This window comes from Triticum aestivum, chromosome 4D, assembly GCF_018294505.1.
Source record: "Triticum aestivum cultivar Chinese Spring chromosome 4D, IWGSC CS RefSeq v2.1, whole genome shotgun sequence".
Taxonomy (NCBI): Eukaryota; Viridiplantae; Streptophyta; class Magnoliopsida; order Poales; family Poaceae; genus Triticum; species Triticum aestivum.
In genome coordinates, this window is record NC_057805.1 from 5,645,994 (window position 1) to 5,716,253 (window position 70,260).

At 45.3% G+C, this 70,260-nt stretch overlaps 5 protein-coding genes and 1 non-coding gene across 10 annotated transcripts; 4 read left to right on the forward strand and 2 right to left on the reverse strand.

Moving 5' to 3' along the window:
• The first annotated feature begins 5,311 nt into the window (after positions 1–5,311).
• On the forward strand, positions 5,312–13,654 carry LOC123095601 (CCR4-NOT transcription complex subunit 3). 4 transcript variants are annotated; one of them, XM_044517120.1, is made up of 16 exons: positions 5,312–5,537; positions 5,622–5,753; positions 7,672–7,809; positions 7,897–7,947; positions 8,552–8,641; positions 8,744–8,890; positions 9,028–9,138; positions 9,359–9,427; positions 9,782–10,534; positions 10,896–11,060; positions 11,443–11,566; positions 11,668–11,789; positions 12,575–12,844; positions 12,926–13,060; positions 13,184–13,359; positions 13,442–13,654. In XM_044517120.1, the coding sequence occupies exons 1-16, from the start codon at positions 5,445–5,447 to the stop codon at positions 13,515–13,517; spliced, it is 2,652 nt and encodes an 883-aa protein (XP_044373055.1). In that variant the 5' UTR covers positions 5,312–5,444; the 3' UTR covers positions 13,518–13,654. The 4 variants fall into 4 exon arrangements, with proteins under 4 accessions (XP_044373055.1, XP_044373057.1, XP_044373056.1 ...); XM_044517122.1 differs by having other exon boundaries at positions 11,443–11,506; XM_044517121.1 differs by having other exon boundaries at positions 7,693–7,809.
• An 8,149-nt stretch (positions 13,655–21,803) lies between these two features.
• LOC123099338 (probable xyloglucan galactosyltransferase GT19) lies at positions 21,804–23,602 on the forward strand. The gene has a single exon (XM_044521512.1). It carries the CDS (start codon positions 22,003–22,005, stop codon positions 23,446–23,448), a length of 1,446 nt encoding a protein of 481 aa, XP_044377447.1. The 5' UTR covers positions 21,804–22,002; the 3' UTR covers positions 23,449–23,602.
• Positions 23,603–24,498: 896 nt separating this feature from the next.
• TRNAG-GCC (transfer RNA glycine (anticodon GCC)) lies at positions 24,499–24,569 on the forward strand. The gene has a single exon. It is a non-coding gene; the product is annotated as a tRNA-Gly (tRNA).
• Positions 24,570–27,005: 2,436 nt separating this feature from the next.
• On the forward strand, positions 27,006–37,047 carry LOC123100060 (uncharacterized). The gene is made up of 13 exons (XM_044522050.1): positions 27,006–27,411; positions 27,578–27,685; positions 27,998–28,551; positions 28,644–28,750; positions 29,244–29,333; positions 29,401–29,661; positions 34,144–34,562; positions 34,700–34,807; positions 35,039–35,571; positions 35,678–35,787; positions 35,884–35,973; positions 36,056–36,153; positions 36,878–37,047. The coding sequence occupies exons 1-13, from the start codon at positions 27,006–27,008 to the stop codon at positions 37,045–37,047; spliced, it is 3,054 nt and encodes a 1,017-aa protein (XP_044377985.1).
• Positions 37,048–37,241: 194 nt separating this feature from the next.
• On the reverse strand, positions 37,242–42,134 carry LOC123095602 (cationic amino acid transporter 3, mitochondrial). The gene is made up of 14 exons (XM_044517124.1): positions 41,797–42,134; positions 40,597–40,798; positions 40,352–40,436; positions 40,103–40,243; positions 39,900–40,018; positions 39,725–39,821; positions 39,455–39,627; positions 39,289–39,355; positions 38,935–39,093; positions 38,566–38,809; positions 38,333–38,441; positions 38,039–38,151; positions 37,869–37,944; positions 37,242–37,777 (listed from the first exon to the last, which is right to left on the reverse strand). Exons 1-14 carry the CDS (start codon positions 41,927–41,929, stop codon positions 37,624–37,626), a joined length of 1,872 nt encoding a protein of 623 aa, XP_044373059.1. The 5' UTR covers positions 41,930–42,134; the 3' UTR covers positions 37,242–37,623.
• Positions 42,135–47,259: 5,125 nt separating this feature from the next.
• On the reverse strand, positions 47,260–54,744 carry LOC123095603 (uncharacterized). 2 transcript variants are annotated; one of them, XM_044517126.1, is made up of 10 exons: positions 54,485–54,744; positions 51,310–51,502; positions 51,067–51,224; positions 50,798–50,943; positions 49,706–49,768; positions 49,496–49,588; positions 48,836–48,997; positions 48,617–48,714; positions 48,387–48,538; positions 47,260–48,020 (listed from the first exon to the last, which is right to left on the reverse strand). In XM_044517126.1, the coding sequence occupies exons 1-10, from the start codon at positions 54,708–54,710 to the stop codon at positions 47,704–47,706; spliced, it is 1,608 nt and encodes a 535-aa protein (XP_044373061.1). In that variant the 5' UTR covers positions 54,711–54,744; the 3' UTR covers positions 47,260–47,703. The 2 variants fall into 2 exon arrangements, with proteins under 2 accessions (XP_044373061.1, XP_044373060.1); XM_044517125.1 differs by lacking the exon at positions 54,485–54,744 and adding an exon at positions 51,957–52,272.
• Positions 54,745–70,260: the final 15,516 nt, after the last annotated feature.

Genomic DNA, 70,260 nt, shown 5'->3' on the forward strand with positions numbered 1-70,260 from the left:
TAGGAGTCCTCTCGCAGTACAAACGAAAGAAGTACATTTTTGAAGGAACAATTCAGATATCTTAGCATACATGCAGAAGTTAAGCATACCTGCTCAACCAGACACTCATCTTATGTGTTTTGCACAAGATCAGGCGCACCATGTCCACCACCAATGGCTGTTTCTGCAAGCAAAGTCAAACAACTTGTGACATTCCAACGAAAAGCCAAATAGGTACGAGGAGGCATCAAGGAGAATTTAGATGAATTCAGAACCTTAATTTGAACAACAAGTCAGCTTGGTACGGTAGTAGGGAATAGATAAACAAAACGACATCTATTGTCAAATTTAAAGAATATTCCATAAACACTATATACTGATTAATATCATTTGAATGAACAACATGCATGCTCTGACTATTACGCTATTAGCTAGTCAGAAGAGACAAGTTATCCAGAATTATTAAGTTCGTTCCGCGCCATAATCCGAAAAAAGAATAACCATACTGAAAAATTATAGCAAAGAAGCTATCATGATTATTCAGATTTAGATTATCTTTGAATAATTTTAGCCTGAAAATGGACAAAATAACTCATTTATTAGTTTTCCATGTACAAAGAATGGACTCGCCACTCACAGCAAACTCTCCCAATAGTGATAAAATGAACAGTTATTCGTAAATTTGAAACAAATTCGCCAGTATCAAGTTAAAAATATTTGCTAGATTAGAGATACTGTTTTATGATATGATATAACAATACTGAATGGAAGAAACGGAACTAGCTTTAAGCTTCCAGATGTACTTTGAGCTGCCTATTTGACATTTCGGTTGATTCAAACTAGTTTTTCATGTTGCATTCAACTTTCCATCTGTTAAGTGTCTTGGCTTGGGAGGTATGCATTAAAACTAGCCTCGTAAAATTCTTGCATATGTCAATAGGCAGGTAACAATACTATTACAGAAAAGAATTTGCCAATCTTCATGTTCATTGTTTTCTTGTATGAATATACTCATATAATGAACTGGGAAAGACAGTTTACTAGCTCTGACTTGAACCATATAGTCCAGTGATAATAATAAATTAATAATTTGATAATATTACAAAAACATTGTGCATGATTGTTTGACAAAGCACATAACATCAATGAGCCCATCGCCTAGGTGATCAATGAGACTAATATGATACCGATAATAGATGTTAATCCAGGTCATAACCATCACATAAAACACCACCACATAAGCATTGGAACACAAACATCGCAGAAGCAAAGTCACTATATGTAGAAGGCATCATCAAGCAGCAAAAGAAATAAGTGACACGACACTACTTAGAATCATTAGCTTAACATGAGAGGATGTGAACAAGATCTCATCGTCAATTATCAAAAATTAACTTGGTTTTGTTAATACACGAAGTGTGGAGGCATGCTAGTGATGCTATATTGCTATTACCTGCAGTGTACACACTTTCGAATGGATGGAGAAAAATATATGCGTCTTTAGCAAGTTTCTTGGACTGCAATGACTGAAGCTGGATCGTGAAGAGGCCCAAAACGGTGCACAGGACCAGCAAATTAGTGTCCTCGGCAAATCGTAGCCTCATCATGAAGTGCTCCTTCAAATTCAGGGAAAGAATCTTATTCAGATCAATAGTTCTTTCCAACCCCCATGAAGCAAAACCATCGGAATCCGCCTCCCGCTTCCATAACTGGGCGGTGAAGTCACACAACACAACGAGGAGACCCAGCCCACCACCATCTTCCCGCACGACTATGAGCCAGTATTCGTCATACACATCCACCACCGCCCGTGGCATCCATATCACGGCTCCAAAATAAGAACCAACACACCATGAAACAAAGTGGCTCCGATCATCATTAGGATCTAGAATATGAACACCATATGTGATGAAGGAAAGTTGTGTTTGGAAAGCGAAAAAGAAGGTAAGGATCTGAAACACATCAAGAAGCCGCTGAAATTCTCAGGAACCAAACAACATCTTGATTCCATGGATAAATGAATCAAAAGTGCAGACCAAATCAACAAAATTTGGACCTAGTATGATGAACCAAGAGCATCGTGCCCTGATAGATATTTTGGTTCACATCCACACCCATGAAAAGCGGGGCCCCATCATTGTCTCTCTCTTTCTAAAAAAAGAAGGGCCCCATCATCCCGTGAGAGCTTTTTTTTAGTCTAAACACACTTCTCTTTATTGATCAATAATAAGGTTCGTGGGATACAATTTAGGTATGAAGGATTAAGGAGCCACAAATGGCATCCAAAATGAAAGTCCTAAAGCGTGCTTAGAAAGGCCATGTGCCTCTATATCTCACTTTTAGTGAGATGGAACAAGCTCTCAGATCAGTCGCATCACCAGCGAACCGGCCCATTAGCACAGTTACTCGCTCGTTGTAGTTGATCGCTGCATGTTTTCTCTGCCACGGTTTTCTCTGTTTTTTCTTCTTCTTCTTTTGTTTTCTTTTGTTTTTCTTTGATTCTGTCTGTTTTTCATCGGTTTTCTTTGGTTTTTCTCTATTCTTTGATATAACTTATGTTTTCTTTGTTTTCCTCAGTTTTCACTGGTCTTTTCTTTTCCTTTTTTTCTTTGGTTTATTTTTTCTTTGTTCCTTCGTTTTTCTTTGATATAACTTATTTTTCTTAATTTTCCTTCTTTTTGTGCTTTGATTTTTTGTTTCTTTCTTGGTTTTCAATTTTTCTTTATTGGTTTTCACTATTTTTCCATTCTTTTTGCTCTTGTTTCTTTGGTTTTATTTTTTGATTCCTTTTTTTTCTTTGGTTTCTTTCTCTGTTTTCCTTGTTTTTCTTTTTTTTTCTTTTTTTTTGTCTTTTTTGTTTCTTTTAGTTCTCATTCCACATTTTCTAATACACGTTTAACATTTCTTAATTATAAGTTTAACATTTTTTGAATTCATTTTTACACGTTTTAACATTTTCAAATAGTTGATTACATTTCTCTACACATTTTAAACATTTCCAAATGCTTTATTAACATTTTTCAATTACAGGATCAAGAAGCAACATTTTTTTTCAAATGCCCGAGTAACATTTTTTTTTCAAATGCAAGAATAAGATTTTTTGAATACGTGGTCCACATTTTTTCTATATGCATTCAACATTTTTCAAATGCCTGATTGACTTTTTTCAAATGCAAGTATAATTTTTCTAATACAATACAATATTAATTTTTTTCTATACACATTTAATATTTTGAAAATGCTTCATTAACATTTTTTTCAAATGCTTGCTTGACATTTTTTCAAATACATGTTAATCATTTTTTGAATACATGGTCAACCTTTTTATCTATGCACTTCAAATCTTTGCTTAACGTTTATACAAAACTTGTTTAACACTGTTCCGGATGCTTGATTAACATTTTTTTTAATGAACGGCCAGCTTTTTCACGCACATTGTATATATTTTTATACATTCTCCGTGTACATGAGACACATTTTTTCCATACACATTTAAGATTTTCTGAATGCTTGGTTAACATTTTTTTTCAATTTTTACTTAATGTAATTGTTATGAAATACTATTTAGTTATAATATGTGGAAGCATAATAAACAGGTAAAAAATTATAAACAAAAAAACAAAAAAATGTGGAAAAAAACAAAGAAACGAGGCCATGGCCTCCGCCGCGGGTGGGCTGGCCCATCTGGCTCCCCTTCCCTACGTGTCGCTGTAGGCGAGACATAGGGGCAGCGCCCCCATCATCCATCCGTCCATCGATCCATCTGGGTTCTCTCTCGGCCGCCGACGAATAAACGGACGTCATCCTCCACTCCTGGGTCACTCCTCACTCCTCCCCATCCCCTAAAGAAGCAGAAAAAAAACCTCCCCTCCCCCCCCAATCGTAAACCCTAGCCCCGCCCGCCGGAGCGCCGGATGCCATGGGCGCCAGTCGGAAGCTGCAGGGCGAGATCGACCGCGTCCTCAAGAAGGTGCAGGATGGCGTCGACGTCTTCGACAGCATCTGGAACAAGGCACGCACGCGCATTGTCAATTTTTAAAAACAAATTGTCAACTTTTTCACGCACATTGTATATATATATATTTTTATAGTTTTTCTATGTAAATGAGAAACATTTTCTTGAGGACGCCGTAGACGATCCATGGTCAACATTTGTTCAAATGTTTTATGTAAATTATTTTTTGTAATATATTTATTTAGAATGTTTGGAGGTATAATAAACAAGTAAAAAAAAGAACCACATGACATATGTTTTTTTGACATGGTAATGCGTGTCTCATTCATATCATAAAGATCAAAGTACAAGTCACATAAAGATCAACATGACAAAGCTTAAAAGATAATCGAACATCTCTGAGTTTGACACCAACGCCCGTCACTTGCCTCTAGCACCACAATAGTAGCCACCGATCGACGCGGCTCCATCGCTGATATGCAGCTTTGCGGATCTCCAAGGTGGCTCACCAAAAATGAAGCCCTTGCTGTTGAACGAATCAGACCAGGCAACACCCCGGACAGGCTATCGAACTCCAGATCTGGCACCCCACTGCGACTAAGAAGCCGAAGGAGGAAACCATACCTGCCATCCACGAATCATGAGCCCAGCATGCGTTCCGTCTTCCAGATGTCGTCGATGCAGACCACAATCTGCATCCGCTCCTGGACTACCTCCCAAGCTCCGCGCCGGCGCAGGAGCAAATGCCGTCGCAACGGCGGAGCCCGAGGACACAGGTCCACCACGAGGATGCCGCCGCCGCCACGCCATCCTTACTTGAACAGACTGGTTTCCAAATCCATCCCCAACCATAGAACCGATGGCCTCGTCAGGAAAAGGATCCGAAGAACCTTTATTCAGCGCCTTCATCGTCGCCACCGAAGCAAAGACGATGAACAACCTAAAAAACTGGACTACGAAGGAGTAGAAACGATCAACACGCGTGGATTCGGCGACCCCCCTCACCACCAACGACCGAGGTCGCCAGCGGAGGGGAGCCGCCGGAGGACAGCGCTGGAAGACTGGCCTCTCCTGGAGGCCGCTAGGTTACCTCCAGCCGCCAGGGAACGAGAGGGAAATAACCACATGACATATGTGGTAAGCGATCCAAGAAATTAAGAAAAAATCAAATTAAAAAAAAGGAAAAAACAAAAAAAACGTGAAGAAAAAAGAAATCAAGAACGAGGTTGTGGCCTCCTGCGCGGCTGGGCTGGCCCATCCGGCTCCCCTTCCCTACGTCTCGCTGTAGGCGAGACATAGGGGCAGCGCCCCCATCATCCATTCGTCCATCGATCCATCTGGGTTCTCTCTCGGCCGCCGACGAATAAACGAACGTCATCCTCCACTCCTGGATCACTCCTCGCTCCTCCCCATCCCCCAAACCACCAAAAGAAAAAAAACCTCCCCTCCCCCCAATCGTAAACCCTAGCCCCGCCCGCCCGCCCGCCGGACCGCCGGAGCGCCGGATGCCATGGGGGCCAGTCGGAAGCTGCAGGGCGAGATCGACCGCGTCCTCAAGAAGGTGCAGGAGGGCGTCGACGTCTTCGACAGCATCTGGAACAAGGTCCCCCCCCTCCTCTTCCCCTTCTCCCCCTCTCCCCCAACCCCCGCGCCGGATTCTCATGATTTTGCGCGATTCTGGGGGCAGGTCTACGACACCGAGAATGCGAACCAGAAGGAGAAGTTCGAGGCGGACCTCAAGAAGGAGATCAAGAAGCTGCAGCGCTACCGCGACCAGATCAAGACCTGGATCCAGTCCAGCGAGATCAAGGACAAGAAGGTGACCCCTCCCTAATCTCTGTCTGTCCAGTATCTTTGTTGCCTGGATGGATGGATGGAAGTGCTTCTGCCGCTGCTTCCTTCCTCCCTTCCGCCCGTCCTTCATGAGAATCATCTACTGTCTGCCCCGCTCTTCAGTTCAGTCAACTGTTTAGTTTAGATGCGGCTTCGGTGCCAAGTTATCTGGAGGAAATATGCCTTTACAGGTGTCTGGGGGGAGGTTAAGTGGCTAACTCCAGTCTCCAGCGCTTCTGTACCTGTCTTAACATTGATATTCTTGCTCGATTTTGGTTGTGCGGCGTCGTACTAGTACTCGTGTAGGTGCAATGCCAATGCACTTCTCTTCTGAATTGAAATTTTTGATATCATGCTTGTCTGGAACACGAAATCATTCTTGTGCTTGGTGTGATCCTGCACATAATGATATTTTAAATGGTAATAAGAATAACAGTCGACATTTTTTTCTAAGAACCAAAAGGAGCGAAGCTGATTAACAAACAATTGTAAACATGAGTGGTAGTATAAGAGGCGAAGAATTTAGATGATGGGTTTTGAATGGATTTATTACTTGCGAGATCTCGTGGTCTAATGATGTCCGCAATGGAGCATTAGAGGTCCCCGTTTGATTTTCTGATCTGAATGTGAGTGAAATTTATTTATAGAACTGCTTTTAGCTTGTGCTCGAATTGTACCATTAAGCCATGATTGGGTTAAGCTGTGGAGCCCACAGTTGTGAGAAGGTGTTCTGATCAAGGCATTGACTTCACTTAGAAAGTTGTTCAGTGCAATAAGGCAATCTGTATGGATGTCCAACAGAGTTCAGGAGTTTGTAGGCCCCTAAAGTTCTTACTGACCTTAAACCAAACCTGCCTTTAGAAAGACTTGCTAAATCAACAGTATACGTGATGGTTCTGGAGACGTTGCAATTCCTGATGTTGTTCTTAGGGTCTGTTTGGTTTGAGAACCAAATGGAGTGGAATATAACAGTTCCATTCCAGAGGAAAATAGAATGGTTCAGTTCCTTTCCTGTGTTTGGTTGGAGGGATGGAATGACAAGAATCTGATTCAGTTCACCTCTTCTCTTGGTGATATTATCTCCCATGGCCATGTGCACAATCGTATTTTTGTTGGACAATATATTATTCTAATTTCCAGCAGCATTTTCTTTGCATTTTCAGCGTTAACAATTGTATTGCTATCACTGTTGGCTATGGCTAATTGGTTATTGAACATAAAACTGGAATACACATATAAACAAGACAAATTGTGTAGCTATCACAATTTTCTAAGCACTAGAGGTTAAAAATTACAGTGCAATTTTGGACAGCAGCATGTACCAACAGGTATCGCAAAACCGTAGGCAAGAGGAGGAACCAAGTAACCAATTTGCACCAGTTCACTTGGCATTTCCTAGAACACCCTATGTGCACCAGTTCCATGAAACTTCTCCTCACATAAAGCACCAGGATTTGGAGGAATCGGTGCGTTCCACATCTGAGGGGAATATTCCCTTTTGAGGAACCAAAGCATTCTCGTTCCCTCTGTAACCAAACATAGCAATATGTCCCATGCACAGAACCGACCCACTCCATTCCACTATATTCCCAAACCAAACACACCCTTTGTATTTTATTATCCAATATGTCTTGTCATTTTAATCATCCCTTGTCAATTGGAACATTTCGTGCTCCATGCTTGTGCTACTACATGCTGCATTTTTTTTCTTTGTAAATTGAAGAGTGTTTTACTGAAGAAATATGGTAGGGTTCCTGATTGTTTTTTCGTTTAGAGAAGCAGTTATTCCTTCGTTTCAATTTTGTGGTGGTTGGGCCAACTTTTTTTCTTAACATGTTAACCTTTAAAGTTGGGCATAGCTTATTGTTCTGTTTTTAATACATTTGTGATATATGTTGACATAGGTTAGTGCCTCTTATGAGCAGGCTCTCATGGATGCCCGCAAGCAGATTGAACGCGAGATGGAACGGTTTAAGGTCTGTGAGAAGGAAACTAAAACCAAGGCCTTCTCGAAAGAAGGGTTAGGTCAACAGCCGAAAACTGTATGCACTCGGTCTCTTTTCTGTGTTTGATTAACCCTTTTTTCTTCAGTTGTTATGAATCTCAGCATCAATTCTTATTTCACGCAGGATCCTAGAGAGAAGGCTAAAGCTGAAACAAGAGATTGGCTTAACAGTGTGGTATGTTAAATGAATTACATGTATGCTTAGTCTTGTGCGCTCATGTCTACATGTTGTTGGCTTTCTGTAAACATGAGCAAACAAAGAAGTTACCTGCAACATATATGTCTTGTATTGTTGTTTCTCTTTGGCCTAGAGTATGTTCTGAAAGACACTCGCAGATTCTGCTTTGTGACAGCTGATCATAGACTATTAGAATTTGATGACTAATTTTTCTGATCTGATTGTTCTGAAAGTATAACTTGCATGCACACCCGACTGCTTACATTTGCTAATATTTTGACTATACTGGTGGTTACTTGTCCCTCTCAGAATAAAACAGAATCGTATAGACTATTATTCTGTGGCTATTTTCTTTGATCTGATCACTCTGAAAGTATCATTTGCATGCATACTTGACTCTGCTTGATGTTTATTAATATTTTGATTATATAAAGTCATTACTCCGCACCTCGCTAATGACATTTACATGCATACTTGACTCTGCTGATGTTTATTGATATTTTGATTATATCAGTCATTACTTTGTGATTTTCTGGTGTTCCTATTTATTTGTTGCATGTGTGTGCAACATTTCTAATATACTTTTGGGTTCGGTTTACAGGTTAGTGATTTGGAAAATCAGATTGATAATTTTGAAGCGGAGCTTGAAGGACTTTCATTTAAGAAAGGAAAGCAAAGACCTCCTCGATTGGTATGATCAACTGTATAGGATTGGAAAGTGTTCATGTTTTACTGTCTACGGAACCTGTTTCCAACAATCTCTATTGCGGAGGAAGTAATTATGCATTATCAGGTACATTTAGAGAAATCTATTACGCGGCATAAGGCTCATATAAAAAAATTGGAGTCAATTCTGAGACTCTTGGATAATGATGAGTTGAGTCCTGAGCAAGTCAATGATGTGAAAGATTTCCTAGAAGACTATGTTGAACGTAATCAGGTGGGATTGTCTTCCTGCTTGGCTGTCATAATATCTTTTTTTGAATTTTTTATATAGTCAAGTCGGAATTGTGATGACCTAAAAGCATTGTGGATCTGCTGCTTGTTCTGACTATCGATTTCTTAATCCGAATTCAGGAAGATTTTGATGAATTTAGTGATGTTGAGGATCTCTATAGCACATTGCCTATGGAGAAGGTTGAAGCACTCGAAGACATGGTTTCACTTGCTCCTTCCATTCTTATCAAGGTGAGCTGTGAGCTGTTATTTTTTTTTACTTTAGTTATTGTGATTTTGCTAATAGAATCAACTGGCAAACTTTCTTATGTTTTTACCCCACAAATACTGCTAGTCTGCTATGCTGGTGCAGACCATTTCTCTACCATGTTTTTATGTCGTGCCGCTCTTCATCTTTTAGTTATATGGGTAATTATATATTTTTCAACATCGCTTCTTGTTTGGTTCCCAGGGTGTTGCTGCTGTTTCCACTACTGCAGTTTTGAGTACAAAGAGTCCGACAGCAACTTCACCTACTCAGGTACATGTTATTCATTCCTAGTTATTTATTGAATATCTGTTGGTTTGTGATAAACGGAGACATAGTATTAGTATATCGAATACTCAGAACACAATGGTTGTTATGTGCCCAGTGTCAACTTAGTTGGCATCCTGGCTGCTGCTTTCTTGTCAACCTTTACATGCTAGTATTGATTTATTTGATCATCTTCTTACAAGCAAATCCTTGAATATGAATACACGTGGTTGTTGCTAATTTGGGCATTTAATAAAAACACATGCTAACAAGATTGAGGAATTGGTTATTTCTAATGTACAATCCTGATTACTACTTGTCGATATGCTGATTTACCGACTCTGTCTCCCTTTGCTTCAGGCTACTGTATCAACAATCTCACAAGGGACATCACAAGATCAAGCAGAGGAAACAACTACGCTAGAAAGCAATCCTGAATCGGTGCCACAAACACCACCTCCGAAGGGTGGAAATCTGGGACCATCAGTGCCAGTTGTGCCCACTGCCATTAGTACTAGTGCTGCAGCTGTTTCCGTTTCGGCAGATACTATTACTTCCCCAGGCCCAGTACGACCAGTTATTCCTGCCACAGCACCCACAATATTTGCTCCTTCTGCTGCTGTTCGAAATGCTCCAGAGAGCATGCCTGCTGTTGCTTCAACTCCTGCAAACTTATCTACTGCCGTGAAGGATGATGAAAGCATGAGCTTTCCTCCACGTAGACCGTCTCCCGCAGTTACTGAAATTGGTCTTGGCAGGGGTATTACCCGTGGCTTAACTAGTCAGGCATTAGCTGCTCCCATAAGTGTAGGTCCAGTTCCAGGAAATGGGTCCATTACTGCAATTCCTCCAATAAATGACCTGTCCAAACGAAACATAATGAATACCGATGAGAGGGTTAACAGTGGTGGTGTTTCTCAGCAATTGGTTTCACCTCTTGGTAGTAAAGTTCAACCACAGCCGGTTCTGAAGACTAACGATGCAGTTAGCTCTGATTCCAGTAACACCAGTGAAAGTGCGGTTATTGGAGGAAGGGTATTTTCTCCTCCGGTTGTTCCTGGGGCTCAGTGGAGGCCTCAAGCTCCTGCTGGTTTCCAAAATCAAAGTGAAACTGTACGTACCTTTGCTCCATTTTTATTTCTGAAGTCCACTCTGCTTTTGCAAATGATGTTATTGATCATAAGAATTTTATGGGCATTTCAGATGTATGAGTGCTTCAGCAATTATGCTGTTCTTTCGAGTCTTTTAAGTTCGAACTGATTAAAACAACACGGGCATTTATTTGAAATTTTTCATCATCCCAATCTTGAATTCTTGGTTGTTTCATCTTGATCCAGCGTCAGTCTGAAACATCTAAATAACTGCTTTTCCCTATTGTAGATTTTATTCATTTAGAATGTTAATCTATCACTGAGGTTGTAAAATATTCATAGGGTTATAGGAATATATGACATTTACTTATTCACATTTTCAGGGTCAATTTCGTGGAAGACCTGAGGTCACCGACCAAAGGGAGAAGTACTTGCAAAGATTGCAACAAGTACAGCAGCAGCAGGGCAACCTTCTTAACGCTTCTCATATAACGGGCATCAATCAGAAGCAATTTTCAACCCAGCAGGCCAATTCCCTCTTGCAACAGGTTGTTCCTGCTTTTACTAATAAAAATGTTGTGATATATCAATGCCTCCTTTAGTCAAGAATCAGGAAGTACCGATTAGTTGAATATACTGAATTTTGATTGTCCGCGTATTACTAGGTGCTGCTCTCTTTCTGTCTTTAGGAGTGCAAGTCCTAATTTAGACGCGTCCATTCTAACCTCTTTCTATCTTTAGGAGTGCAAGTCCTTTAGATGCTTCCATTCTAACCTCTTTCCGTTAAGGCATCAAATAAACTCGTAAAGTTTGTAGTAATATTTTGTGTAGGCATTCCTCGATCTTTTGTAACCATCTTATAATATCTGAAATCTAAAATCAATTCTGTATAGTGATTGTTTTCCATTTTCACTTTGTTCATTTTTGCAGTTTAATTCTCAGAGTTCTTCTATCTCTTCTCAAGGGGGCCTTGGGCTAGGGGTTCAGGGACCAGGTATCCCTTCTGCCTTCTCATCTCAGCTGCAACCTCATGAATCCCAAATTCTCGAGCAATGTAATGGCCATGCATTTATTTCTAGTATATATAAAGTTGGAGGCTCATAGTGTTTGACCACTAGTTTTTCCTGTGCATTAAGAATTTATCAATATGTGCAGACGCTGGGCAAACAAAAAGTGATGAGCAACAAGGCTTGGCCGATGATGCTAGTGTGGAGTCTGCTGCAACAACTGGACCGAATAAGCACACCAATGAGGATGACACAAAGGCTCCTTATTCGGTACGGTCCAACTTTTCCATACATGCCTGCTCATGAATTCAGTGAAACAAGGTGAATACAATTAAGGACACTGCAATTATCAGTGTGAATAATCAATAGTGTGGAGTAACTCACAATAATCTATGGCATTTCGTATCTGGATTTTTAAAAAGGATTTTGGGCTATTTTGCTCATATTTTAGAAAACTGGTCATGTGTATGGCCCATCTGTCTTGCAAAATAGAGTTGAACTGGTCACATCAGTTCCAATCTGCATATCTTTTCGGTGCTCCTACAATGTGCTAGACAGTTTAATTCTTAATAGTTTTTGACTGTATAGTTTCCCTGTACTTCTATTCATGTTAACACCTGGGACGTCACCCTGTGTGGCTTAACAGAAAAAATCAGAACAATGTACAGTTTAGTTTTTTTGCAGTAATTATTTTGGGTAGTACTCCCTCCGTTGCTAAACATATGACGTTTTGGTAGTTCAAATTGAACTACCGAAACATTATATATTTAGCAACGGAGGGAGTAGTATTTTAGGGTGTATTTGGTCTGAGCCTGAGCATACCCCCATCAAAAATTCGGTTAGCCAAAACTTTTACCGAGGTTTTGCACTTTTGCTTGCCCATGTTGGCTATAAAAATGCATAAGGTGGCAAAGTAGACCTCGGCATGGCCAAAATTTGGCAACCTTCTGAACATGAACCAGACGTACCTTAATTCTGTGTAGATGTGTATTGCATTTTGGTGTGCATATTTTCTTCTTATTTGAACATTGATTTTTCTTGTACGTTTTTTACAGAATCCTCCAGCATCCATAGCAGAAGGCACCCAGCTATCTAGAGACTCTGATCTATCACCCGGGCAGCCTATGCAAGCTGGCATGCCATCATCTGGTGTTGGTGTTATTGGCCGGAGGAGTGTATCTGATTTTGGAGCAATTGGAGACAATCTCAGTGGAGCTTCGGTAGTTTCGGGTCACGATCACCTTTATAATTTGCAAATGCTCGAAGCTGCATACCACAGGCTTCCCCAGCCCAAGGACTCTGAGCGTGCGAAAACTTATATTCCGGTATGGATGATGCTCTGCTATTTATATATGCACCAGATTTTGTAATGTAGAGTTAACCTCCCTATGTTGTTACATTTTCAGAGGCACCCTTCAGTGACCCCTGCCAGTTACCCACAGATTCAGGCACCAATTGTGACAAATCCTGCTTTCTGGGAAAGGCTCGGTAGTGATACATTGTCTACAGATATGTTATTCTTTGCATTCTACTATCAGCAGGTTGGTCAGGTTTCATATACTTGTTTCCAAATTCCAACTGTTTACTTATTTCCTTGCAGCATCATCACCCATCCAACTTTAATGAAGCTCTTGACATTCTTTCTTTGTTTTCCCCTTTGGTAGAACTCGTACCAACAATATTTGGCCGCCAAAGAACTAAAAAAGCAGTCATGGAGATTTCACAGGAAGTACAATACTTGGTTCCAACGGCATGTGGAGCCACAGGTTACGACAGATGAGTATGAGCGGGGATCATATGTGTACTTTGATTTTCATCTTGCAGATGATGGCAACGGGTGGTAAGTTGACCCCTCTTTAGTCGTTTGCTGTACTAGAGGTGGTTTGAGTGTTGCTGATGCTGTTATTATCGCTCGCTCGCAGGTGCCAAAGGATCAAGAATGACTTCACATTTGAATACAACTTCCTTGAGGATGAACTGTCAGTACAGCCAAACTAGGGCACTAGGGGCTGATGAAATGCGACTCGTGTAATTTTCAGAATGGAACTGTTGGAATCCGGAACAAATTCAATGTAACACCCCGAGAATCATGCTACAGTAACTCCCTGTGATTAAGCTAATCATGTTGCTAAACAGGGCCTGATCACATTTGAATCACATTCCTTTTCAAACTCCTAATTCAAACTTCAATTAAATTTAAAAGTGGAAAATAAAAGTTTTCAAAAATTTAAACAAAAATGTTCGGGCACTGCCAGAAATTGCACTGATAATTATTGTGGAGAAAACACATTTTTATAAAATGCCTAAATACTTTTAAATGAAATAAAACAGAAAAGAAAATAAACAAATAAAAAGAAAACAGAAAACAGAACAGACAAAAAAAAGAGAAGGCCCTCCCCCCCACTGGACCCCTGGCCCAACTGGGCCGACCCCCGGCCCAGCCGGCCTAGCCCATCTCCCACTCCCCCCTCGCCCCCTTCCCTGTTCCCCCGACCGGGGTCGGAACAGGGGCCGTCCCCGCCGCACCCCCTCGCCGGTGACGGGGAGGATAAGGACGCCAGCCCCCCCCCGCCTCCTCGGGCCTCTCTCCCACTCGCCCACCGCTCACCTCTCGGCCTTGCGCCTCTCTCCTTCCCCCCCAGATCCGCGCCGCTCTCTCCTTCCCCACGCCCGACGCGGTCGCCGCCGTTCCCGTCGTTCACACGGCCACCGTGCCCACCTCGCCGCCCCACGTTGTCTCCAAGGATCGCCGTCGCCCGCTGCTTCGTCTGGTGCAGCCCGTTGGAGACCGGAGCCCCTACAACGAGCACACCGAGCTCGTCTTCAACTTCGGACGCCGGCGACCCCCTTCTTCCCCGGCGCCGACCTGCTGCTCCTAAGCCTCTCACCGGCCTCCGTGTGCCGCGCGGTGAGCCTCTCCCCCCTCCTCCCCTGTCTTTTCTCTCTCGCGCCCCCTAGCTGCTTCCCCACGCGCGCCCGAACGCCGCGCCGCGGAGCTCGCCGCCGGCGAGGCTCCGGTGACCTGTTGGTCACGGGCTCAAGCCCGTTGCACTCCCCACCTCGCGTAGATGCCCCCCAGCCCCTCCGCTTGCTCGATAGCCCGCCGTAGCCTCGTTTCCGTCGGGCACCCGTGCGCGCCGCCGCCTCCGCCGCTCGCCGGCGCCGATTCCGGCCAAGTCCGGCGAAGCCCGGGCCACCCCTGGATGCGGCGCTGCGAGCCCTTTCGAATGGGCCTAGCCCCGCTCCTCCCCGAGCCCCGTAGCGCGATTCCGGCCAACTCCGGCGAGGGGCCGCCGCTGTTTTGGTCGCCGGAGTTGCTCCGGCGCCGGCCGCCGACGTGGCCGGCCTGGGGCCACCCCAGGGCCACTGCCAGTGGGCCCCGTGGGTCCCAGTTGACTGGGTTGACCCAGTCAACTGCTGACTGGGCAGGCCCAGCCACTGACATGCGGGCCCCGCCGCAAAATTAAAAAAAAGGGGAAAAGAAAAATGTTTTTATAATTAAAACTAATTAATTAACTTAATCACTCACTAACAGGTGGGCCCAGTAGTTAATTAACTAAAAATTAATTAGTTTAATCTTCTGTTTAACCCACTGTCTATGACAGGTGGGTCCCCCGTGTCAGTTTTAACCAGTCAACCGGACTGTTGACCGCTGACGTCACTCATACGTCATGCTGACGTCATATCCCTTTTCTGTTAATTAAATAATTCCAGAAATTCAAATAATCTTTGAAAATTCATATCTTTTAAACCGTAACTCGGATGAAAATGTTTTCTATATGAAAGTTGCTCAGAACGACGAGACGAATCCGAATACGCAGTCCGATCGTCCACCACACCTCCCTAACCTATCGAACTAGCAACTTTCCCCTCCGGTCCGTCTGTCCGAAAACGCGAAACATCGGGAATACTTCCAGGATGTTCCCTCCCTTCGCCGGTACCACCTACTGTCGCGTTAGGGCACACCTAGCACCGCTCATTGTCATGTCACGCATCGTCATGCTTATGTTTGCATTGTATTTACTGTTTCTTCCCCCCTCTTCTCTCCGGTAGACTACGAGACCGACACTGCTGCTGCCCAGTTCGACTACGGAGTTGACGACCCCTCCTACTTGCCAGAGCAACCAGGCAAGCCCCCCCACCTTGATCACCAGATATCGCCTATGCTTCTCTATACTGCTTGCATTAGAGTAGTGTATCATGTTACTGTTTTTCGATATCCTATCCTGATGCATAGCCTATCCTTGCTACTACTGTTGATACCTTTACCTGCAATCCTACATGCTTAGTATAGGATGCTAGATTTCCATCAGTGGCTCTACATTCTTGTCCGTCTGCTGTGCTATACTATCGGGCCGTGATCACCTGGGCGGTGATCACGGGTATATACTTATATACTACATACATGACACATGTGATGACTAAAGTCGGGTCGGCTCGTAGGAGTACCCGCCAGTGGATCTTTGTGGCGGAGCGACAGGGCAGGTTGAGACCGCCTAGGTGAGATGTGGGCCTGGCCCTGGTCGGCGTTCGTGGATACTTAACACGCTTAACGAGATCTTGGTATTTGATCTGAGTCTGGCCATTTGGTCTATACGCACTAACCATCTACGCGGGAGTAGTTATGGGTATCCCGGCGTCGTGGTATCAGCCGAAGCCTTCGTGACGTCAGCGACTGAGTGGCGCGCGCCGGATTGGACTGGAACGCCACTAGGCTAGGTCTGCTTCCGGCCGCGTACGCAACGTGCAGGTGTGCATAGGGCGATGGGCCCAGACCCCTGCGCGCATAGGGTTAGACCGGCGTGCTGACCGCTCTGTTGTGCTTAGGTGGGGCTGCGACGCGTTGATCTTACGAGGCCGGGCATGACCCAGGAAAGTGTGTCCGGCCAAATGGGATCGAGCGTGTTGGGTTATGTGGTGCACCCCTGCAGGGAAGTTTATCTATTCGAATAGCCGTGTCCCTCGGTAAAAGGACGACCCGGAGTTGTACCTTGACCTTATGACAACTAGAACTGGATACTGAATAAAATACACCCTTCCAAGTGCCAGATACAACCCGGTGATCGCTCTCTAACAGGGCGACGAGGAGGGGATCGCCGGGTAGGATTATGCTATGCGATGCTACTTGGAGGACTTCAATCTACTCTCTTCTACCTGCTGCAAGATGGAGATGACCAGAAGCGTAGTCTTCGATAGGACTAGCTATCCCCCTTTTATTCTGGCATTCTGCAGTTCAGTCCACTGATATGCCCCTTTACACATATACCCATGCATATGTAGTATAGCTCCTTGCTTGCGAGTACTTTGGATGAGTACTCACGGTTGCTTCTCTCCCTCTTTTCCCCCTTCCCTTTCTATCTGGTTGTCGCAACCAGATGTTGGAGTCCAGGAGCCCGACGCCACCCTCGACGACGACACCTACGACGCTGGAGGTGCCTACTACTACGTGCAGGCCGCTGACGACGACCAGGAGTAGTTAGGAGGATCCCAGGCAGGAGGCCTGCGCCTCGTTTGATCTGTATCCCTGTTTGTGCTAGCCTTCTTAAGGCAAACTTGTTTAACTTATGTCTGTACTCAGATATTGTTGCTTCCGCTGACTCGTCTATGATCGAGCACTTGTATTCGAGCCCTCGAGGCCTCTGGCTTGTATTATGATGCTTGTATGACTTATTTATGTTTTAGAGTTGTGTTGTGATATCTTCCCGTGAGTCCCTGATCTTGATCGTACACATTTGCGTGCATGATTAGTGTACGGTCAAATCGGGGGCGTCACATTCAAATTCCCCAGTTGTAAGTTGTAACCTTGTGGGCGAATTTAAATCTAGAGCTGTTGTGTGCATTCCTGGTCCCAGCCCTCACATTCTGAACCTTATACCGAATTAGATCCAGATTTCCTGGAGACTGGGAACTGGTCATGTCCAACGAGTTTGGTGGCACATTAAAATAATGCAACGTTGTTGGGTGATCTTGCAGGCCTAGAAGAATCTAACATCCATGCGGCCAAGTCGCAAATAATGAATGATTGAAACTAAGAAATCACTACTTGTTCACTTGAGTTTTGTTTTTTTAATTAAAAAACCATCTTCACTCATAATGCAACCCGCATCTTCTTCACCAACGAGATGTATGATGTGCCATGTTTCAATTCAGAATCCCCATCTCTGCAGCAGCAGGAGCTCGCGGAGGATCTACAGCAGCTCCTGCGACCGCCACACCTGAATTGAATGAGACCGGAGCAGCAGCTCCGATGCTCCAAGGGATCGGCAGCAACTCCGGCGACCGCCACATCCCCTGACCTGCATTCCTCTCTGAGCGGCAACTCCGGCGATCCACATCACTTGACCTGCATTCGTCAACCTGCTTCCTCGCCTTGGCCTGGGACGCTGCTGCTTCCGGTCCTTGTTTCTCGCCCAGCCTTGTCGTGGTTGACGATGGTCGCTGCCGCTTCTCACATCGTCTCTGCCTTGTGAAATGGACTGGCGCCGGAAACAACTGATGTCAAAAAAAAAAAAAAAACTCTGGTGCCAAAAAAAACTTAAGGCACCTAAGATTTTTTTTTAGAATGAAGACGCAAAGTTGCGTCCAGCTTTAAATTAATAAAGCGATCCAAGGCAGCATCCAACATAGGTTTGACCATAACAACATACGAAGGTACTAAAAATAGAGTGATACAAGTCCACGGGCACTGACGAGGGGTTCCAGTTCTGCCCAAGAGCCTCTCTTACGGCACACCAGGCAAAGCGAGCCAAATGGCACCGAAAGACGACGTGGTTAGCGTCCTTCCCATGTCAGCACACTACACATGACCCATTGGATGGGCCGTTTTGCTTGGCCATGTTATCAGAAGCGGGGAAGCGGTTGCGGCAAAGGAAGATTTTCGTCTTAAGCAGCATTCTTGCCTTCCATAACCCCTTGCTATGTCCAACACCATCCCTCGGTAAGCTTACCGTACAAGGATTTTACGGAAAACTTTCCGAATGCAGTCAAGCTCCACGAGACTGCATCCGAGCCCACGACCACCGTTCTCCCTCCCAGCTTAGCGACCAAGCCATCCTAGCAGAGCCCTTCTGTTGGAGTGAGGTTTCTCATAAAACTAACTGTGGGGAGAGAAGAGCGAAGTACGTCGGCAACCATAAGCTCTGTGTCCGTTGCCAGTTGGAAGAGTGAACCATGGCTCATCCAAAGGGGAGTAGGCCCTAGCCACGCGTCCAACCAAAAGCGGGTAGACTTGCCGTTTTTGACCTGGAAGCTAGCCCCAACAGCAAAAGCATGCTTCACCGCCTGGATCCTGTTCCAGAAGGGTGATCCCTTGGTTTTTGCAGTGAAAAAAAAATTCCCATCCAGGAAGTACTTGCTCGTAACAGGCCAGCCCAGAGCCCCGACTCGTTTTGGGCTAACCTCCAAATCCACTTCGTGAGAAAGGGCCACACTCATAAGTTTGGAGTTAAGGATACCCAGCCCACCGAATTTCTTGGGCCTACAAACTGCAGCCCACTTCACCAGGTGGTATTTCTGCTTAGTCCCGGCCCCTTCCCAGAAGAAGCGGGAGCGGGGAGTGTCTAACTTAGCGTGTACCCCATCGGCTAGTAGAAACATGCCCATTGTAAAGAGCGGGAGCAAGGATAGACTAGGATGAGTCTAGCCGCCGAGGACATAAAATTACCTCTCCACGGACTCACTCTGCTAGCCACTTTGCCGTATAGCGGTTCCCACTCGTGTATGGAGAGCTTCCTATTCGAGATGGGTTTGCTGAGGTACTTGATCAGAAAGCCCCCAAGCTTACAATTAAGTAGGCCAGCCACCAGCTTGCTAGCTTGGCCGTCCATCCCATGGCTATGACCTTACTTTTCAGGAAGTTAATCTTTAGACCCGATAAGATTTCAAAACTGAGAAAAGCAGTTTAACCGTTGCTATACTGTGGTCATCAGGCTCAAACAATAGCAGGGTGTCGTCTGCATATTGAGGATGGGTCACCCCCTGGAATGAGGTTGGGGGACCAAACCCTTAATATGGCCGGCTGCCCTAGCCTTACCAATCATGGCCGAGAGGGCGTCCGCAACAAAATTAAAAACCAGGGGCGAAATGGGATCACCCTGGCGTAGGCCACGTTTGTTACGAAATGGGATTGCCATTAATCGGCACCACCTTCCTTCTCCACCGCACCCCCTCCTCGGATAGCAGGACCCAGCTCGAGATCGCATGCGTCCTTACCTCACCAGGGCCGGGTCCAATGTAACTCGCGTTCTCTCCGTTGTGCAGCTCTACTGGATTTTCTAGCCCAAAATATTTTCTGATCCTGTCTGAATTTCTTTTGGAAATATTTTGGGCCTCGCTCCTGCGCTTAGGCCATCTGTCCCTTTTTTGCTAAGCGTTGAAAAGGAAAGCAAACCTGATTTCAACCGTACGTATAGGATGGCAAGTATGGTGCACACACAAATTTTGGGTCCGTCGTGAATTGTGGCTTCCATGGTCCACGTGAATTTCGTGCCCATGAACGAGTTTGGATGTGACGTTGTGGTCTTTCCCCGTTAATGAAATATTCACGGTCCTCTCCTACTCTCTCTTCCATCGGATACAGACGAATGGCTCAGATGAGCTGAAGACGGGATCAATCCGTGGGACGGTTGTGACTGGCCAATCATAGCAATCCGTGCCCAGCGCGAACCAACCCCGTGGTTGGATTGTTAGGAGGATAGTGATATCCCCAGTCCACCAAAGTTCAAATCCTAAACTTGATATTGGTGCTCGCATTTTTCTGGATTTATTTTAGGCCTTTCGACGATGTGTGTTCAGTAGGAGGAGACGTTTCCGTCCACAATGAGGATGTCTGTAGCGACTTTATCAATCTCAAGATGACATGCCGGCTCAGTCTCTCGGATGTGTTCATAGGGATAGGATGTGTGTGTGTGTTCATAAAGATGAGTGTATGCGCGTATGTATGAGCGTATACGTCTGTACTGTGTTAAAAAAGCATTCCGTGCCCAACAAAAGGGAAGTCCAAACAAGAAAAACCACTAGTCGTACAAAATTTCCAACGTCGAATATCTCCCGCCCTCACTCAATCCTCTTGTGCCGAGAAATCATCCCGCATGCATGTTGCAAATATTTCAGCCCGTCAGCGAGCACACATCCTCCAAAATATCTCCAGTGCACCTCGTAAATCCTGGATGATGCCTCCGAAATATCTCCCACCTTGATGAGGCACGAACGGCGAGACGCTAATTCATGCATGTAGACGTCCCGACCTTTCACGGCAATGCAAGATCAGCAGTTTTTTCCTCGTGTTCCTCCTTGCAACCTGCAATAACAATCTCTATCCGTGCACGAATAGTACGCGAACAAAGATAACGACCCCCTCAGATTAGCACGTAGGCGCCGATGTGATGATCAATCTTTCATCGCTAATAGATGAAGGAAAATCACAAAAATACTCAAGATTGGATAGCCCAAAAACTGGACGTTTTCTGAACCTTGTTAAACTCAAAACTGATCTCTACATGGCCGTAGCCTGTCCGTTAAATAGCCAACACACGTTCCTTCTAAGAAGGAATTACGTAGACGCCACTAATCAACCAGGATAAGTCGTGCCTGACTTGGACTAAGAAAGAAAACTAAAGAAATCCTAACTGACCATCTAAACCGTAACTACTACTATCACACATGCATGCCTTTCATTTCATGCAACGTGCACTCCTTGTTCGATGGCAATTAAAAATTTACCAATCTTGATCCAGTCGGGTGGAGTTCTGAACATAGGCAGCACCTCCTTCGGTTCTGGTTCCTGATCAACATCGGGCGACCTGGGCCTTTTGTTGTATACTCCTCTATGCATTGGTACATGCACTGTATAATACGAAGTAGCATGTACTAATTCTCTTTCAAATACGGGAGCAAATGTAGGTCCACAAAGTTGACGTAAAACACCATCCTTACTTCTCCATGTATTGTTTGCATAAAAATGAGTGTTCTCGTCTGTTACGAACGAAGACGCCCATGATAAATTCGTTAATCTTAAAATGTCGTATCGACTCAATGTTTCAGAGGTGGAAGTGCCTACATGCGTTCATAGAAAATTAGAGATAGATGAGTGTACATACACGAGTATCTGCATTTGTGCCGTGTTAAAAAAAATTCGGACACTTTGCTACGCTAGTAACCTTATTGCTTATAATAATTTATAAAAGGGACCTGCTTACCCCGTAAAAGAAAACAAAAACTCAAAAATACACCCAAAACTTGGTATGCGTCCGATCCGCTAAACTTTGCCGTGCTCCTTACGTTCGATCGAGGGATCCACATGACATGTCACGGCGCGCGATCTCCTAGCAATTAGGGCAAACCTTGTGCTCCTCCTCCTCCTCCTGGAAATCCTCTCCCCCACCGCCGTCGCCGTGCCGGAGCCAGGACCCATGCGCCGGCCGCCGCATCCACTTAACACGCTTGCCATGAAAATTCAAGCCCAGATCCGCTAAACAGGCTAGCCATGCACCCGATCGGCGCGCCCTTCTTACGCTCGATCGAGCGCGAGAGAGAACCCAACATGCATCGCATGGCGGGCGATCTCCTGATAACTAGGGCAAACCTGCTTCTCCTCCTCCTCCTCCCGGTGATCCTCCCCTCCACCGCCGTCCACGGCGTGCCGTTGCCGGACCCATGCGCCGGCCGCCGCATCCACGTGCGGCGCCTCCCGGCGCGCTTCAACACGGACCTCCTCCGCCACTGCGACGGCGCCTTCCCGCTGGCCGACCACCCCTTAGCCACGCCCGCCTGCGCCTCGCTCGCCAACCACGGCCTCGGGCCGCGCACCCACAACCGCTCCCGCTCATGGTACCGCACCGACGCGCGCCTCCTCGAGCCCTTCTTCCACCGCCGCCTCCTCGACCGGGACTGCCTCACCGACGACCCCGCCCGCGCCGACGCCGTCTTCCTCCCCTACTACGCCTCCCTCGACGCGCTCCCCTTCCTCCTCGACCCCGCCATGCTCAACTTCTCCGCCGCGCACGGCGTCGCCCTCGCCCAGTTCCTCGCGACCGACCGCCCGCGGGTCCTCGCCCGGCGCCACGGCCACGACCACTTCCTCGTCCTCGCCGGCCCGGCCTGGGACTACGCGCAGCCGGCCGACACCGACCCCAGGCTCTGGGGCACCACCTCACTGCTCCGCCGCCCCGAGTTCGACAACTTTACCTTCCTCACGCTCGAGTCCCGCGCGTGGCCGTGGCAGGAGCACGCCGTGCCGCACCCGACGTCCTTCCACCCATCGTCGCTCCCGCAGCTCCGCGCGTGGATCGCCCGCGCGCGCCGCTCGCGCCGCACGGCGCTGATGCTCTACGCCGGCACCGTGTCCAGGCCGTCCCGCCCCAACATCCGGAGCTTCATCCTCACCGAGTGCGCGAACCGCACCGACACATGCACCGTCGTCGACTGCCATGGCGGGTCCTGCGCGCTCGACCCGGTGCGCTCCATGCGGCCCATGCTGAAGGCCAAGTTCTGCCTGGAGCCGCCGGGGGACACGCCGACGCGTCGTTCGACGTTCGACGCGGTGGTGGCCGGGTGCGTGCCGGTCTTCTTCGAGGACGCGTCGGCGAGGACGCAGTACGGGTGGCACCTGCCGCCGGAGAGGTACGAGGAGTTCTCGGTGACCATACCCAAGGATGCGGTGATGCTGGGGGGCGTGCAGATCATGGAGACCCTGGCGGCGGTGCCGGAGGAGGAGGTTGCCCGGATGCGGGAGCGGCTGCTGGAGCTGGCGCCGAGGGTGATGTACCGGCGGCACGGGAGCGCGGCGGAGAGGATGAGGGAGGCGAGCATGGACGCGGTGGACATTGCCGTGGAGGGCGCGCTGCGGAGGATACGTGGGCGGGTGCGCGCTATGGAGGATGACCAGCCGGAGGCCATGTACGCAATGGACGACGACAACCAAGAGATCTAGCTAGTTGATCATATCTTCCAGGTGGTCGCAAGCCTGTGATGCAGCAGATGTACCAAAATGATAAGTGCCATACGTGTGGCACGAAAAAACACCGCCCTGCGGTTTTGATGTTGCATATATAGATCAGCCATGACATCCATTGTTTATCTTGTTTTTTGGGTTGCATACTCGCCTCGGCAAAGATTTATGCTCGGTTTGAAAAAATAACGGGCGATGAAAATCAATGGAACACTCGGCAAACATGATGAATGAAAATAAAAATGAGGTGCCATCGGGGGAAACATGGTGGCAAGCGCGGTGAAGAAGGCGTAGTAGCACGAGAGGCGGAGCTCGCTGGCCACGGGGATCATCGCGGAGGTCATGAAGACGTCCTATCTCCAAGTCAATAACCCTGAAAAGGGGTAAGCCGAGTAGGCTTTGCAGTGTAACACTCAGTGAAGTCTTTACCGGGCGGTTATATCGACCTTCGCCGAGTACGGAGTACATGGCGCAGTGGCGGAGACAGGCCTGGGGCAGCTATGGCTATAGCCCCAGACATAGCAACAACTTGCCTTGTTATTAATTCATACAGTGTATAGAAAATCACAAAAGTTTATCACTCAATATAGCACAGCCCCAGGCGTGTAACCTGTTGCTAGCTCACTACACGGCAAAAGAACCAGATTCCAGTAGTGAAGGGAGTGTTGGTTGTTCTTGGTGGACTTGGATCAACAAGTAGTTCAGGAATAAGATAGGAGAGAACTCTGTAGTTCAGGAATAAGATAGGAGACAACTCTGTGTAGTGAGTTCTCTCCTATCTTATTCCTGAACTACTTGAGAGACCCGCTTGCTTATTGCAATTCAGAATTGTGATAGGAATACTTTATGCGTCCTGTCAAGAGTAGACGTTCGATTTGTACTTCACCACTTTCTTTGGGACACGTTGGCGCCCCTCAACGACGTATGTGGACTGAAGATCAGCACCGAAACTGAACTGACATGTTGCCTGGATTCCCGTTTGCTAGTTTTGTCAAGCGTCTTTTAGTTTCTTCAAATAAATTTGTCATCGAGGCACCAGTGGTCTAGTGGTAGAATAGTACCCTGCCACGGTACAGACCCGGGTTCGATTCCCGGCTGGTGCACTCTTTTTTTTCAGTCCTTTCTTTACATACATGTAAGTTCATCTGATCTTGCCACTTATATAAGTCTTTTTTGGCTTTATATACATCAAAAGCAGAGGAAGAAGAGTAGTGAGAGCCAAATCATGGTGTGTTTGTTCCCACTCTTCCAGGCAGCTTGCCCACCGATCCAACACACTATCGTTCTTGCCATGGTGTATGCCCTTTTTGCGGGGTTATTTTGATTAAAAAATATCACGACAACCCTTGTATGTATCGAGAAATTGTAAGGGCGTACTGCCTCTGTAACATAATATAAGAGGCTTGGTAAGTAATCCAAACAATTCTGGAAAAAGACGTTTTTGGTCACTGTAATGGACTCTTAAACCATTTTATAAAAAGTTAGAGATGGAAATTTCACAAGTGATATTTTGTATAGTGAGATTTCTCATATAGGAGTACTCGAAGTCTGGGGCTGTATGTATGTGAAGAGAACTCTTGAAGGGCATGAGGTCAATGTCTAGCTAAACAGATAGAAGAAGTAACTACAGTACTCCACTAGCTAAGATATCTTTAAAGTGTGTCATTATAATACTACTCCCTCCGTTTTTAAATATAAGTCTTTTTAGAGAATCCACTATGGGCTACATACGGAACAAAATGAGTGAATCTACACTCTAAAATATGTCTATATACATCCGTATGTAGTTTGTAGTGGAATATCTAAAAAGAATTATATTTAGGAACGGAGGGAGTAGCCTCACCGTATATTCCCTTTTATCGTTATAATGGATGCCATATAAAAAACGTGTCTGAAAATGCAAGAAGGAATTAGGTGGATGTTGTGCCGTGTTTTAATTCATAATCGAGCCCAATTACTATGACCACCAAAAACAATGCAGCTAGAAATGTCTAGCATGTTTGTTCATCATCACGACATGTTAGGCAGAATGTCTCAAACTAGGAAAAGTATATGTTGGCGAACAATGCTCAGTCACTGCCTAGCCCATTATCCACCGTTAGTGGCACCCACTTGCCTGTGTCGATGTCTGCCTTCAAAACGTCCAATTGTCAAGTGAATAAAGGAGAGCCGAGAGGGCTTTTTTTTTTGTAACCTCACCATTAGCAGCTTCCCATGGGACTCGGTTAGGTGCTAGCCGGTGATGATGACATCACCGGTTTCATTGTCTCTTGTACATGCACAGGACAAACTCATATTTTGACTATCATCAACTTCTTTAAATGTCTTGCCACGCCATCGCCCTCCTCATCTGGTGTTGCCACATCGTCGTCCTCCTCTTCCTCCCCATCTTCTTCTTCCTAGCGATTATTGCATTCTCTTCTCCCTCATCATCATCATCCGTGCTCTAGGCATTGTGATCATCATAGCTTGATGGTTGCTTGATAACACCCTTGCAATGGTAGCCATGGGTCTCATGTTGATAGCCAGTGCAAGACTTGAAAAATGTCAGTGACAACTTAACAAGCACCGGGAAGTGATTGCCTTGCCATCAGACTTGAACTTAACGAAAAAAAGGAAAGGTTCATACAATTTTCTTCTACTTCACCTTTTCCTGAGTAAAGTCTAGTGGTCGAAGTAGAAATACCATTTGGTTTGGCTATACCGTAATCTGTAAAATGAGTTGAAATAAGATCGAGCGGTATGAGATCTCGAGCCTTTGTGATCGCATAGTGTTTGTCTCCAAGGAATGCAATGTCAATTATATATTCCTATGTCTTTTTTTCCGGCTCAGGCAACCACACACCATTTCCTTGCTGAAATACGATCGATAGGTAGTTCGTATTGTTTGTCAGGGCGACAATGAAGTTGTCGGGGGAAACTTTATGAGAAGCTTTGCAAGTCTTATGGAAAACAACCGTGTCTAGCACCATGAGAAACATAGACTTGCTGGAGAGAGTTTTGCATAAGAGGAAGTTGTGTAGTATGTATTTTCATGCGTCACTAGAGGCATAGATGTCATTGAGATCAAGGGGAAGCTAGTTGTCAAAGGAGTCAATACAGATGCCACCTTCAGGGAAAGAAGGGAGGCGGTGCCAGCGACCATTGGAGGGAGTGAATACATAGCCATCCTCTAGTACGATCCGCGACAATTAGGGAGCCGCCCGTTCTCTTATCTTTTGCACACTACAAAAAGTTCCGATCATTTTCACAATAAAATAAAATATTGACCATATTTATTTATTTTCAGATGTTTACATTGTTTTGGTAAATGAGTGCAATTAAAGCATTGATTTTGCCATAAATAATAGCTATAGAATCAGCGGATTTCACCTGCATGTGCCAAAAGCATATTATGGCAGTACATTAATTCGGATTTGATCTTGCTCAGATGGCATCTTTGCTCTCCCTAGCTACCTAACTCCATGACCTATAAAATCCATGTGAATTAGACCATCATCGATCTCACACATAAGTTGAATAGTTGATCATCTCAAGAGATGGGGACTATTACTGTTGGATTCCATCTTTTATTTCTCATTCCCACAATTGCATTGCACGCCCATGCCTCATCTCAGGAGGCGCATCTCACAAAGTTCCTCTCGTCTAAAAGATCCAGAAGCAACATCAGCAACAAAATTGGTGATCCTACTAGTTTCCATGGCGGATCATTCCTCGGAATCGCCAGCAGCCCCCGAATAGATGGGTACCCGAGCTCCTACCACATCGCTCTGAAGGCGGCCGACAAGATCTCGGCGCTGCCAGGGCAGCCGGAGGGCGTCGACTTCGACCAGTACGGCGGGTACGTGACTGTCGACGGCCATAATGGCCGCGCACTCTTCTACTACTTCGTGGAATCTCCCGGCAACCCGGTGACGAAGCCACTCCTCCTGTGGCTCAACGGAGGTGAGGAAGATACACTCTACTACTAGTAGCTAGCTAGTACCATTGTGTATTGTTGAACACTATTTGGTAAATTCCTCAAAATGTTCTAAAAAATACATTAGAAATGCACAATGAATTTATATGATCTTTCAAAAAAAAAATGGATTGATATGGAGCATGCATGCAGGGCCTGGGTGCTTGTCGTTGGGCTTCGGAGCGATGCGAGAATTGGGCCCTTTCCGGGTGAACAGAGACAACCAAACCCTCACTAGGAACAACCATGCCTGGAACAATGGTAATGGTCCTATATATTTCCATTTTAACAATACTCATATCAAAACAGGTGTCAGAAAAAGGGGAGAAAAATCTTAATTTCTAGTACTCCTTTTGTTTTTATTTACTCTGCATACTAGCTCTGTCTTAAATCAAACTTTATAAATTTGACCAAATTTATAGAAAACTTATTGACACCTAAATATCAAACCAATACTATTAATATGATGGTGTATATTTTGACATCATGTATAATTTTTTTATTTTAAATGTTCGTGTTGTTTTCTATAAATTTGGTCAAACTTTCTAAATGTATATCAAAACCTTATTGCAGTGGCAAACGTCGTTTTTCTGGAATCACCCGCTGGCGTGGGATTCTCCTACTCCAACACATCTTCTGATTACGACAAGATGGGGGATCCACTGACAGCCCAAGACACCTATGCCTTCCTCGTCAACTGGCTCGACAGGTTTCCCGAGTACAAGGCACGCGCCCTCTACATCGCTGGGGAGAGCTACGCTGGTCACTATGTGCCCCAGCTCGCCGCCACCATCTTAGCCCACAACAACAACAACAACAACAACAACAACAACAACACGGGTGTCATACTAAATCTCAAGGGCATCTTCGTCGGAAACCCGCTTCTGGACGACGCGAAGGAGGAGAGAGGGCACCACGAGTACCTATGGAACCACGGGGTGATCTCCGACGAGGTATGGGCCGAAATCGCCGGCCACTGCAACTTCAGCGACGACTCCGTCTATGGCGATAGGTGCTACAAAGCTATTACTAGATCCCAGTATGAGAGTGAGGACATCGACATCTACAACATATACGCTCCCACCTGCATCACCGACAACAACGGCTCCTACTACTCCAGCAGCCAAGTATGGATGAGTATAACAAAGACTTGGTTCACTAAACATATACATATTCTACAAGTTGCATTCTAGCAAGTGTCTGAAGTGTCTTCTTTCAGTTACCTGGGTACGATACGTGCGGCGAAGTGCCTACCATGGCCTACCTGAACCTTCCTGCAGTGCAGAGGGCTTTCCATGCTAGAGAAACCAAATGGAGTGACTGCAAGTACGAACACCTAATATCACCCTGAAAGAGCCTTACACATATATGTGTGTGTGTGTGTGTGTTACTATTCATCATCCAGGGTGCAGAATAAGTTATTCTTCACCCGAGGTAATCTTACGATCATATCATAATTAAATTACGTTTGGAATTCAAATAGTTACATTCCTATTGATTCACTACGTAAAATTTGGCATAAAAAATAAAAACATAGGTCATAAGGCAAAAAAATTTGCAGTTTATGTGTATTTTACACTATGTTTTTACGTTTGTAATTTTACATAACATGAAATATTTTTTACGACGATTATATATATTATTACGGTCTCTTTTTATGTCGGAAATAAGACAAAACTTACGAAACGTAAAATTACGGTGCATTGATGGTAAAATAGAGGAGGTGAAGAATAACTATTCCTCACCCAGGGTGATATATATATATATATATATTCTTGTTCGATTTCATGAACTGGCCTCCTGTGTTGTGTTGGTGCAGAATCTTTGTGGATTTCAAGGACTCGCCGGATAGCATGGTGCCAACCTTGAAATGGCTAATCGACCATGGCTTGCCCGTGTGGCTCTTCAGGTAATCCACGTCCACTGCAAACATGTATGCTTCTTGTTGGTACTGAAACTAACGAAATGATTTTCAGTGGGGATTTGGATTCAAGGTGCCCGATCACCAGCACGAGGCACGCCATCCGCGACCTCAACCTCTCCGTCACCGAGCCGTGGCGTCCATGGACTGCCGGCCATGAGATAGGGGGCTATGTTCAACAGTACAAGGGAGGGTTCGCGTTCGCTACCGTGAGAGGAGCAGGGCACACAATCCCGACCTTCCAACCCGAGAGAGCACTCATACTGCTCCAGTCCTTTCTCAAAGGGATCCTCCCGCCTTACGAGAAGGCAAAATAGTTTGTGTTCTCGTTTTGCGATGGATGCTATAATCTAATGGCATCATGTCATGTAGCGAGTTTCATTACCGTGATAGCACATATCTCATCTATTTGCGCTTTCGGTCTTTGCACCAAGAAGATGCACACGACTACAAGTTTGGTTATGTGTTATGCTAAGTGGCGCACCTTTACCCCATAAAATCCTATTAATGTGTCCTTCCAACTATATATGTTTGCCCTTCACAGTTGCATCCCTAGAATTATATTTCTTCTTCTCAACTGCGTACTTTCTGTGTTTTTTCTTTCTGAACTGTATTTCCCCTTCTCAATTGTGTCTTTCAACTTCGGGACACAAGCTCTGGCTGACTCTAAAGTTTATATTCTAGGGTGTCCGTATCTCGTTTGTCGATGTGGAACTAAATCATGCACTCTGCGTTGTATTTATTAGGAAAAAGAAGCAAAGACTGGGTCTAGTCCTTGGTATTACAGTAGAATTTAGAAAGCCCAAATAATCAGTGGAGTACTATCTCACGCTCCTGGGCGCCACACTCTTGGATGTGTGCTTACCAGTTAAAAAACCAGTAAACATTTACTTTGTTCCACAATTTTTGAAACAAAAGAAGGCATCACTATGTATCAAAGAACACAAGTAAGCACCCAAGAAAACTCGGAAGATCCAGCTTTGCCTAGCCACCTATGACTGGACTAATGATTAACAACAAACACAATCACCACAACCTCCAAAAAAGCTTAATTCCTTGGGTCATACTATAAGTATTGTGGTTCGCTCGCATTTCATTGGTCACTGTAACACTTTGTTTCGGTATGTTTATTCTATTAAGGATGGGCTTATAATGAATGAGTATTACCAATTTACCATGAAAGGGGAGAATATTGGAATATTGATCTCGACTCCTAACTAACCAAGAGATAAGGGGGAGTCAATCCCATGTACGCAACACCATAGGAGGTCCAAACAAATGTATTGGTTTCGTTCACTGTTCCTTAGAATCCCACATATAAAAATAAGGTACTTGCTCTCCTGTAAGTTAGCACTACTGCAGAAATGCTTACCAGCGACAGGCACACTTCACTGACTAACAAGACACTCGTCAACAGTAACTAGCTAGCAGTGAGAAGCACGTCGCTAGTCAGTGCTAACTTTGCTCCATGACTACCAACTATATATATATGCAAGTCAGTGGCAAGGGTCACACCAGTGGCGGCGTGCACTTTTTCATACTTGTCACCGTTGTGACTAATAACAATGTAGAGCTCTTTCTCCTGCTCGTTACGGTTAAGAATTTTAAAAAGTAAACCGAACTATATTAATTTGTCCTTATAATTTATTCTGCAGGTCACAGTAAGGCAATGGGCAACACATGTAGTCACACATATGCAAAGATCTTTATCTTTTGTTGGACTAATTAGTGTATGCACTAATATGTACTACATATTAGAGCATATGTTAATTAGTCCAACACAACATTAAGGCATACATGCGACTACAAGTGATGCTCATGCCTTCTGTGAAATAGAAAAAAAATAGTATGACATATTAGTACATAGTATATATTAATTAGTCTAACAAAATATTTTGCAAATACTATATCACACCTATACCAGTCTGCACTTGTTGCAAACTACTATAAACACAACGGCAAACAACACATAAATATGAAAACATCACATATTAGCATGGTATTCTTAGATTTAGCTGATCCTTGTGCATTATAGCTATCATCTTCCTCCAGTTTGAACCTCTCATTCCGAGCCTTCTTCATTTTTATCTTCCCCAACATCAATTTATCGCTAGCAAGCTCCCTAATAACAATTCTTGTCCTCCCCTCCTGTTCTTTGTCAAACCACTTGAAATATGCACATGCCTTGTATCGTGTAACACAATAGGAGAAGCCTTTGCGGAGCGGATATTGGCCTTCCTCGAGTATTCCTGGTACTCGATAAAGAATTGGATTCTAGCAGTGTAACACTCGGCAAAGCCTGTGTCAAACGGATGCTGACCTTTGTCGAGTATTCCGGATACTCGACAAAGAACCAGATTCTAGTTTGGTTTGGTTGCATTCTCATCTTAGCATAGTTCTTCACTCTTCGTGCATGCTCATCTCAACACCCCTCTTCATGCCTGCTCCTAGTGTATTTGTGTTAAGCTAGTGTGGATTCATGCACCCTTTATACACTCTACTAAACACCCAAAAGTAGGTCGAGAAGCGAAAATGTTTTACGGAACCATGGTTCAGCCGAACCTATGCTCGACACCATTGATTTCTAAACACTATTCATGAGGATCCGTGCATGGTTGATTAAAAAATGCAGTTGGTATGCATGTCACAAATCCACATGTAGTAGGATGTTAAATCGTACGGCATAGACCATAGGTTCGGCTGAACCATGGTCCTGAATCACGTCTCTCGGTCGAGAAGAGAACTTTTGCTCTCATGCAACCTTCATACACCCTACCAAACACATCCGTAGTGAAGGGAGTTGACAGAATTGGTTATTCTTGGTGGACTTAGATGAACAAGTCGTACAGGAATAAGATTAGGAAAGCTCTGGCACTGGCAGTATGGTGATAGGAATGGTTCATGTGCCCTGTCAAGAATAGACGTTCAATTTGTAGTTCACCACTCTCTTTGTGACACGTTGTTGGCGCCCCTTCGTCTCCTACACGTGCCTAGGACTACAATGGCGTATGTGCACATCTATTAGTTGATCAGCATCGAAACTGAACTGACATGCTGCCTGGTTTTCCGGTTCATATGGTCGTCTTATAGAAAATCAAATTTAATTGCCATGGAGGCACCAGTGGTCTAGTGGTAGAATAGTACCCTGCTGGTGCACTCCTTTTTATTTTTAGTCATTTCTTTATCTGCTCTTTTTTATTTGAAGTGTTTGTCTCCAAGGAAAGCATCGTCGGGCCATGCAAGTGGTCTAGTGGTACAATAGTGCCCCTAAAACCTGCCACGGTACAGAACTGGATCCAGTCTCTTCGTTTTGTTAGTTCTTTTTTTTTCATATATGTTATTTCATCTTTTTTAGCGGAAATCCAATTTGGCTTCATCTTTTTTAGCGGAAATTTAATGAGACAGTTTTTTTGTGATCTTTGTCACATACAAATGCTACCTGTAAATTCTGAGGTAAAAAGGTTAAGCATTTTGGTCTGCGCAAAAAAGAATTAATCAAAGACCAAATGTCACCCCGGTTTTGTTTTTTCACCGACAATCATCAAGCATACTTGCGACACCAACACGATCGTCTGCATTTTTTTAATATATTTTTTAAAACATTTACTATTTATTTCTGGAGTACTTCACCCCGGAGCATGTGCTCTCGGGAGCCAAAGCGTCGCTCCCCTTTTTTACTCATTTCTTTTCATGAGCCTTTTTTGCTGTATAGACATCAAAAGCAGAGGAAGAAGAGTAGTGAGAGCGAAATCATGATGTGCCTGTGGCACTCTTCCGGGTAGCTCCCTGACCGGTCCAACGGTTTTGTCCTTGCCATGGTGTACATCAATTTTTATTGCGGTTATTTTGATCTGAGAAATATCACAATAGTCTTTGTGTTTGTATTGAGTAATTGTATTGGCATATTTCATAAGTGATATTTTGTAGTGACATTTTTCATATACTCAGAGTTTGGAGCGATATGTATCTGAATAGAACTCGGTAGAAGGAGACGAGGCCATTGTCTAGCTAGACAGATAGAAGAAGTAGTTACCAGGACTGCACTGGCTGGGATATCCTTTAAAGTGCGTTCTTGTAATAATAGCCACATTGTATATTCCCTTTTATCGTTATAATGGACACCCTCTAAAAAAGTGTCTCAAAGCACAAGAAGGAATTATATGGAGACAATGTCGTGTTTCAGTTCAGAATCGAGCCCACTTACTATGACCACCAAAAATAGTGCAGCTTGAAATATCAATCAAGTTTTCTCTTTACAACGAACATCAAACATGTTTGTACATCATCACGATATGTTAGGAAGAATGTCCCAACATGCCTTTGCAGATTCTCTACCCTCTGAGGGGAAGGGCTTCCTTGGTGTTGTCCATCAGGCAACAATGAAGTTGTCGGGGCAAACTTCACTAGAAGCTTTGCATGTCTTATGGGAGACGACCGTGTGTAGCACCATGAGCAGCATAGACTTGATGGAGAAAGTGTTGTGTAAGAGGAAGCTGTGGAATATGCTGCCTATCTGTTTACATCGTTTTGGTAAATGAGTGCAATTAAAGCATTGATTCTACCATAAATAATAGCTAGAGAAAGCACGAATTTCACCATGTGATAATGGCATATTATGGCAGTACATTAATTTGGATTTGATCTTGCTCAGATGGCATCCTTGCATACACTCGAAAAGAAAAGAGAAAACTAACACAAATTGCTTTGTTTGGTGTCGTTGTACCCTCTTGCTCCCACTGCATGGCCTATAAAAACCATGCGAATTAGACAACCATCTACCCCACGCACACTCGAATAGTCGATCATCTTGGGAGATGGGCACTATTACTGCTGCTGGATTCCACGTTTTATTTCTCATTCCCATAATTGCATTGCACGCCCATGCATCATCTCAGGAGGCCCATCTCACAGAATTCCTCTTATCTAGAAAATCCAGAAGTAGCAGCGGCAGCACAATTAGTGATTCTATTTTCCATGGCGGATCTGTTCCCGTAATCACCAACAGCCTCCGAACAGATGAGTACCCCAACTCCGACCGCGCTCTAAAGGCGGCCGACAAGATCCCGGTGCTGCCGGGGCAGCCGGAGGGTGTCGACTTCGACCAGTACGCCGGGTATGTCACCGTCGACGGCCACAACGGCCGTGCGCTCTTCTACTACTTCGTGGAAGCGCCTGGCGACAAGGCGGCGAAGCCACTCCTCCTCTGGCTCAACGGAGGTGAGTAGTATCTAGTACCGCTGGGAATTGTTGAACAATATGTTTGGTAAATTTGTCAAAAATTTCATTTGCAAAACTTTTTAGAAGAATATATACATGTAGAAATCACAACGGATTGATATGGAGCATGCATGCAGGCCCTGGATGCTCGTCGCTGGGCTTGGGAGCGATGCGAGAATTGGGTCCTTTCCGTGTGAACAGAGACAACCAAACCCTCACTAGGAACAAGCATGCCTGGAACAACGGTCAGGGTCCTTTCGTTTTTACCGCACATTAGCTTTGTCTTAACCAAACTTTGATCCAACTTATTTTACTGGTTTTTTTTATTGACATCTACGATATCACATCAATAGTATTAGATTCATCACCGTATCTATTTTATATTTGTTATTTTATAAATGTTTGTGTTGTTCTCTATAAATTTGGCCAGAGTTTGCAAATGTACCTTATGTACCTAGCACCACCAAAACTTGCAGAGGCAAACGTCATCTTCCTGGAATCACCCGCCGGCGTGGGATTCTCCTACTCCAACACCTCTTCCGATTACGACAGGATGGGGGATCCATTGACAGCCCAAGACACCTACGCCTTCCTCGTCAACTGGCTCGACAGGTACCCCGAGTACAAGGCGCGCGGCCTCTACAACGCCGGTGAGAGCTACGCCGGCCACTACGTGCCCCAGCTCGCCGCCGCCATCTTAGCCCACAACAACAACAACAACACGGGCGTCATGCTAAATCTCAAGGGCATCTTGGTCGGCAACCCGTTGTTGGACGTCGTGAAGAACAAGAGAGGGCGCTACGAGTACCTGTGGAACCACGGGGTGATCTCCGACGAGGTCTGGGCCGATATCTCCAGCCACTGCAGCTTCAACGGCTCCTCCTATGGTGGTATGTGCGATGAAGCTATTAGTAAATCCAACTATACGCATAGGGACCTCGACATGTACAACATATACGCTCCCACCTGCATCACCAGCGACAACGGCTCCTACTATTCTAGCAGCCAAGTACGTACAAATATTTTTTTTTTAAAGAGACATTCTGATAGATCGAAGCTGCATTATCATTGCAAGTGGTGTGAAATTTCTTGGGAGATTTTTTCTTTTCTTTCAGTTACCTGGGTACGATCCGTGCGGTGAAGTGGCTACCTTTGCCTACCTGAATCGTCCCGCGGTGCAGAGGGCTCTGCACGCCAGAGAAACGAAATGGCGTGGCTGCAATAGGTACGAACACCTGAGATCAACCTGATGAAATGAGCTATATATACGTGTACGCATATATGTATAAATATGATCTTGTTCGATTTCTTGTTGGTGAAGAATCTTTATAGGTTTCAAGGACTCGCCAGATAGCATGGTACCAACCTTGAAATGGCTAATCGACCACGGCTTGCCCATATGGCTGTTCAGGTAATCCAATACATTCTTCAAAGAAAAAATGACGAACATGCGCGCTCCTTGTCGATGCTGAAACTGACGAAATGATTTTCAGCGGGGATTTTGACTCTATTTGCCCCTTCACCGGCACGAGGTACACGGTCCGGGATCTCAAACTGTCCATCACCGAGCCCAAAAGCCGCAAGGCCTATTGTTTGTTGTTGGTGCCATTGAGGTCGACCCAAGGTGTCGGGGAGAGCCAAGATTTGGAAGCACCACGGCAAGACGAGCTGGGCGTGCAGCTCGCGCTTTGTTTGACTGTTGGCTGGATGCTCACCCAGGTTCCAGATGATGTGATTGCTGCATGTTGATATTGTTGTGTACTTGGCCTGGATGTTGCTTTCCTTCCGAACTAGCTTGCTGGGTGTGTTGCTTTGGTAGGACGGATGAGTTGGAGTAGTAAGTAGCTAGCTAGCTCTTAGAGATGAAAATCCTAGTATGGTATTGATGGCACACAAGTTGTATTTCTGCTCACACATATATATGTGACATCTCAGTTATAATGCCATATATAATTGTTATGAACCTCAAATCTCTAGCTGCCCAACGCGTTATGCTGCCGAAATTTCTAGCTGAAATTATGGCGACCTGTCAAAAATTTGGCCTTGTTTGTAAGGAAACACAAGCTTTAGGTTGTTCACTGCACAATGTTGAGGTCTTGTTTGTAAGGAAACAAAACCTTTAGGGTGTTCTTTCGAGTCTTTTCAAGTTCCAACTGATTCAAACAACACGGGCATTTATTTGAAAATTTTCATCATCCCTATCTTGAATTCTTGTTGTTTCATCTTGATCCAGTGTCAGTCTGAAACATCTAATTAAATCACCGGGGAGAGCTACGCCGGTCACTACATCCCCCAACTCGCCGCCACCATCTTAGCACACAACAGCAATGTAGGGGGCTATGTCCAGCAGTACGCCGGAGGGTTCACCTTCGCCACCGTGAGAGGAGCCGGGCACATGGTCCCGGCCTTCCAACCCGAGAGAGCGATGATACTGCTCCAGTCCTTTCTCACAGGGATCCTCCCTCCATTCACCAATGAGTACTAGCTAGTCTTTCTGTTTGTGCTTTTGTTTCTGTTGTACTCCCTCCGTTCCAAAATACTTGCCGTGGTTGAACTAAAACCATGACAAGTTCTGTTGTACCGTAGCTAGCAGTGATCTATCCAGAATTCAGACCTCCAGACATTTCTGATTCGTCCCTTCCGACTTCATCGTGTTCATTTCAAGTTTAAACAGGGACAAAACAGCAAATGCACATATATATTTCTTCTTTTTGGTAATAATAACTGTATTGAAGCTCTGAAAGAATGGTTTCTGTCGCAATTTCTGTAAGATTCCATCATCTCTTTGCAGTCAGTATTCACCCGTTCCGGTACAAGGGGCTTGCTTATACATGAATGAATGAATTACAAACAATCACACACTACACCACCCAATCCAAACTCTAGTTTGTATGCTGATCTTTCTCATGCACGGCCCCCAAAAAACTGCATCAATGAGACCCTGTGGTCGACCAAGCTCCAGCAATTCAACAGGCCCTTCCGGGCTGGCTGATATCCGGCTATGCGCAGGTGAGGGCCGGCGAGGTTTTGTCAGCTCCAAGATGTGACGGTTCTTTCTTTTCTAGGACATGAAACCAGATGAACTCCTGCGTAGATCGGTCTTGGCCACAGGGACATATACAACGTCGACTAGCGAGCTGCGGGTTCGTCCGTAGAAAATGTAAACGAGAACACCTATCAGCAGCCATATGCCGACTCTTATCCATGCATCTCCGCTGAAAAACACAATGAAAATGATTGTTCTTTCTGGATAAATCATGGAAAAAGGGAAGCGAAATAAGCATCTAAAGTTAGATGTGCACTCACCCCAGGTTTATCAACAGATAAGTATTTATGAGGATGCACACGACAGGTAGAAACGGAACAAACGGGCACATGAATCCTGCAAGCAGAGACAGAGTTCAGCCTAAAGAAACATGCATGCATCCTCTTTAACTTAAAGAAGAAATAAGAAAAGGACAAGCAGTTTAATGTACCTCCAGAATGACCAAAAGAGTGCCTGCCATCATCTTGGTCAATGCAGCAGAGTACAACAAGACCAGGTATAAGGAGCACACCACCAACAATGCAACCAATGCAAAGCGGTAGGCTGACAATAAGAAACAAACATATATTTGTTAGACTTTCTGGTGACTTGTAATAAACAGTATAATTATAGATGCTGCTGCCTTCATCTATGGCGCAGAGGCCGTGGGAAATAAAGCTTCCATTTTCTTTAAAAAAACAATGAGGCAAATGTATATCTCTTTCCCAACTATATGCATACTTACAAAGGTAGCCATGTGGCAGAAGCTGAAGCCGTGAGGACCAGAACTCCTAGACAAACAGATCCTATGCTGAAAGCAGCTATCTTTCGACGCTTCATCTCATCCATCTTGCCTAACATATTATGAGGAAAGGGCACCATTCATTTTGGTTAGCTTGATAAGTTATAAGAAGCAAACTTTTTGTGGGAAAAATGGAATGACTAGTTTAAATCTGAAAGCAACTGTGTGCACATTACCTTTGTGTTGCTTCTCGAGAAGAGGGTCCTTCATTGCTTCTGTCGCAATCAAATCCTTTATTTGAGATGTGTCACAGATGTCATCCCCAAGTGGATCCCTACCCTTTTCCTCATCATATTCTTGGTTCAAACCCATTGATTCTCGCCGAGATGATGATAGAGGGACCTCCTCTGGAGGAACATATCTGAGTATCAAGATCGATACTGCCACTATGGTGAACGCGAGGAGTGTGCCTACACTGACCTGAAATGGTCAAGCATTTAAATTTATCTTCATGTTAAATCTTGCAGTGCTGTTAACTACTTTTTGGTGTGTGGAAGGCCATCAAATCAAAGTATGCAAATGACAAAGGCTTGATGTTTTCTTACCATTCCTGCCAATTGAGAAACATCCATGAAAAAGGCAAGAGCAGCAGCACAGATACCAGCCACAATTGTGCCCTTGACAGGTACTTGTGTGTGCTTGTTCACATCGGAGAAGAAAGACGGCAGCAGTCCATCTCTTGCCATGGTCATCAGTATTCTAGGCTGTGAGGATGAAAAACTCAAGTAGTTTAGCAACTATTTTGGAAGTCACCCAGCTTCGGCAAGCTACAAGACTAGGTTCACCTACGCACTGCAGAAAAGTAGCTGCCCCTAGTATGGAAATTCTATACAGACTAAAAGTTACGGGGTAGACTGCTAATTATCACAAGTTTGAGTCACAGTGATGTGTTTGTATACCTGTGGAAGAAGTGAGCCCATCAAGGTTGAACACAGTGCAAGAACAGCACCACTTGTCACGACATACCTAAAATAAAATAAAAGACACAGTGGATAATTCAGTCAAAAGCACGCTAGATGACCATTATAGCCAACAGCACAAACAAAAGGAGAATTGAGTCCTTACATTGCCCACTGCATTCCATGTTTTGCAAAGGCGGATGAAATAGGTGTATCTGGGTCCATAGCAAAATACGGTACAATCCCAACAATAACAACAGCGACCATCATGTACAACAAACAGCAAATAGACAATGCTGCTCCTATTCCCAGAGGTAGATCTCGTTGTGGGTTCTTCACCTGTCGATCGAAGTAAAAGCAACAATAACAAGAAAAGTCAATATATATCTCCTTAACAGAAGTGGACAAATAAGTCATTAAGTAGGACCTTCCTTACCTCCTCGGCAGTACTCGCTACTGTGTCAAAGCCTATGTATGCAAAGAAAACAGTTGCTGATCCAGCAAGCACTCCATTTACTCCGTATGGAAAATACCTGAAAAGTTTAGCAGTGTTATTCCACTACCAACCCCTCTGCAGTATGCTAAATACCAAATGATTTCAGGGTACATACCCGTCAGTAACCTTATAGCCCTCCCATCCAATCTGGAAGCCAATATAACAACCAGCTATGATTACAAATAGCATCACACAAGCATTCATAATCGTCACAATTGCTTGTACAAATGAGCTCTGCAAGAAATTCAAACGGAATAATCATTGATGGTCCTATATTTGGGGAAATGAGCAATCTTATAACCTGAGCAAAGTACCAACCTCTTTTATCCCTAGGCATAATAAAGCAGTGACAGCAAGAACAAGAGCAGCAGCACAGGGATCAACAATAACGTCAAACCATGGAAGTTGATGCCGTGCTAATATCCATGGCAAGCTATCTGGTCCTCCAAAAAACAAGGCCTGAAAAGATAAATGAAAGCTCATAAAATATTGAATATAGCAGAGCGGTTGTTCAAGCATTGACCAAAATTCCACAGAACAAAGCTCTAAGAAAGAGATGACACTCACTAAATTGGGGGATATGCCACGGGCAACAGCAGATCCGCCAAGAGTATATTCCAGCACCAAAGACCAGCCAATCAGCCAGGCAACACTAGATAAGTACAACGTGTGAAGCATGTTAGATCATTCTGGCCTTAAGATCTTAAATAAATGTAACACGATAACAGAGTTCACCATGGTATAGAATATCAAACAGCTAATATTTCATCTCTGAAGAATGCAATCTATGCCATGGGACCAGTAATTTTTACCCTTCGCCGATGCAGATATATGAATAATGATACGCGCTTCCAGCAGAGGGGCAACGGCTAGCAAGCTCGGCATAACAGAATGCTGAAAGTGCAGCAGCTATCCCAGCTATCAGGAATGAAACTGCCAATGCTGGACCAGCATGCTCCCTGGCAACTGTTCCGACAAGAACATATACTCCAGCTCCAATTGTCGAACCAACCCCTGGTAGATAATGCAAGGGTTCAGAAACAATCTGTTAATATATCATAAGCACTCTATGTATTGGGGGAAAAGACTCTATTAAATCTAGAATATCAAACATCAGGCTCCATTTGACACTGCTGGATTATGAATTTATGATAATGACATTTGTTTATCAAACATTTTCCTGTTTACCGTTTTGTTTATTATATATATATACTGTTTCAGCAGATTATAAAATAAGTTCTGCAACCACAATTGTGCTTAAGCAAGGCAGCATACATGAGTGGAGCTATGATTTAAGCTAATGAGTATACTGCACAAGATCATGACAATATCAAGGTTGCGGTATTGATGATGACTACCTTTCAGTGGGCAACCAACAAGGACCTCCCTTTGTTTCTGAATCTTTATTGATTTCAGAACCAGTTAACAGGCTGAAACAAAGCAAGTATACCAAAAATAGAACTTCTGCCACACACGAGCAAGCACTCATCTGAATGTCTTTCACAACTAATATAAGCCTCCAGTTTTTTTTAAATACTACTCCTATTATAAGCATAATGTAAAAACCGATTTATTTTATTTACTGCATTTGTTTACAGAGAGAAAAACAGAGTACTATGGCAAAATTGTTCCCTTGTATTTTTGTTAGTACTATTTCAGAAGAAAGAACAAGTCACAGTTCACCACTTAAACTCTCTAGTTTTTAGAAAAGATCAGTTCTAGGTAAACAATTTAATAAAAATGTACATAAGCACATTAATCAAAATACAAAGCAAATCCTCCAAATCAATCTAGCGGCTCCATGGAGATTGATCCAAGACCCGTGTAGCTACTAAACAGAACTGATTCCACCACGAAACCTGCAGTGTCGCCACAGTCCCCAACCCCAAAAAAAGGCCTCGCTTTTCCATTGCAGAAATATACTGTTACTCCGGAAAAGGGCGGACAGAAAAGAAAAGAAAAGAACAGAAAAGGCGGACGGGAGGGGAGGGGAGAGGGCGACGTCGCCGTACCGATCGCAACGAGCTCGAGGATGTTGAGCTCCTTGGCGAGCTGCTGGCCCTCGGCGCGGGCCCTGTCGGAGTCGACCGGCTTCCGGCGCATCAGGCTCCGGAACCCGCCGCCGCCGCCAATCTGCAATGCCATCGGGAGGGATTTGGCGGTGGCGAGAGCCAAGCAATCTCGATCAGAGGGCGGATAAGGGCATCGGGCTCTGGCGGTTTACGCGGGGATTGGGCGGCGAGGGGGGCGAGAAAGCGACGGAAGTGGAGATGGAGGCGGCCTCGCCCGTGTTGTTTCGGGAGGAATATGCAGAGTCAAAGGAGGATTGAGATTCAGTTGCCGCCGTCCAGAGTCTTGGATGGATTCTATTATCATGGGATACGATTACAGGATTACAATTACATTCCATTATTTCCTTTTGTGAGCACATACAAAAAAATCTTTTTCTTTTCCTTTTTTTGCAGGATGCGGGAAGAGTACATACAAATTTCCCAAGGGCTCTAATATCGGCCGACCGGTCGCCGGTCGAACGATTTCGTTCGCCGGGGGAGCAGCTCCCGGCGAACGTTTCGCCTCCCTCGGTCGTTCGTAGGGGGGAGGGCCAGGGCGAACCCCATTGGTCCGGAGACCCAGTTTACTGTTTTTCTAAAGAAAATTGTTTAAAATCAACCGGTTGATTTCTCTACTCCGTAAACCGCCTCCTCCACTTGACACGTGCTCCTGTGAGGCCCACCCACCACTCTCCCACCTTGCCTTATCTTTTCCCAAGCCGTTCTAGCCGGTCGTCTTCTTCCTTCTTTTCTCTGCAACCTACCTGCTCCCCCAGCACTTCTGCTACGCATCCGCCATGGACGCAATTGCCGCGCTGCGAGCTGGTGTGAGCCACCGCCACTAGCCATGCCCTCTAATCTGGCCCGCACCTGCTACTCCCCAGCTGCAATCCATGGGAGAGGGGATTTCCGCCATTGCTGCAGAACGGAGGAAAGCTGCACAACACCGAGCTCCGCCGGGCAGCAACGTTGTGCTGTGTGCCGGCAGTGGAGCTGCAGTGGAACACGGCGGTGTACAGCGGAGCTGAAGTGCAGCGGCGTGGTGCTGCGCGGGGGTGCGGTGGAGCTAAAGTGAACCTGCGCGGTGCTGCACACTAGAGCGACGCAGCTACAGTGCAACATGCCGGAGCTGCGACTGGCCGCTGGAGCACCGTGTGCCGATGTCGCGGGCTGCAATTAAGCATGGCCGGCGATGCGACGGGTCGGCGGCGCTGCGTTGGAGCACCTCGTGCCGGTGTCGCGGATGCAGTGAAGCATGGCCGGAGCTGCGTTGGAGCACTTTGTGTCAGTGTCGCGGCTGCAATGAAGAATGGCCGGAGCTGCGCCGGGTCGCCGGCGCTGCGTTGGAGCACCGCATGCCGGTGTCACGGCTGCAATGAAGCATGGACGGAGCTACGGAGGGACCTCGGCGCTGCGTTGTAGCACCGCCGCGCCGGTGTTGGCGGCTGCAATGAAGCATGGCCGGAGCTGCGCCGGGTCGCCGATGCTGCGTTGGAGCACCGCATGTCGGTGTCGCGGCTGCAATGAAGCATGGACGGAGCTACGGAGGGACGGCGGTGCTCCGTTGTAGCACCGCCGCACCGGTGTTGGCGGCTGCAATGAAGCATGGCCGGAGTTGCGCTGGGTCGCCGGCACTGCGTTCGAGCACCACATGCCGGTGTCGCGGCTGCAATGAAGCATGGACGAAGTTATGGAGGGACGTCGGCGCTGCGTTGGAGCACCGCCGCGCCAGTGTTGGCGGCTGCAATGGCGCATCCCCGTGTTGCCGTTGCTGTCGAACGCCCAGCCCCGCTGAAGAGGGGGCGGCTCCTGCTTGCGCAGCAGCGCTGCTTCTTGTTTCACTATGTATCCAACAGCTGCGACGAAAGGATTGGACGGCTGTGCAGGCGGATGATTTCTCTAGGAAATCATCCGGCTTATCTGTAGCAGCGCCCTTTTCTAAATGCCATGAACAAAAACTGATACTCCCTTAATTTCTTCATGTAAGGTGTATTATTTCCAGCAAGGTGACCAAGGCACGTAATTGGAGACAGTAGGATGAAATTACCCTAGGCTAATTAGTTGATTATCGGCAAATAAATCATTTAGCCTATAAAGGGAAGAATACACGCAATTGGTAGAGAGATACTTTCCATCGACGATGGCGAGAGCCAAGCAATCTCGATCAGAGGGCGGATAAGGGCATCGGGTTGTGGCGGTTTACGCGGGGCTTGGGCGGCGAGGGGGGCGAGAAAGCGACGGAAGTGGAGATGGAGGCGGCCTCGCTCTCCCCCTCTCTCTCTCGTGTTGTTTTCTCTCTCTGACGGGAGGAATATGCAGAGTCAAAGAAGGATTGAGAGAAGATTCTGTTGCCGCCGTCCGGGCCCCTGGATTCTATTATTATGAAATACAATTCGGCATTGCGTCGCAGTTATTCCATGATCTTACGTGGAGATCCATACAATTTTTTTATAGATTTGGTTAAGTCCCGGTCGGGTGACATCTAGCCACATCCCAATTAAATTACTCTCTCCGTCCCATAATAGAAGAGCGTTTTAGACTAGTGTAAAAAAAATGCTCTAATATATGGAACGGAGGGAGTACAAGATTACTATAGTACATTATTTCTCTTTGTGAGCACACACAAATCTCTCCTTTTTTTTGCGGGAAGAGTACAGACAAAATTCTGAAGGACTCTAATACCTGGCGACCAGCCCCAAAAAGGAGGGCTGACCAACGATCATTCGCCAGGGGAGCAGCTCCCAGCGAACATTTCGCCTCCCTCAATTGTTCGGGGGAGGGCCAGGGCGAACCCATTGGTCCGGAGTCCGGTTTACCGTTTTCTCAAATGCCATGAACAAAAATACATATTTTCTTATGAAAACAAAGAAAACATAAATGTATAATTGCCCTAAACCAAAAAAACACATTTTCTTATGAATAACAGAGAAAACATAAATATATAATTGCCATGATATGAAAAAATAAACAATGTCATGCTACTTTATAAAACTGTCATTTCTTTAAATTATTAATTTACAAATGGTATGATTGAAACAATGTGCCGTGTGATCTGAAAAATAAATTTATGGATGTGCCAAAAAAGCCATGTTTTGGAGAAGAATGAAAAACACAATGTCATGTCGTAATGCTTTTTATTATTGGATCCATTGTGCAAAAGATCTTAAAAATGTGTGTCATTCGAAAAAACAAAATTGCCACGCTTATAATAATGAAATTGTCATCCTGATAATAATAAAAATGACATGCCAATAATAAAACTGGCATCCGGTTAATAATAAAAATGTCATCCTCCTTAAAATAAAAACGACATGTTACTAATAACAAAAATGACATGCTCTTAATCATAAAACCGTCATTATATCAATAATAAAATTGCCACGGTATCTCTATCTCTACTGCTTAAAAAGAACGTAAGGTTCTTATTTCATTCTCGTTCGTCTAACCTTCCTTGTATATGTCTCACTCTTTCCTTCTCCTCTTTGATTTTTTTTCTCTCATCTCTGATTTTTCTCCTATTCATTCTCTCTAAAACATAATCAATTTTCTCATGTTTTATTAACTTACCCAAAAAAAGCACATTTTGTCTGGTGAGTAATTAAATTTTTACCAAATAAATGGTTAACAATAAAATGACAGGTAAATCATGGCGAAAAACTTGCTAAGATTTTAGCGCATCAATATAATAATAGACACACAGTCACAAGCTAATCTAGTAGCCTCTATTACTTAAAATGAACATAAGGTTCTCAGTTCACCTCTCTTTCGTCTAACCTTCTATATATGTCCCACTCTTTCCTTCTCCTCTTTGATTTTTTCTCTCATCTCTGATTTTTCTCCCATCCATTCTCCCTAAAATAGAATCAATTATCTCATGTTTTATTAACTTATAAAAAAAGCATATTTTGTTTGGTAAGTAATTAAATTCTTACCAAAAAATAAGTGCTTAACAATAAAATGGCAGGTAAATTATGGCGATTGCATACAAAAACTTGCTAAAATTTTAGCGCATCAATATAATAATAGACGCGCGAGCTAATGTACTCAAATGTTTATATTCCTGTTGCAACGCACGGACAATTTTATAGTTAATTATTAAAATTCCATGCTCTTAGTAATAAAACTAATATTTTCTTAATAAAAAAAGTCATATTATGATAGCTGCAATTTGGCTTCCGGGCTCATCTGCTCCGGCCATGAACAGTAAAATCAAATAAAATAGTAAAAATTTTCAAAATAATTTGATTTTATTTTCATGAAAGATACTTCGTTGTGTGAGGTCCGTGCCAAATTTCAACTCATTTGGACTTTGAGTAGCTCTCACTTAAAAAGGCAAATGTGGATCTGTGAAACATTTTACTGTTTATGTACTGTTCGGACCCATTGTTTTTTTGCTGAGAGCTACTCAAATGTCTGAATGAGTTGAAAACTGGCATGGACCTCACGCACTAAAAAGTCTTCCATGCAAAAAAAAACAGATTTTTTAGAATTTTATTAGTATTATTATTTGAATTTAATTTTCACCATGTGCAGATAAGCCATGGCATAGAAATGGATATTCGTCATATTATTAATTATTAATAATAAAATTATCATGTGAAAAAGTAAAAATAAATAAATTTACCATGAATAAGTGATAAAATTTCCCAAAAGTTTCACATGGGGGGGGGGGGGGGGGCATTACAACAAAGGACCTAGAAAATGCCATGCTACATATAATAAAAATGCACATGGCAAGTTAAGAAAAAAAATCCCCTCTAAAAAATAGGGACTTTATTCTTTCAAAAGGAAAAAAAATGATTTTTCTTATTTTTTTAAATGAAAATTTGAATTTAAAGAATTTAGGTTCAAATACATAAAACAAGATAAAGTACATGTTTCCACAAAAACTGTTTCAGCCCAAGTGGTAAAGCGTGTGCGCCTCTCCGCAGGATGTCTCGAGTTTGAATTCCCTGCCTGTCCACCTCACATAAATTTTTAAACCCCTAAAAAAACATAAATTTTTAAACGAGTGTTCGCAGGAAACGGTTTACAGTGACCGACTCCAGTTGATCTACATGGCGTCGGCCCTGCGCCAAGATTCGCCTAGGGTTGGTCCCTTGGCGTACGTTCTCACAAAACCAATGCTCCCGGGAGAACTCTGAATTTCTTGGTTTCTCGCTTATTGTGAGACAACTTTGAATTTCTTGGTGGCTGATGGTGCTTGATCCCATTCTTGACTGGCAATGTCTACCCATCGCAAGCTTGCTGATTGCACGTGTTGCATTGTGCAGTACCATTTACAGCAGATTCTAAGAATACAGTCTAAAGGAGACTGAACCTCTCAGCCCAGCCCAAGTGCCCTGTTGAACTTGAGAGAGGTGCAGGTCGCCATCGATGAGCCTAACAGCTACTACGTCGCAACCGATGCCATCCAGCAGACCGGCTCCCAAACAGTCTTTGCTTTGCGTAACTTGACATAGTACATGCCTAGCTAACAAGAGATAAAGATCCTTGAAATGCCACACCTGAGAATGGAACAGGAGATGTTCAACAAGACAATGGCAAGATCCCAACAGGATCGACTGTCCCTAATCCATCGAATGGCGCGGAACCGACGCCGGTCGACATCCCCTGATGCATCGACTAAAATCTAAAGATCCATGGATGGCAATCTGCCAGCTAAACCTAACATTAGTTGAATTGAGACGGATGATGGTGGTTAACCAGCTACTAGCCTACAGTCACCAAGCATTCTGCTGCAATGGCGAACCATGTGGAAACGATGAACTTCCACCCCCTACCGCTACCAAGTTTCCAATCCTACCTTATGGAATCGTCCGCAAAAGCAGCACGCCGAGCTCCCTACGGTTTTAGTCGGTGAGGGTATCACATAAACCTGCTCAACAGACCGGAAGCTTTTCCGCTTTTCTCGGCTTCCTCGGACGAGCTTGAGGAGCTCTCGATCGACTCGTCCTCGGAGGCGTCGTCCCGCTCCACCCGCAACCGGTGAGCATTGTCAGCAGCCCATTGGGCGAACTCTGGGGTGGCTGTGTGTTCCATCAGTGCGTTTCTGGTCGATTCCTCGGTGAACTCCTCCCATTCTCTCTTTGAGTATCTCCGTGGTTCGATGTTGTGGAAGGTGGAGTAGTAGTCTTCATCTTGATTGGGTGCTACCCTCTTTCCTAGTGCTGACGGGACCAGACCTGCAAAGACAACAAGAGTTGGCTAGTTATTATGTCAAATGCTTCAACGTGTCAAAGTTGATGGTTTTATAGGTCTTCTGGAGTTAAATATATGCCTAAAAGATCATTAGTTCGTAGTACCAAAGACAAACAGAGAGCAGGGATGCAAATGGGTAGCCTGAAGGATACCCACCGAGGCTCCGACCATAACTAGTTCACTTGAATGAAGTAAAAATTACAAAATAACTAGCTAGGGCCAGAGGGCACCAACATCCATCAATTTGCATCCTTAAATATTTCGAGGTTACTTATGACTTATGGCAGTTTCCTATAAGTACAGTACACTGGCTCACAGTAGTATGCGGAACATGATACTGATTACTTTACCTCCATTGGCTAAATTGTTCCAACCATACTGTGTTGTTGTGGCTCTTCCAGTACCCGCCCCTGATGATGGACTTAAGAACTGGACCTGGCGAGTGTTGGGTGATACTTGAGTAAACCTTGGATGAGAAGGAACATTTGATTGTTTTCGCTTCCTGCAGCAGAATCAGCATATTCAGGGCTTCAACAGCAACAGTAAATTCACAACAGTAATTAACTCAAGGGACACTCACGGTGCTGTTGGCTTGTGAACTTTCTTTGCTGTCAGTACAGAGCAAATCCACCAGCTAGCAGCTAGAGCAGCCGATGCTAGAATAGGGTCCAGTGTGCTCTACAAGACAATGTCAAACATGAACTTCAAAAGACAATAAAATCTGATGTAGGCATTGACCAAGATTCAGAGTCCTCATAGATGCATGAGAAGAATACTTAGCGTTTGAAAATAAGCCCACCTGCATAACAAAGAACATTGAAACAACACGCATAGCCCACTTCACAAACTGTGCTATCCCGGCATCAACACTGCCATCTTTTGAAATGATAAATCTCCTCACCATCCAATAGCCAAAACCAGCTCCAGTCAAGACAACTGCTACCAGCAGAAAGATTGAAACCTGTAATTCATTCCAATATTTTTTGTTATTTGAAGAGCTTAAAGATTACCCAAAGTAGTGGCAATAAGTATTATTACTAGACAAGACAAGATAATGTGAACCATTTCTGACAGGAACAATAATTGAGAAGTCAGAAGATTGCTAGCAAATGATATAATACCATGCAAAAGGGTGAACAAAAACTAGGCTAAATCATATCCGAGGAACTAGGTCAGTCCATCACAAATATGGACAACAAGAACAAAGCAATCCATTCACATGTCTTCCCCACACTCAACGGTACTTGCATAATTATGCATTTCTGTGATGGCATTGAGCTAATTAATTCTTGATGTAACATGTGGCTTCTGGCCCATGTGGCCTTTAGATATCATACCATGATTATCCTTCTCTATTAATAATATACTGTAAGAGCCTCTCATGCTGTTTGCTGGGTAAAAAGAAGTATTATTCGATCACCAATTCTATAGTTGATACTTGGATGGATGAATTACTTACAGGGTTGTGCATCTCCTCACTCAAGCCAAAGTTTTCCAGAATAGAGGCAACCATTGAGGAGAAGTAGTGTGCAGCGTAGGAGCCAACACCCAACTAAATATTGGAAAAGGAATGAAATGATATCAAGAATTAGAGAGAATATATTCAGATAGGCATATTTATGGTGTAATAAAATGTTATAGCAGAACGCTGACGATATAGAAAACTTACCACAGATCCATAAATTGTAAGGTAAAATAAACCTTTTTTGCCCATTGGTAGCAGTTTCATCCCCTATAATGAGAACGAGGTCAGAACATTAAGGGAACCAATTCTCCAGCAAATAAATAGAAACCTGATTGAGAATGACTGTTCTTTATCATAAATTGTAACCAGGGCCACACTGATAACTTGGCATCATGTGCACTGAGCAAAAATTACGAAACTTGGGGGGTGTAGAGTTTTGATTACTGTAACATCAAATTAAATCAGTAACTAGTTATCTACAAGAGTAGAGAACAAACAAACAAACAGGAACATAATAAAAAATTAACTCCCTCATCAGAAATGCTCATGATTCCCCAACCAGCAAAATCAGTACCAGTTACAAGAAAATATTCCGTATTAAATGTACTAAAGTAAACACTAAACTTCGTTGTTGGTTGGTCAATCAGACCCTCGCACTGATACACTAAAAAACATCAAATGGTTCAAACACTGATGACTCACAAGATGCTAGTCCATCTGTACACCACCTGATGCTACAAGGAGCTACAAAGTTCAATAAAATAAGAGACGCCGTTAAGGTATTATCCTACAAAGCTCGCTGTTTATGTCTAAATCACCAAGATGGACCTGACTTTCAAGTATCTGTAGAAGAGAACTTCGGATACTACTACGGCATGGTTGATCAAGGGACTATTGAATTACCATAGTGCTATGTTGAATCTCCATCGAAATCAAGTTTACAGGGCATAAGTATCTTGCTTAATGAAGTGTACTCAAGTTTCTAGGTTTGCTAAAAAAATATCAGCATTAACACTTTGCATATAACTGCAAGGATCCTCATGGTGCCAAACTTTAACTTGATTCATGGTGTACTCTACTTGAAACTAGCATAATATCAAAGCCTATTTAACCTGCATCCATGCAGCTTACATGAACTTAAGAATATGGAACATCAATCAACTAGATTATTAATAGAAAACACTTTTGAGAAAGCCTTGAAAAATAGGTACCATAATGCATTAGTTTTATTTCACTTCTTTTAACAATGAATCTTTATCGAGAGAATCATAAACAGGTATTTGACTAAAACAATACCTGGAAAAGGACAATCAGCACCACAAGCAGGATTCCAAGTGCCATAGAGCTGCTATAGTAAAAAGGTGCCCATTTACTAACGATGGGTGACAGGAATAACAGGACAAATCCAATACCAAGGCAAGCTAAACGCCACTTCTGAAGCTCTGCAAATTTTGATTGCACGGAACGAGAATGAATTAGTATTTCAGAGGAAAGGGCTGATACATATGCTGTTAAATATGTGTGACTGGCGGAAACAGATTAGTTTCAGGAAAAGAAGTCCTTACCTTCCTGAATGGAAAGGCTGAAGACAGTAGATTTCTTATCAGTCAGTTTCACATCAACATATCTGCTGACATATGGAGACTTCACTGCGTTCCACATGCCACCTTGCAGAACTTGCCATTCACCCATCTCACATTGGCACAGACCCGTAGAAGCATTCCTGCAAATGAAAGTTGCTTCAATTTGCTGCATACTAGCAAAGATGCATATATTCTTTCTTTTTTTCCAGGCAATGCAAGACTTACCCATGAAAGCAAATCTGTATTTTCCAATGGAACTTTTCTGGCATTGAATGAGAAACATTCATTCTAACATGTATTTGATTTGCGTAGCTTTGAAACTGCCACCTTGGCATTCCAGAAATGCGGATTCGCTCACAAAAGATTCCACCCATGGATGAGGGAGCAAAAGTCACCTCCGGATTTTCCAAGCTGACATCTGCGGTAATGAATAATCAGGCCAGCATTGGTACACCTTAGCACACATAAATATGACAACGAGTAGGGTACCCCAAGGGCAGCAAGAACAATGCAGTTTACAACGGTGTGCGGTATTGCGACAAGAACGAAACGAACACTAGATCCTCCCACACAATGGACCCCGGATCATGAGTTCTGAGGGCAAATTGCTGAACATATTTGCCCAAAAAGGGCACACAATACTGCAAAGGAACAAAAATAATCACTCCAAAATCCTATTCGGAAACGAAGCCCCAACCAACAGCTACGGCCTGGGGAGGGGGATGCATCCCGAAGGCGGGCAGGACCGCGTAAAAACCCTAAACCCTAGGGGGAGGCCGTAATCGATCCCCGCGGCGCGGAGCGCGCAGGGGAAGTCAAATCCGAGCACAGAGAGCGGTCGCGGGGCGAGTTTCGGGGCGGGGCGCGCGAACCTTTGAGGGGGCGGCCGGACGCGGCGTCGGCGTCGGCGTCGTGGGCCTCGCCGGAGGAGAGGATGAGGAGGGCGGCGAGGGAGGTGAAGAGGAGGAGCGCCGGGACCGCGCGCCTGGGCGACGACTGGGAGGAGGAGGAGGCGGTGGAGGGCGGGCGCGCGGAGCTCGCCGACGAGGAGCAGGCGGTGGCGGCCGGCGCCGGCGCGGCGGCTGCGGCGGGGGCCATCTCCCCCCGCGGCGGCAGCGGCGCTTCTCTTCCCTCGAGTTTAAGAAAGCCGCTTCATTTGTGGGGGAAAGCGTGGGTCTACCAACTTGCTTCTCCTCCGCTGGATTTATTACGAGCAGCCGAGTATATATAGTACATTAAAAAAGGAATTATAGTTTGACCGTTGCAAATAGGCACAAAGATTTTAGGGAGATGATTCCCTCCGACCGACCGATCTTGGACCAGCGTCCGCCGCCTCCAGGTCCGTTAGATGGGCTCTTAATCAGATGGTCGAGAGCCAACTCCTATGTGTCGTCTTCCTCAACCAACACATGCCCCTGGGTGACTGGGCCCACCCATCAACCGACTGTTTACAATCAACCGACTATTTACAATCAACCTATAGTCGTCTTCCTCAACCGACACATGCCCCTGGGCGGCTGGCCCCACCCATCAATCTCCGCATCTCCCACAATCCAGTCTCACCCTCTCCCCAGAAATCCCACTTCTTCGTCTTCCCCCAAATCCACACTGGCCTGCCTACTGCCTCCTCTCTCCCATTGTAGCAGTCATTGCCAACTGAGCTCGTTGCTGCAGATCTGCTTCGTGCTATGTTTCGTTGCCCAAATCTCGTGGTGAAAGTGCAACTAAGCCCCGGGTGGTTTGGGTAATTAATAACAACATATATCTCATTGAACTAATATCCATTCAAGTTAAAGATTTCAGGAAGTTCAATGGTTGACATGGCAAGGACTAGTGATTGTAGACCCCTCAAAATGCTAAGGACATGGATTGGCAAAAGCTCAAGACTCTACTTTTTTGGTTAAGTGATCCAAGATCACATTGACTCCATAGAAAAGCCAATACTATTAAAAGGGGAAGAGGTGTTGTTTAATGATATGTTTGCTCAAGTGCTCAGTGATATTGCTCCAAAACCCTCAGCCACTTTCTCTATCCAAATATGTCCACAACCCTACATTCCAACTCGGTCCCATCGAAACATGCATATCCGGACCCACCGAGTTCATCTGGACACTGCACAGCCAAACCCTAACAAATCGGATCCATCGATATGGATCTCGGTCTCACCGAGATGGCCTTGCCAACTCTCTGTTGCCTGTTGCAATTATTTCGGTCTTATCGAGTTTTGCAATCAGTGCCACCGAGATGGCTTGCCAACTGAAAGATCGTGGATGTCGCCTAGAGGGGGAGGGTGAATAGGCGCTTTAAAATAATTACGGTTGAGGCTTGAACAAATACGGAATAAACCTAGCGGTTAATTTGTCAAGCACAAAACCTACAACAACTAGGCTCACCTATGTGCACCAACAACTTATGCTAAGCAAGAAAAACTACTTAGGTGATAGCAAGATATATGACAAGAAACAATATGGCTATCACAAAGTAAAGTGCATAAGTAAGGGCTCGGGTAAGAGATAACCGAGGCACGCGGAGACGACGATGTATCCCGAAGTTCACACCCTTGCGGATGCTAATCTCCGTTTGGAGCGGTGTGGAGACACAATGCTCCCCAAGAAGCCACTAGGGCGACCGTAATCTCCTCACGCCCTCGCACAATGCAAGATGCCGTGATTCCACTAAGGGACCCTTGAGGGCGGTCACCGAACCCGTACAAATGGCAACCCTTGGGGGCGGTCACCGAACCCGTACACTTTGGCAACCCTTGGGGGCGGTCATCGGAACCCGTCAAATTGCTCGGGGCGATCTCCACAACCTAATTGGAGACCCCGATGCTTGCCCGGAGCTTTACACCACAATGATTGAGCTCCGAACACCACCAACCATCTAGGGCGCCCAAGCACCCAAGAGGAACAAGCTCAAGGGTACCAAGCACCCAAGAGTAATAAGCTTCTCAACTTGTAACTTCCACGTATCACCATGGAGAACTCAAACCGATGCACCAAATGCAATGGCAAGGGCACACGGAGTGCCCAAGTCCTTCTCTCTCAAATCCCACCTATTGCGACAAGAACGAAACGAACACTAGATCCCCCCACACAATGGACCCCGGATCATGAGTTCTGAGGGCAAACTGCTGAACATATTTGCCCAAAAAGGACACACAATACTGCAAAGGAACAAAAATAATCACTCCAAAATCCTATTCGGAAACGAAGCCCCAACCAACAGCTACGGCCTGGGGAGGGGGATGCATCCCGAAGGCGGGCAGGGCCGCGTGAAAACCCTAAACCCTAGGGGGAGGCCGTAATCGACCCCCGCGGGCGCGGGAGCGCGCAGGGGGAACCCAAATCCGAGCACAGAGAGCGGTCGCGGGGCGAGTTTCGGGGCGGGGCGCGCGAACCTTTGAGGGGGCGGCCGGACGCGGCATCGGCGTCGGCGTCGTGGGCCTCGCCGGAGGAGAGGATGAGGAGGGCGGCGAGGGAGGTGAAGAGGAGGAGCGCCGGGACCGCGCGCCTGGGCGACGACTGGGAGGAGGAGGAGGCGGTGGAGGGCGGGCGCGCGGAGCTCGCCGACGAGGAGCAGGCGGTGGCGGCCGGCGCCGGCGCGGCGGCGGGGGCGGGGGCCATCTCCCCCCGCGGCGGCGGCGGCGCTTCTCTTCCCTCGCGTTTAAGAAAGCCGCTTCATTTGTGGGGGGAAGCATGGGTCTACCAACTTGCTTCTCCTCCGCTGGATTTATTACGAGCAGCCGAGTATATATATATATCTCTAGTAGTATTACAAAAGGAATTATAGTTTGACCGTTGCAAATAGATAGACACAAGATTTTATGGCCGTTCAAAATAAAGCTTGCATATATATTCCCAAATACAGACAGCTAGGATGCCACTCGGCCAAAAACAAAAAAGAAAGACCAGAAACGACTAAAATCAACCGACTGTCTACACCCAACCTACAGCCGCCTCCCTCAACCGACACATGCCTCTGGGCCCACCCATCGGTCTTTGCCTCTCCCACGATCCGGTCTCACCCTCTCCCCCGAAATCCCCACTCCGTCTTCCCCCAAATCATCATCAGCCTGCGTGCTGCCTCCTCTCTCTCATCATCCTCTCCCATTGCAGCAGCCGTCGCCAGCTGAGCTCGTTGCTGCAGATCCGAATCGTGCTACTGCAAGGAGACCACGAGGTGCTACAAGCTCCGCCTCCCTATGCTTCATTGCCCAAATCTCATGGGGAGTGCTTCAAGCGGATGTTGTGAACGCCAATGATGGGGTGGTTAGGGTTTTTTTGGGGCGGTTGTGTCGATTCGATTCGATTTGACAACCCTGTGATGACTATGATCGGTGTGCCAGTTGATAGGATTTCTGGGATTGCTAGTATGTGTTCATGGCTATGATCGGTGTAGAATTGCTAGGGTTGCTTGCCTATAATGTGCATGACTATCATTTTTGTGGAAATTTACGGGTCCTCTTTTACATCCTGTCAGGCTAATGTTGCGATGGTATCCAATGATACGTCTCCAACGTATCTTTAATTTATGAAGGATTCATGCTATTATATTATCCATCTTAGATGTTTTATATGCATTTATATGCTATTTTATATGATTTTTGGGACTAACCTATTAACCTAGAGCCCAGTGCCAGTTTCTGTTTTTTCCTTGTTTTCGAGTTTTACAGAAAAGGAATACCAAACGGAGTCCAATTGACGTGCCAATTTTTGTTGATTTTTTATGGACCAAAAGAAGCCCCTGGAGCAAAAGAGTTGGGCCAGAAGAGTCCCGGGCTGTCCACGAGGGTGGGGGGGCGCCCACCCCCCTGGGCGTGGGCCCCTGCCTCGTGGACGACTCAGAGACCCCCCCCCGAGGTGAAACCAACGCCAAAAATTCCTATAAATACAGAAACCCCCAGAAAATAACCTAGATCGGAAGTTCCACCGCCGCAAGCCTCTGTAGCCACGAGAAATCAATCTAGCCCTCTCTGGCACCCTGCCGGAGGGGGCCATCATCACCAGAGGGCATGGAGGAGGATCCCGGAGGGGCCATCATCGCCATGAAGGCCAAGGACCAGAGGGAGAACCTCTCCCCATCTAGGGGGGAGGCCATGGAGGAGGAAGCACAAGGGGGAGAACCTCTCCTCCTCTCTCTCGGGGGCGCCGGAGTGCCATCGGGAGGGGAATCATCACCGCGGTGATCGTCTTCATCAACATCACCATCCTCATCTCTTTTACGCGGTCCACTCTCCCGCACCCCGCTGTAATCCCTACTTGAACATGGTGCTTTATGCCACATATTATGATCCAATGATGTGTTGCCATCTTATGATGTTTTGAGTAGATATCTTTTGTCCTTGGGTTGATTGATGATCTAGATTGGTACGAGTTGTATGTTTTATTTTGGTGCTGTCCTATGGTGCCCTCCGTGTCGCGCAAGCGTGAGGGATTCCCGCTGTAGGGTGTTGCAATACATTTATGATTCGCTTATAGTGGGTTGCTAGAGTGACAGAAGCTTAAACACGAGTAAGGGGGTTGTGGCGTATGGGATAAAGGGGACTTGATGCTTTAATGCTATGGTTGGGTTTTACCTTAATGATCTTTAGTAGTTGCGGATGCTTGCTAGAGTTCCAATCATAAGTGCATATGATCCAAGAAGAGAAAGTATGTTAGCTTATGCCTCTCCCTCATATGAAATTGCAATGACGACCACCGGTCTTGTTAACGATTGCCTAGGATAATTCCGCACACCGACCCATCATTATTCCACACTCGCTATTAATAAAATTTAGTAATATATTCTAACTTTATGATAACAGCACCTACTTTTATATTTTAGCTCTCCGATACCATGCAAAGTTATCCTCTTCATACCCACAACGTAGTTTTATTTCTCGTTGCTAGTTGGAAGCAAACGTTCGGTGTACGTAGAGTCGTATCAGTGGCAGATAGGGCTTGAGAGAATATTGATCTTACCTTTAGCTCCTTGTGGGTTCGACACTCCATACTTATCACTTCCACCTTTGGAAATTGCTACGATGATTCCTTGCACTTGGGGATTATCAAGCTCTTTTCTGGCGCCGTTGCCGGGGAGCAATAGCGTGGGGTTGATATTCTCGTGTGTGCTTGTTTGCTTTCTTCACTAAGTAGATTTTGTTTTTCCTTTTTGTTTCTGTTTAGTTGTGGGTGAAACATACAAAAAAAATTTAAGAATGAAAATACAAAAAAATTTACTTGCCTCTCATGCCTAAAAAGTTTTTCAAAAAGAGAAGTGATTGGAAAGTTATGCATTGAAGAAGTGAGGATCGACCTTGAGCACTTGTGCTCATGCTCACGGAAACAATGTAGAATTTTTCATGGAAGTTTCTCTCTAAATAATTATCCCCTTGTGTATATCCTTTGTATTATAAAAATAATGTGCCAAGCTTTGGTTTTAGGATGATTAGATTGCTTGTTTACTATGTGCAGAACAAAAACAGAAACTTTGGCTGTAGCACGTGATTTTACGTTTTTTACTGGAAAGTCAAATGGGTCTGAAACTTTTTGCACATTACTTCTGTACAAATTTTTAAAATTTTCAAATTTATTTCATAATTTTTGGAGTTACAGAAGTTTACTAAACCTCCAGATTACTACAGACTGTCCTGTTTTAGACAGATTCTGTTTCCCTTGTGTTGATCGCTTATTTTGATGAATCTATGGGTAGTATCGGGGGGTATGAACCATAGTGAAGTTGGAATACAGTAGATATAGTTCTAATATGAAATTGGAATAAGTTTGTAACAGTACCTAAAGGTAGTGATTTGCTTTATTACACTAACGGATCTCACAAAGTTTTTGTTAAAGTTTTGTGTGGATGAAGTGTTTGAAGATCGAGGAGCTATCAATATGAGAAGAATAAAGAGAGGCAAGAGTTCAAGCTTGGGGATGCCCAAGGCACCCCAAGTAAATATTTCAAAGGATACTCAAGCATCTAATCTTGGGGATGCCCCAGTTGGCATCCCATCTTTCTTCTTCAACAAATATCGGTGTACCTCGGTTTTTGTTTTGTTCACATGATTTGTGTCCTTTGTGTTTTTGTTTTTTCTTTAAGAACCATGCTAATATGAGATAGCCCTTAATTGATTTATAGAATACTTCATGTGCTTCACTTATATCTTTTAAATATGATCTTATAGAATTGCTCTTTGTGCTTCACTTAAATATTTTGAGTATGGTTTTATAGAATGCTTCGTGTGCTTCACTTATATATTTTGAGCTTGGATATTGCTTAGTCTATATTAATTGTAGAATGCTCCATGAACTTCACTTATATCTTTTGGAGTATGAATAATACTATCATCTAAAGCGGGTTTGGAAGAGTGTCAACTTTAGGAACTAGTGATCCCGCTATTCCGAATGAGAAGATTTTTGCTTATGTGGAGAGTAGAAAAATTTATATGCTTGTAGATCATGAAAAGAATGCTTTATGTGATGGTTATATTGTTGAATTCATTCATGATTATACTGAAAATTATTATGAGGGAGGAATATATGCTTGTAGGAGTTGCAATAATATCAAGTTTCCTCTCTATGTGCTTAAAGTTTTGAAGTTATACTTGTTTTGCCTTCCTATGCTAGTTGATACTTGTTCCTATAAATTATGTGTTCACAAAATCCCTAGTCATAGGAAGTTGGTTAGATTCAAATGTGCTAGTCATATTCTTCATGATGCTCTCTTTATGTTTCAATTCTTATCTTTTATGTGAGCATCATTGAAATCATCATGCCTAGCTAAAAGGCATTAAAGAAAAGCGCTTGTTGGGAGACAACCCAATATTTACCCTTACTATTTTTGTATGTTTACATGATTAAGCTACTATAGTAATCATGTTTTATAGCTTTTGTTTCAATAAAGTGCCAAGTAAAACCTTTGGGAAGACTTGGGTGAAAGTTAATGTGATCTTGCTGTAAAAAAATAGAAACTTTACGCTCACGAGATTAGCTACCATTTTTTTACAGAAGAGTGTTTTTGAGTTGATTCTTTTTTAAGAATATTAATAGACAAATTCCTCACGTCCACCAATTTATTTCATAATTTTTGGAGTAGCAGAAGTATGGTTGCTGTTCAGATCATTACAGATTGTTCTGTTTATGACATATTCTGTTTTCATTGCATAGTCTCCTTGTTTTCTAGTTTCTATGGCTTATATTTCTCAATATAAATTGTAGAAATGATATGATACAGTAGACATTGTGTGGGAACAATTATGAACCTTGTCTTTGACAGTACCAAAGTGAATGGTTTACTCTTTATCATACTAACCTATCTCACGAAGTTTCGTTAAGTTTTGTGTGATTGAAGTTTTCAAGCTTTGGGTGAGATATCGATATGAGGAGAATAAGGAGTGGAAAGAACCTAAGCTTGGGGATGCCCAAGGCACCCCAAGGTAATATTCAAGGAAGACTCAAGCGCCTAAGCTTGGGCATGCCCCGGAAGGCATCCCCTCTTTCGTCTTCAAAACTATCGGTATACCTTACTCGGAGCTATATTTTTATTCATCACATGATATGAGTTTTGCTTGGAGCGTATTTTCATTTTTACTTGCTGTTTGAATAAAATCATTGGATATGAAATCTTGAATGAAAAAGAATCCTCCCATGGCTAGTTAATTATTTGACTACTTAGTGTTCTTCACTTATATCTTTTTGGAGTAGTTTGTCATTTACTCACGTGCTTCACATATATCCTGTGAGTAAATGGTTGAATGAATTGAATATCATAAATCTGAATTTATATATGTTTCATATGCTTATACCATGGGGAGTAATGACTTCACATAGAATAAGTATAGGTAGTAAACTTATTGAAAGTTAGCAAACGCAGAATTGGTCACTTGAACAATTCATGAAAGAATATTGAAGGAAGAGAGATTTCACATATAAATATACTATCTTAGACATCTTTTGTAATTGTGAGCACTCATTAAAATATGACATGCTAAAAGGTTGATGTTGGACAAGGAAGACAACTTAATGGGTTATGTTTTCCTATATCCTAAACGTAATATTGTCTTGGATCATCCAACATGTTGGGCTTGCCTTTCCCTCTCATGCTAGCCAAATTCTTTGCACCAAGTAGAAATACTACTTGTGCTTCCAAACATCCCTTAAACCAGTTTTGCCATGAGAGTCCACCATACCTACCTAAGGATTGAGTAAGATCCTTCAAGTAAGTTGTCATCGGTGCATGCAATAAAAATTGCTCCTTAAATATGTATGATCTATTAGTGCGAAGAAAATAAGCTTTATACGAACTTGTGATAGGGAAGAAATAAAAGCGACAGACTGCATAATAAAGGTCTTTATCACAAGGGGCAATATAAAGTGACGTTCTTTTGCATTAAGATTTTGTGCATCCAACCATAAAAGCGCATGACAACCTATGCTTCCCTCTGCGAAGGGCCTATCTTTTACTTTTACCTTCTACCCTTATACAAGAGTCAAGGTGATCATCACCTTTCCTTTTTACACTTTTAAGCACTTTGTGTTGGAGTGATCCGGATATATATATATCCACTTGGATGTAGGTTTTCATGAGTTATTATTGTTGACATTACCCTTAAGGTAAAAGGTTGGGAGGCAAAACTATAAGCCCCTATCTTTCTCTGTGTCCGATTAAAACTTTGAACCCATAAATATCACGTGAGTGTTAGCAATTGTGAAAGATTAAATGATAGTTGAGTATGTGGAGTTTGCTGAATCAAAGCTCTGACATAGACCCTTCCTGAAAATAAGATGAATTGCAATTGTTTGATGACTGAGAATAGTGTTTGTTAGTTTTCAAGAAAGTTTATGATCTATACTTTAACATGTGAATAGCTTGTTACTTGATAATGAAAAGTTTTATGAGATGAGCTACTGTTATGACATATAATGATGCTAGAAAAGGTGATTGAAATTATCATTGATCAAACTTGTGCACCTGCTAGCATTCACACTTCATAAATTATTTCTTTTATCATTTACCTACTCGAGGACGAGCAGGAATTAAGCTTGGGGATGCTGATACGTCTCCAACGTATCTTTAATTTATGAAGTATTCATGCTATTATATTATCCATCTTAGATGTTTTATATGCTATTTTATATGATTTTTGGGACTAACCTATTAACCTAGAGCCCAGTGCCAGTTTCTGTTTTTTTCCTTGTTTTTGAGTTTTACAAAAAAGGAATACCAAACGAAGTCCAATTGACGTGACAATTTTTGTTGATTTTTTATGGACCAAAAGAAGCCCCTGGAGCAAAAGAGTTGGGCCAGAAGAGTCCTGGCTGTCCACGAGGGTGGGGGGGCGCCCCCCTAGGCTTGGGCCCCTGCCTCGTGGACGACTCAGAGACCCCCCCGACGTGAAACCAACGCCAAAAATTCCTATAAATACAGAAACCCCCAGAAAATAACCTACATCGGAAGTTCCGCCGCCGCAAGCCTCTGTAGCCACGAGAAATCAATCTAGGCCCTCTCTGGCACCCTGCCGGAGGGGGCCATCATCACCAGAGGGCATGGAGGAGGATACCGGAGGGGCCATCATCGCCATGAAGGCCAAGGACCAGAGGGAGAACCTCTCCCCATCTAGGGGGGAGGCCATGGAGGAGGAAGCACAAGGGGGAGAACCTCTCCTCCTCTCTCTCGGTGGCGTCGGAGTGCCATCGGGAGGGGAATCATCACCGCGGTGATCGTCTTCATCAACATCACCATCCTCATCTCTTTTACGCGGTCCACTCTCCCGCACCCTGCTGTAATCCCTACTTGAACATGGTGCTTTATGCCACATATTATGATCCAATGATGTGTTGCCATCTTATGATGTTTTGAGTATATTGTCCTTGGGTGATTGATGATCTAGATTGGTACGAGTTGTATGTTTTATTTTGGTGCTGTCCTATGGTGCCCTCCGTGTCGTGCAAGCGTGAGGGATTCCTGCTGTAGGGTGTTGCAATACGTTCATGATTCGCTTATAGTGGGTTGCTAGAGTGACAAAAGCTTAAACCCGAGTAAGGGGGTTGTGGCGTATGGGATAAAGGGGACTTGATGCTTTAATGCTATGGTTGGGTTTTACCTTAATGATCTTTAGTAGTTGCGGATGCTTGCTAGAGTTCCAATCATAAGTGCATATGATCCAAGAAGAGAAAGTATGTTAGCTTATGCCTCTCCCTCATATGAAATTGCAATGACGACCACCGGTCTTGTTAACGATTGCCTAGGATAATTCCGCACACCGACCCATCATTATTCCACACTCGCTATTAATAAAATTTAGGAATATATTCAAACTTTATGATAACAACACCTACTTTTATATTTTAGCTCTCCGATACCATGCAAAGTTATCCTCTTCATACCCACAACGTAGTTTTATTTCTCGTTGCTAGTTGGAAGCAAACGTTCGGTGTGTTGGAGATCGTTGCAGAAATTAAAAAATTTCTACGCATCACCAAGAACAATCTATGGAGTCTTCTAGCAACGAGAGGGAAAAGAGTGCATCTACATACCCTTGTAGATCGCGAGCGGAAGTGTTCAAGAGAACGGGGTTGATGGAGTCGTACTCGTCGTGATCCAAATCACCGATGATCCTAGCGCCGAACGGACGGCACCTCCGCGTTCAACACACGTATGGAGCGGGGACGTCTCCTCCTTCTTGATCCAGCAAGGGGGAAGGAGAAGTTGATGGAGATCCAGCAGCACGACGGCGTGGTGGTGGAAGTAGCGGGATCCCGGCAGGGCTTCGCCAAGCGCAAGCGGGGAGGAAGAGGTGTCACGGGAGGGAGGGAGGCGCCAGGGCTTGGGGTGCTACTCCCATGCGCCTCCCCACTATATATAGGGGTGGAGGGGGCTGGTTTATTGCCCTCCAAGTCCATTGGGGCGTTGGCAAAGGTAGGGGAAAGAAATCCCATCATTTCCCTTCCCCACCGATTGTTATCCCCCTTTTTTAGGGATCTTGATCTTATCCCTTCGGGATATGATCTTATTCCTTCTAAGGTGGGATCTTGGTGCGCCTTGACCAGGGGTGTGGGGCCTTGCCCCCACTACCCACGTTCATGTGGGTCCCCCCATGCAGGTGGGCCCCACTTCGGAACCTTCTAGAACCTTCCCGGTACAATACCGAAAAATCCCGAACATTTTCCGGTGGCCAAAATAGGACTTCCCATATATAAATCTTTACCTCTGGACCATTCCGGAACTCCTCGTGACGTCCGGGATCTCATCCGGGGCTCCAAAAAACGTTCGGTTAACCGCATACTAATATCTCTACAACTCTAGCGTCACCGAACCTTAATGTGTAGACCCTACGGGTTCGGGAGACATGCAGACATGACCGAGACGACTCTCCGGTCAATAACCAACAGCGGGATCTGGATACCCATGTTGGCTCCCACATGTTCCACGATGATCTCATCGGATGAACCACGATGTCGAGGATTCAATCAATCCAGTATACAATTCCCTTTGTCAATCGGTACGTTACTTACCCGAGATTCGATCGTCGGTATCCCAATACCTTGTTCAATCTCGTTACCGGCAAGTCACTTTACTCGTACCGTAATGCATGATCCCGTGACCAAACACTTGGTCACATTGAGCTCATTATGATGATGCATTATCGAGTGGGCCCAGAGATACCTCTCCGTCATACGGAGTGACAAATCCCAGTCTCGATTCGTGCCAACCCAACAGACACTTTCGGAGATACCCGTAGTGCACCTTTATAGCCACCCAGTTACGTTGTGACGTTTGGCACACCCAAAGCACTCCTATGGTATCCGGGAGTTGCACAATCTCATGGTCTAAGGAAATGATACTTGACATTTGGAAAAGCTCTAGCAAACGAACTACACGATCTTGTGCTATGCTTAGGATTGGGTCTTGTCCATCACATCATTCTCCTAATGATGTGATCCCGTTATCAATGACATCCAATGTCCATAGTCAGGAAACCATGACTATCTGTTGATCAACGAGCTAGTCAACTAGAGGCTCACTAGGGACATGTTGTGGTCTATGTATTCACACATGTATCACTACTGGAATCAGCTAATTTCCCATCTGCCAGCTCTTTGCCGTCTGCTAGCTGACGGCAAAGTAGCTCTTTGCCATCAGCTACGCATAAGCAGACGGCAAAGAAAAGGCTGACGGCAAAGAAGCTCTTTGCCATCTGCCAGCTCTTTGCCGTCTGCCAGCAGACGGCAAAGAATCTTTGCCGTCCGCTGGCAGACGGCAAAGAGTGTGGTGGCCCCCACCCCCCGCTCATTTGAAAAAATGTTAATGGCCCACCTCTTTGCCGTCCGCTAGCAGACGACAAATAGGCAAAAAGGCGGACGACAAAGGCTGGCGGACGGCAAAGAGGGCACTTGACTAACGGCAAGTACCCCCTGCCCGTTACTCACTTCGTCCTCGCGCGCCCTTCTCCTCCGACCCCGCCGCCGCCCCGCCCCCGCCGCCCCGGCTCCCCGCCGCCCACCGCCCCGTCGCCCCCCGCCCCGGCCCCCCGCCGCCCCGGCCCACAGCCGCCCCGGCCCCCCGCCACCCCGCGCCCCCCGCCGCCTCCTCCACCGCCCCGCCCCGGCCCCCACCGCCCGGCCCCCCGCCGCCCCGCCTCCTCCACCGCCCCGCCCCGGCCCCCGCCGGCCGGGCCCCGCGCCGCCCCGGCCCCCGCCGCCCCGCCTCCTCCACCGCCCCGCCCCGGCCCCCGTCGCCGGCCCCTCCCCGACCCGTCGCCGCCCCCACGGTGAGCCCCTCGATCCCATTTTTTTCTGTTTTTTCCTGTTTAGATAAGGTTTTTTAGTTTAAGTTTTTTCAGTTTAGAATTAATTAGTGTAGGTTATTTAGTTTAATTAGTTTAGGTTTAATTAGTTTAAATAGTTTAGGTTTTTAGTTTAGGTTTAGGTTAAGTAGAAGGGGGAAGAAGAAGAAGAGGAGGAGGAGGAGGAGGAGGAGGAGGAGGAGGAGAAGAAGAAGAAGAAGACCCCGACTCCACCCCGACACCCGACCCCCTAACCCCTGACCCCGACACGACACCCCGACCCCCCGACCCCCTAACCTCCTGACCCCGACACGACACCCCGAAGCCCCGACCCCGAAACAGCACCCCGACCCCGACACGGCACCCCGACACCGACACGGCACCCCGACACCGACACGACACCCCGACCCCCGACACGACACCCCCAACACCCGACACCCCGACCCCGAGACCCCGACCCCGACCCGACCCCGACACCCCGACCCCGAGCCTGACCCGACACCCCGACCCCGACACCGACACGGCACCCCGACCCCGACCCGGCACCCCGACCCGACACCCCGGCCCCGAGACCCCGACCCCGACACGGCACCCCGAGACCGACACGACACCCCGACCCCGACATGGCACCCCGAGACCGACACGACACCCCGACCCCCGACATGACACCCCGACACCCCGAGACCCCGACCCCGAGACCCCGACCCCGACCCCGACCCCGACCCCGACACCCCGACCCCGAGCCTGACCCGACACCCCGACCCCGACACCGACACGGCACCCCGACCCCGAGACCCCGACCCCGACCCCGACCCCGACACCCCGACCCCGAGCCTGACCCGACACCCCGACCCCGACACCGACACGGCACCCCGACCCGACACCCCGACCCGAGACCCCGACCCCGACACGGCACCCCGAGACCGACACGACACCCCGACCCCCGACACCTCCCGAAAAGGTGTTCTTTGGCCTTCCAGAAGCCGACGGGGTCATATATTTGTGAATTATTAGTTAGGTCATATATCTTTCGATTTTGTTATGAAAAACATCATATATAATTGTGTTGATCGGGTAGTTTTAAATGTGCAGTTGTTTCATCGCTGCGAGGTTTGGTGTTCGACGACCTCGCCGTGCGTTTGACGAGCTCTGCCCCTTCGTTCGTGGGTGAGCACAAATGACATGTCCTCCTCCCCCATTAATTATTTGATCTATTCCGATGAAACTTGATAGCTAGATATATATGTGTCTTGAATCATCAGTATGCGTAACCAATATGTGTCTCCCATTCGAAAGCGTCATAGTTATAAATATGCATGCATTTGCATATTTATAACCTTGATTCTTTCGAATTGTCCAACGCTATCCATGGACAGCCCGAGTATGTTTAGATTGGGTTCGTTTTCCCATATGCTTTGCTCCGGATCCGACGCATAAATTTCGTCAGTGCCTCCCCTGTTGTTCTCCGGGTACACATCCTCTCTGTTTATTGCAGAGACGTGTATCAGGAGAACAGCGGGGAGGTGCTGCCGAAATTTTGCGTAGGATCCGGGGCATAGCATGGGAAAATGAACCCAATCTAAACATACTCGGGTGGGATTAGGACCTATCATTACCTATTAGAGTGTAGGTTGCATGGACGTAATAAAATTGACAAAGTAGATCAACTGATGAATACATACATGGTGAATTATATATATATATATATTTGTTGTGTGTCTAGTAGCTCTGAAAGTCAAGATGAGTGATCGTGCGTGGATGTACACCGGTCACACTGGTCAGAACAAATGGAGCACTGAATGGTTCACAAAAACCAAGGGGTTTGTGCGAGCCGCATTTGCAAATGGCCAGAGGAAAACCTGGTGCCCCTGTTTACGGTGCGGCAATTGGGAAAAGAGGACAGAGGCTGAAATGGGCAAACACCTGCAGAAGAGTGGTTTTACGCCCGATTATACGGTGTGGACATTTCATGGTGAGTCTGCCCAACGTGACCGAGCTGAGGTGGATCGTCGTCGCACCGACGAGCATGGTACCGGGATGGAAAACATGGTGCAAGACTTTGATGATGCTCGGGATTCGGACGAGGAGATGGAGGAATCTGCAAAGGCCTTCAATGAAATGTTGGAGTCTTCAAAACGTCCGCTCCATGAGCACACTGAGCTTTGTCAGTTGGATGCCATCTCACAAGTAATGGCTCTGAAGGCTCAGTTCAACTTGGGCAGAGAATGCTACGATGCAATGATGACAGTATTTGGACGCTTTCTACCCAAAGGCCATGTAATGCCTGCAAACCTGTACCAGTCGGACAAAATCCTCCGTGCACTGAAGATGCCCTATGATAAGATACATGCCTGTGAGAAAGGATGTGTCTTGTTTAGGCTTGACTATGCGGACTTGAACTATTGTCCCATTTGCAAGTCTTCCAGGTATGTTGTGGTAGACAACGGTATGGGTGAGAAGACACAGACCAAAATCCCCGTTAGTGTTCTTCGGTATATGCCAATCGTACCAAGACTTCAACGTCTTTTCATGGTCGAAGAGACGGCCAGACAGATGACATGGCACAAAACGGGCAAAAGAACCGAACTAGATGCAGATGGGAATCTGATGATTGTACACACATCGGATGGTGTTGCGTGGAAAAAGTTTGATGAATTACATGGTGACAAAGCGGCAGATCCGAGGCATCCTCGAGTCGGCATCAGCACGGATGGGTTCAGTGTGTTTGGTATGACGGCAGCCCAATACAGTTGTTGGCCCGTATTTGTCTTTCCACTCAATCTCCCCCCCGGACAGATTATGCAAAGAAAGAACATTTTCCTGACGTTGATAATTCCAGGGCCCAACTATCCGGGGAAAAATATGAATGTGTACATGCAACCGCTTAAGGACGAATTGCAAGAAGCCTGGGATAATGGGTTCAAGACATACGATGCCTATAGCAAACGGAACTTCATAATGCGTGTCTGGTACATGTACTCGACGCATGACTTGCCGGCGTATGCGCTATTCGTTGGCTGGTGTGTGCATGGAAGGTTCCCGTGCCCCACATGCAAGGGAGCTCTTGAGTTTCGTTGGCTTCAGGCCGGTCGCAAGTTTTCTTGCTTCGACATGCATAGACAGTTCCTGAATCCTCGCCATAAGTTCAGGAAAGACAAGAAGAACTTCATCAGAGGTAGAGTTGTCAAAAACTCTGCACCACATGCATTGACAGGCCAACAGACCCTGGATCAGTTAAACGCTCTCGAGCCAGATCCAGAGCGTCCAGGGTACTTCAAGGGGTATAATTCTAAGCACGCCTGGACTCACAAAACATGCTTATGGGATCTGCCTTACTTCAAAGACCTCCTTTGCCCACACAACATCGACGTGATGCACACTGAGAAGAATATCGCCGAGGCACTTTTTGGTACATTGTTCGGCATAGATGGGAAGTCAAAGGATAATACTAAGGCTAGAGTCGATCTGGAGGCGCTATGTGATAGGCCGTTACAAAACATGAAAGAACCGAAAGGAAAGCAGAACTGGACGAAGCCAAAGGCATGGTTCAATCTTGGAAGGCCAGCTATGAGGGAAATTATCTTGTGGGTGAAAATGCAGTTGATGTTCCCCGATGGGTATGCAGCGAATCTACAGAGGGGAGCCAGTCTTGATAAATTGAAGATATTTGGTCTCAAGAGTCATGATTGGCACATATGGATTGAGCGGGTAATGCCGGTGATGTTGCGTGGCTTCATCCCTGAGGATGAATGGCTAGTACTGGCAGAACTCAGCTATTTCTTCCGTGTTCTTTGTGCGAAAGAACTATCGCCTGGCGTGCTAGAAGAAATGGAAGAGTTGGCGCCGGAGTTGATCTGCAAGTTAGAGAAGATCTTTCCACCGGGCTTCTTTAATCCAATGCAACATTTGATTTTGCATCTCCCGACCGAGGCAAGATTGGGGGGGCCCGTGCAAAATCGTTGGTGCTACCCAACTGAGAGGATGCAGAAGACGCTTCGACAAAAATGTAAAAATAAACGTAGAATTGAAGCATCGATGGCTGAGGCATTCATCACTGAGGAGGCGGCAAACTTCGTGACAGCACACTACGAAGCCAAAAATCGTCATTTGCATAATCCGAAGCCTCGGTACAATGCTGACGACCCTAAAAAGGGTGGATCCAACCTCAGCCTATTCAAAGGGAATCTCGCACCAGCCAGTGTTTCAAATCCAGTATCTTTGGATAACGAACAATGGCGGACCATTTCGTTGTATATCTTCAACAACCTGATAGAAGTGCGGCCGTACATCGAGTAAGTTCTCGGTACATAGTTTCGCAACTTCTATTTCCTTTGAACTGCTCTTATTCCTGGATATTTCATACAGTCGATACGTCGCCTTATTCTCGTATGGAGCGGTGATCCAAAAGGATTCTGTCGAAGAGTATGAGCTTCTCGCAAAGCAAGGAGGCGGCTATCCCGGTTTCATCTCTTGGTTCAAACAAACGGTAATTTCTATTAGACTTGTAGGCTAATTTGTAGGCGGCTATCCCGGTTTCATTCGCTAATTTGTGCGTAATGCAACAATCCTTTCATATTAAACTTGTAGGCTAATTCAGAGTCTATGGACGCCGAATTGAGACAAGTGGCTAATGGTTTTGACTATAAGGTCCGTTCATTTGACAAATACGACATCAACGGGTATCGCTTTCGTACCTATGGCAAAGAGCTATCTATGGCCGACCGAAAGTCTACAAATTGTTGTGTATCTGCTATCGGCGAAGGAGGTACCGAGTATTATGGGAGAGTTGAAGCAATTTATGAACTTCTATTCTATGGTGAAAACCCACCGAATGTCGTAGTCTTCAAATGTTATTGGTTTCAGCCGAAGGAGACTAGAAGGACTCATGAACATATAGGGCTAGTTGAAATCAACCAAAGCACCCATTTAGATGTTCCTGATGTCTATATTACGGCTCAACAGGCGACCCAAGTATTCTATCTACCGTGGGCCTGCCAAACTAATCCAAATCTAAAAGGTTGGGATGTCGTTTATGAAGTGCCGCCACGTGCTAGACTATCTCCCCCAAAGGAAGAGGATTATGAACCTCACATTAACCCAGACACATATGAAGGAGAATTCTTCCAAGAGACACGTCTTTCCAAAAAGCGTTTCAAGAACCGCTATACTTCACCCCAAAACATTGAAGTAGACAGCGACAGTGAATCCGACATCACCCCAGAGGAGGAACAAGAAGAGCCGGAACAAGAAGAGGTTACTGCTGCGGATGACCTGTCATTGCTTGACCGATTACGTCAAGGTGGCCTTGCACATGTTGATGCCACTGAACCCTATGAGCCCGTCATTGATTATAGTGATGATGATGATTATGCATTTATTGATGATACTGATCGAGATTATTAGTAGTGTCA

Excerpts from the sequence above, each read along its gene's own strand:
- LOC123099338 (XM_044521512.1), top strand. The coding sequence starts at position 22,003 with ATGCACCCGATCGGCGCGCCCTTCTTACGCTCGATCGAGCGCGAGAGA.
- LOC123100060 (XM_044522050.1), top strand. The coding sequence starts at position 27,006 with ATGGGGACTATTACTGTTGGATTCCATCTTTTATTTCTCATTCCCACA. Across the intron at positions 29,334-29,400 it reads TTGCCCGTGTGGCTCTTCAG|TGGGGATTTGGATTCAAGGT; the intron begins GTAATCCACGTC and ends AATGATTTTCAG. Across the intron at positions 34,563-34,699 it reads CCTCCTCTGGCTCAACGGAG|GCCCTGGATGCTCGTCGCTG; the intron begins GTGAGTAGTATC and ends GCATGCATGCAG.
- LOC123095601 (XM_044517120.1), top strand. The coding sequence starts at position 5,445 with ATGGGGGCCAGTCGGAAGCTGCAGGGCGAGATCGACCGCGTCCTCAAG. Across the intron at positions 5,538-5,621 it reads TCGACAGCATCTGGAACAAG|GTCTACGACACCGAGAATGC; the intron begins GTCCCCCCCCTC and ends TTCTGGGGGCAG. Across the intron at positions 5,754-7,671 it reads GCGAGATCAAGGACAAGAAG|GTTAGTGCCTCTTATGAGCA; the intron begins GTGACCCCTCCC and ends ATGTTGACATAG.
- LOC123095602 (XM_044517124.1), bottom strand. The coding sequence starts at position 41,929 with ATGGCATTGCAGATTGGCGGCGGCGGCGGGTTCCGGAGCCTGATGCGC. Across the intron at positions 39,356-39,454 it reads CATGGAATGCAGTGGGCAAT|GTATGTCGTGACAAGTGGTG; the intron begins GTAAGGACTCAA and ends ATTTTATTTTAG. Across the intron at positions 37,778-37,868 it reads TATCTGTTGATAAACCTGGG|CGGAGATGCATGGATAAGAG; the intron begins GTGAGTGCACAT and ends TGTGTTTTTCAG.
- LOC123095603 (XM_044517126.1), bottom strand. The coding sequence starts at position 54,710 with ATGGCCCCCGCCCCCGCCGCCGCGCCGGCGCCGGCCGCCACCGCCTGC. Across the intron at positions 51,225-51,309 it reads ATACAGATTTGCTTTCATGG|GAATGCTTCTACGGGTCTGT; the intron begins GTAAGTCTTGCA and ends TTTCATTTGCAG. Across the intron at positions 48,021-48,386 it reads GAACAATTTAGCCAATGGAG|GTCTGGTCCCGTCAGCACTA; the intron begins GTAAAGTAATCA and ends TTGTCTTTGCAG.